The 72,089-nt window shown below is 37.9% G+C and overlaps 1 protein-coding gene across 1 annotated transcript; it reads left to right on the top strand.

The window, feature by feature from the left end:
- The first annotated feature begins 29,870 nt into the window (after positions 1–29,870).
- On the top strand, positions 29,871–65,191 carry DNAAF6 (dynein axonemal assembly factor 6). The gene is made up of 7 exons (XM_081042886.1): positions 29,871–29,943; positions 36,044–36,214; positions 39,891–39,963; positions 41,650–41,758; positions 44,231–44,327; positions 59,473–59,558; positions 65,020–65,191. Exons 2-7 carry the CDS (start codon positions 36,047–36,049, stop codon positions 65,147–65,149), a joined length of 663 nt encoding a protein of 220 aa, XP_080899012.1. The 5' UTR covers positions 29,871–29,943; positions 36,044–36,046; the 3' UTR covers positions 65,150–65,191.
- Positions 65,192–72,089: the final 6,898 nt, after the last annotated feature.

Genomic DNA, 72,089 nt, shown 5'->3' with positions numbered 1-72,089 from the left:
AATCAAGTGCAAATTTAATTAGCACTAGCGAAGAGGTTTCAGTAATATGGCCAGTTACAAAATAAATAATACAAAAATCAATAGCTTGCCCATGTTTAAGCAGTAGTAATTGGGAAATGTAATGGGAAAAGGTCCCATTAACAATTTCAGCTGAAAGTATGAAATACCTAGGAATGAACTTTAAAAATGTGCATAACCTATACAAAACCCACGAAATTTTAAAGAGGAATAAAGAAGACATGAATAAATGAAGAGACCCACTGAATGCACAGACTCAGTAGTATATGAATTTCATTTATCTCCAAATTAGTCTACACATTTAATGTAATTCTTATGAAACTGCATCGGTAATCTTTGGGGGAAGGAAAAGAAGGAAGGACTTGACAAGATTCTGAAGTTTAAATGGGGGAATAAATGCATAAGACTAGTCATTTCTTATTTTTTAAGAAAAGTAATGATGGCATGCCTGTAGGAAAATATATGAAAATATATTATAAGTTTATTTTTTTCCTGTAAGCTTAAAATATTATGTAATATAAAAATAAATGAATGCTAGTGATACAGTAATTGAAACTCTCTTATGGAACAGGGATAGAAATAAAAATCAGTTAAAAAACTTGAAGTACAGAAACAAACCTGGGTTTATGAAGATGACATTTCACATCTGTTTGTAGAGAGCATGGAGTAATGAATAACTGCATTGCAACAGCTGGCCATCCAGGTGATTTGGGGGGGAAGGGGATAAATTTTTGCCTAAAAAGATTAACCAAAAGAAATACTAGGTGAATTAAAGGTAGAAAATGAAACCATAAACATTTAAAAAGTATAGGTGAATATGAAAATATATAAATAATATTTCTTGGGTTGGAGAGAGGACCATTTTAATGCATAATTTAAAAATATATAATATAGTCAGTCAAATGGCTCAAAAATAATACTATAAATAGTATAAATAGGCATACTGTCCCCCATGTACCCTGTATTATTCCCACCCCCTCCATTCAGCTAATCACTATAATTTTATATATATTTCCAGAGTTTCTTCATGGATTTTCTAGCAAATGAAAATATATATTCTCAGCCCTCTACCTTTATTATTTTTACATAAATGATGGTATACTCTACCCACTATTGTATAACTTGCTTTTTAAACGTATATACTTTATACACTTATTTTTAACATTTTAGAGATCTGTTCACATCAATCAGTATATACAAAGCTTCTTTAGCATTTTTTATTGCATCATAGAATTCCATGGTCTGGATATGCTATATTTATTTATACATCTAGTCCCTTGCTGATGGGCGTTTGGTGATTTCCTCTTTTGCTAATATAAATAGTGATGCAGTGGATATCATTTTACATGTCATTTTACAGGTGTACAAGTACCTCTTTGTGGATAAATTTCCAGAAGTATTGCTGGTTCAAAAGATGGATGCATTTGTTATTTTGAAAACATTTACAACTTGTTTTCCATGGCGGTTACACCAGTTTGCACTCCTATTAGGAACCTTGGAAGGTGCATGTTTCTTCAGAGTGTCCTTATCAGAGTGTTACCAGATTTTTTTTTGTCTGCTTTTTCCCCCCGGCTATTACGTGAAATTGTTCTCAATGTAGTTATAATTTGCTATTTTCTGCTCATAATGAGGTTGAACACCTTTTATATGTTTAAGAGGGAAAGCCTTTTGAAACATGACATGGAATCATAAACCATAAATGGAAAAAAAAAACATAAGAGGGGGATCCACTTCCAAAATTTCAATATAAGAAGTCCTGGAGACCCATTCCTCAGTCAAACAAAACTTGTAAAAAAGTACATTAAAAAAATTTAAATCTCTGGAAATTGTCCTAAAGGTGTATATAGGAAATGAAGAAACATTCATTTAAGAAAATCTGCTAAAACTCAGTAATACGGGCCGGCCCGGTGGCGCAGGCGGTTAGAGCTTCATGCTCCTAACTCCGAAGGCTGCCGGTTCGATTCCCACATGGGCCAGTGGGCTCTCAACAACCTAAAAAAAAAAAAAAAGTATAAAACTCAGTAATATCAGTAAGAGTCTATGGCATATGAACCACAACCCACTCTCTTCTTCACTCCATCTCCCTGTTTACCTTGATGAGTTACACTTGATCACCTGCTTACCTAAAGCTACACTGCAGGCAGGAGTGGCCAAGAAGACAGAACCCCCTCTTTCCCCAACTCCCAAGGAATCCAGCACTCCATTGGGAGGGACAAGCAGCCAGCATTCTTTTTATCACCTCCCACACAGAGTTACAGGGCTGAAATTCCTTATGAGTACAGCTAAGAGTTGAGGGGCTCCCTTTCTCTAGTCAGCCCCCACTCAAAGGGAAGAGGCTCTGCACCAGGCACAGCAGATTGAGAACCCTGGGGCACCATTATCCTTACCCTGATTGCCTTGCCCAAGCTCACTTGTAGGGCTGAGATTCCATGCCTGAAGGGTTAAGTAAGAAGACCAGAAGCAACTGTCACTGCCCAGCATCCACAGCACTGGTTCAAAGATTTGGGCCAGGGATAAAGGCAGCCGGTAAGAACATAGCTCTCCTCAAAAGAATTGACTTTGTTTGAAACAGAGTGTGAGGAAGTTCAAGCCAAAGGACTCTCTCTCAAAAAAAAAGATAAATGGAGATTTTGGTGGTAAGCAATTAAGAGGAGGCAAGTAGCTTCATGAGAGCCCCAATTTAGGCCATAAGCCAGCTACTTTACCAGAGATAAGGAGGGAAAGAGAACGTTGGAAAGAGCATTCTCCTGAGAATAGAATTAAACACTCATACATACATGAATGAATCTTGAAAGTGCTATGATAAATGAAAGAAGCCAGACACAAAACGTCACATGGAAAGATTTGACTACATAAACAATAAAAAGAAAATAAAAGATGACAAACAGCTTGGGAAATTTTTGCAACATTTCACTAAATAGCCTTGATATAAATTATTATTAAAAATCAGTAGTAAGAAGACAGTACTCCAATTAGAAAATGGGCAGTTGACATGAATAGACAGTTTTGAATAAAGAAATTAAAGTAATCATTAAACCCATAATAAAAATGTAGCTTCAGCCATTTTTAGGTAATGAATGATAAATATTAAAATGCCTTTGCTGTAAAATTAGTGTGTTCTTTAAAAGTATACATGTGGTGCTTTTTTTTAGTAAAGTACAATTTCTTTGTTACAGTGGTTGGAAAGCTGGCTGTACTAAGCAGTACTGAGGATTTTTTATTTAATCAGGCTTTTACTATGTCATATTTATTAGATTTCAGGGTACCTGATTTTCCTTGTTTTGTTTCTATTTCCGCATATAAATGAACCTTGTTATAATGGTGTTTTAAAAATTATTTTTTTATGTATGGTGTAAGATAGTGGTCTAGTCTGGTGCAGCTGCTATGGAAGGCAGTGTGGAGGTTCCTCAAAAAATTACGAATAGAATTACCATATGACCCACCAATCCCTCTCCTGGGTATCTACCCAAAAAATCTGAAAACATTTATCCATAAAGACACGTGGGCTCCAATGTTCATTGCAGCTTTGTTTACGGTGGCCAAGACATGGAAACAACCAAAATGTCCTTCGATAGATGAATGGATAAAGAAGTTGTGGTATATATACACAATGGAATACTATTCGGCGTTAAGGAAAGATGATATAGGAACATTTGTGACAACATGGATGGATCTTGAGAGTATAATGCTAAGCGAAATAAGTCAGACAGAAAAAGCAGAGAACCCTATGATTTCACTGATATGTGGTATATAAACTAAAAACAACAAAAGAACAAGACAAACAAATGAGAAACAAAAACTCATAGACACAGACAATAGTTTAGTGGTTACCAGAGGGCAAGGGGGGTGGGGGGAGGGAGATGAGGGTAAGGGGGATCAAATATATGGTGATGGAAGGAGAACTGACTCTGGGTGGTGAACACACAATGGAATTTACAGCTTTGAGCTGTAAAGTGGGACATTAATTATCTCATAACCCCAACTTCTTTGCTAAACATCTTCCATTAGTAGAGCAATAGTAAATGTTGAGAATATTGTATTCTGTATATGTGTTAGGCAAGTCTTTTTTTACAGGTCTATCTAAGTGGACTGTGTTTCTGAGGCATCTTCCCAGGGCCATGGTGTTCATCATGAGATTTTGTTATTGTAGTCCTAGCTGTAGTATGGTCCCCCCATAGACCTGTTATAGCAAGATTGTCACCATTCCTGGAAATAAAACTTGTCAGGAATTGGTGATGCCTAGTCGAGAGTGAAAAATAGTGGCCTACCATCCCCATCCTCTTGTGCAGTTGGCATAGGTAAACATTAGTTAAAATTGCTGGTTACCACCAGAATTGTATTTTCTACCAAGTAGACTTCCAATTTTAAGATATGACTGAGATTCTGGAAACATTTTCATATATGTAAGAAATATCCTTCTCAACTAGAATAGATTTCGTGAATGACCATGTCTAAGGTTGGGAGTCAAAATTATTGAATGAATTCCATTTTCAATCAAAGATTGGCTCTCAGACTTTTGACAGACTTTTTTCCCTTCTTGTCTAAAAAATGTCCTTGCCTAAAAAATGAAAAGAAATCTGGACCACAGTTTTTTTCATCTTCAATGAACTTTAATGAAGTATAACTACACACCATAAAGTTAACTTATTTTAAGTGTACAAGTCAGTGTTTTTAATGTTTACTGAATTGTGTAACTATCACTGTAATCCAGTTTTAGAACATTTTTATCACCCCAATAACATCTCTCAGCCTCAGACAACTACTAATCTATTTTCTGTCTCCATATATTTGCCTTTTCTGGATATTTCATATAAATGGATTGACCATAGTTTTTTGAAGTTTACCCAAAGGTTTCAAAGGACTCTTCAGATGAAAAAGACTATATAAATTCCTCACCGTTTTTGATTAAAAGTGTAATATATAATATTATGTTCTTCTCTGCAGTTGGTGCTGCAACAACTTCCACTAGAATGCTTGGTGATACAACTTCGGGATTTGTATTTGTATTCTCTGGAGTAGATGGAGCAGCACCTACTACATCTAGTAAGATTTTAGAATTATTGGGATGTGTTTCAGTGCTCATTGGTTATGTATTGCATAGCAAGCAGTAAGTTGGTTGTATTCTATGGCTTCTAGAACTGTCTAAGCAGGTTTTAATCATCTCATCAGTATTCAAAATGTGCCGCAATATTGATGATTACCAGAGCGTAGAATGAGACAGTTGATATCAATGATATTACTTCTTTGAGATGACTACAATCAAAGCTGCTATCAAATTCTTGTCAACATTTAAACTTAAGAATTTTTATTATTGACCATAGGGTTTAAAGTGACCCAATATATTGGGATTAATACAGTTTTTCTTTCTAAAAGTTTATTTTTCTTCTGCATTAAAGTTGACCCTCTCCTCAAGCTGATTGTAAGAGTTTCTGTATACCTATCCTAAATTTGTTTCTGCCGTTTAGGAGCTAATTAGGTTGTAGGTGGAAGAAAACTTGATTACCTGTTGCCTTATAGCTATGGTGAGCTGGGTGGTTAGGGGATAGTTGCTCCTTAAACCTACCATTTAAATCAGATTCCATTTTAGGGAAGTCTTGTTAGTTTTTACTTTAAAAAATTTACTCAGGTCTGAAACGAATCTTTCTTCAAACCTGGCATAACCTAAAAGTCAATTCCTTTTAAGCTTAAATAAATTATTCCAAAACGAAGATGTACACCATCTATTTATATATTCTTTTGCACACTCAACACTTAACTGAGTTTGCACTGTGTACTAGACTGACTGGCCAACCCATGAGGATTGTGAAGGGTGTATCCTGAGAACTTCACAAGTTACCATATTTGCAGAAAAATATAACACATAATTTCCCCCATAAAATGCTGAACAAAGAACTAATTATTTCAGTCCTGGGTTGAATTAAATTATTAATTGGCAGGCTTTTTGGTGACTCTGCCATTACCCACCTCCTACCTATCTAAATTTCAAATTCCTAACTTCTACAAATTGCCATTTCATTCACCACTAACTTATGTACTTACCCACCTCCCCATCAGATGTACTTACCCACCTCCCCATCAGAGATGTGTCAACTCCACACGCCCAACCTAGAGCGTGAAACATTTACCTTTCATGGTCATTTTGACTTTGGGGAAGTCTTTGGGGAAGAACACACACACACTTTGTGGCACTCGGCAGCAGCACTCACCATATTTTGTGATCACAATGGAAAGGCTCCGTGTCACACATGGCTTCTGGTACGGCAATTTCTGTCAAACAAAAACATTGCGATGTGTACTCATCCACCTTATGCACCGGATCTGGCTCTGTGTGATTTCTGGTTCTTCCCCAACACACACACTTAATCAAGATAATTTGAAAAGTCGGCCTTACTAGTAATTAAGGAAATGTAAATGAAGATGATGCTGACAGTATTTTCACTGTTAAACGACCAAAGGTTAATTAAACAACACACAAAAAGGATAATATTCAACGCTGCTTAACACTGCAAAGAAATGACCACCTTTGTAAAAACAACACAACAGCTAACATTTACTGAGTGCCTATCACATGTCAGGCAAGGTTATAAGCATTTTACGTATATTAACTTATCTAATCCTCACAACCCCTTAAAATGCCCCCCCTCACTTTATTATTACACTGTAATAGGTTGGGCGTAAATGTTTTGAATTGATTCAGGACATCAAGGCAGCTATGACGGTACAACTAAAGACTCTCATGAAAAAGGACTTCCAGAACTGCTTCAGAAAGTGGCAAGAATGATGGGATAACTGTGTTCGAAGTGAGGGGGGGCATTTTAAGGGGTTAATGGCAATGTATCTTTTACTGTAATAATTTTTTAAAAAATTTAAACATCCACCATATTTTATGATCACACCTCATAAATCTGCAGAAACAGACACTTGAAAGCTGCTCTATAAGGTTGATTAGTGAGGTGAAGAATCTGAGCAAGTGAATACACTTGGGGATAAGCAAAGATGAGTAGGGGGACAAAACAACTCTAGGTTGTAATGTGCTGAGCACTTACAGATGAGCAAACCAAGCACTGAAAGGTTAAAGCAACTTGTCCTAGTAAACAGCAGAGCCAAGACTCAAACATTTATTTCCCAGTTGTTGTTTTTTGAATCACAGATATGTATTATTTGTAACATCAAAAATTCATTTGTACACTATCCCTCTGACATCGCCATTACATTTCCATGGGGGGTTGTCACTGTGTGAGGGATATAAATGATAAACGTCTAACTATTACTTTGTTTTGTGCATCTGAAACTAATAAAACACACAAAACCCCCATATGTTATTCTAACTGCATTGTGAAGGATTCACATATTTTCAATAACCATTTGATCTTTATTTCATATAGAGCATAATGCATATACTGTACCATGAAAAGGGGAGAGGCCATTTATACCGCCCCAAATAATTATTTTAAAATAAATGTATTGGGTTTGAAAAAAAATTCATTTGTACACAAGTAAAATGATGCACCCGTAACGTGATGACCAGATATTCTACCATCATAATTACTTCACTGCTCCACCTAATCTCTTTGCAACCTACAATGCCATACCAACCAATCAAAATTGGTATTATTGTCACTACTACAAATTATAAGTTATTTCTATATTGCCCATATTTTCTCCTTTTTGGTTGTTTTCGAAAACTCTGAAATCATTACTATGAATATTTAATTTAATAAAATATATTATAAAGTAAAATGCATTAATATCTCACTCAGTGTTATTTCCCAAATTCTAAAATATCTGAGGCATTTACAATAAAACCAAGTTTATACATCTTATAAACCACAACAGAACTCTTTATTCACTGCATTTTGTTTTAGCAAGATCCTAAATATCTTCTGATTAATGTTCAATATAGGTTAAATGTATTTTACCGAATGCTAATTTTTTGGAAACGGATAACCCACGTATGTAAGATGTCTCTACTAGCCAAACTATTTTACCATTCCCAACCATGTCACATAACTGACTTATTCCATTATTATTCTAATATTCTCTAAAATGTTATATTACCCCAAATATATTCTTTCCTATTTTATTGTACCTTCTGACAAATTTCATTTCAGAAGTTTTACTTTAAAACAGGAAAATAGAACATAGACTGTGAACAAGAATATACTTACTAAACACAGCATTAAACAATTGAATAAAACATTTCAATATAACTTTATTATTACTAAATGCCAATCTGTCTAACTACTGGTCCTCAGAAGATTGTAACTTTTTCCAAAACAAACATTCCTTGGTTCTTAACCTAAAACTGCAAAACCAGAAGCAGCGCTTTGGACTTAATTTCTATCTCATTCATCAATCACACTAACCTCCAACAAGGAGAAGTGAGTCATATTTGTTCAATTTGAACCAATCGAACAAAAATCTCAAAATCAATCTCGAATGCTTTACTTCTCTATTAGAGAGCAAAGTCTGAACCTTACTCCTGGACTGTCTGCCAAAGTTGAAAGGAGCAATTGGTTGTGTAGCAATTGTTCCACTAGATGCCTCAGTAGCAGGAATGAGGGGGTAATCCTGCAAATGCTGTTGTTGCCTGAGCTTCCTTCCCCATCAAGACACTTACTGAAACTGGTGTTCCCAGGCTGAGGTTCACGTCCATTGATAAATAAGAGACCTGTGGCAGTTGCAGACTGAGTAGCAGAGGTCGTAACAGGGCCAAAAGCAAAAGAAGTGGATGCTGTGGCCTGATATGATGGGGTACTGCTTGTTACAATAAAAGTAAGGGTGCTGGTACCCAGCCCAGAAGTCCCTATAATCACTTTAGGTTGTGTAAAAACAGTGTTGCCAAAGTTTAATTATGGTGTATTTATTCTAAGAAGGAAAAGGAAAAAAATCAATATAATAGTTCTCTGACACATTAAATAGTAGCTAGAAAATAGCTTCTATCAAATTACGTTTTAAATATGAACAGTTTACAAAATTTTGTTCTATAGCTTATTTCATCTCAATAGAAAACAAAAGATAACCAGATATTACAATTACAAGCTATAACTAACAGAATGGGGCAGAATTCCAGAAAGAATACTCCAGCTTTACTCAGGCTATCAGTTGCTACTGAAAGAAATGGCTGGGTCCAACTGATTTGCATAGAAAAGCATTAAAAGAGTGCTCCCTTTAAAATTCTGAGATGCAGGAGGGAAGAATGTTTATTCAAGATCACTATAATGATCAATAGACAAAGATCTTTTTATAGTGAGACACTTAAACAAGCAGCCTAATTTCAAGATGATATGTATATCCAAAACTCAGTCAGTACTCCTAGGGCTCACAAAAAAATGGATCTGAATTCAATGTGCTTTGTGCTCCAAATCTGAGATGGCTTCAATTTATAAGACTATCTTGGGAATGAGTGGCATAATTCCAAACAGTTGACAGAAATGCCATACCACCGCTTTACCCTTTCCATACTCTAAACTGAAAGTTTGTCTTTGAGAGACAGTTAGCTCTGTAGCCACCTGTGGGGACAGAGCCTCACAGCGCAGTTTCCCGGCTCTCGGCCTCATGTGGAGAGGTGCTGGCTCGGGTAGTAGATAGCCGTCAGCTGTGGCTGGTTGGCCGTCAGCTGTAACCATTGAGCCACTGGCCACTGATATAACTGCCGCGGCTACGGAGGGGAGCCGAGGAGAGTAGAGGAGAGTGGAGGAGAGTGAAGGAGAGTGAAGGAGAGTCGAGAAGAGTTGGTCGGTTGGCAGCAAAGCAGACAGCAGGTCGCACATCGTGTTAACCCAGCCTCCAGTGAGACCATAGTGGTATGACTCCCCTACCTATGGCTCCGTGGGTGTTCCTTTTTGGCCTCACCACGTCCTGCGTTCTTATGTGATGAGCGGGAGCAGAGACCCTGCACGACAAATGGCGCAGCGGAATGTACTGGAGCAGTTTATACTTATAAAAGCTGTTTCGTAAGCAGGGTACGGTGATGGCCAAAACCTATGGAAGCATGGTGGAGTGGTTTATGCGTGTGAGAGCCCAGCTTCGGGAGGCCCATGAGGAGTGACACCGGGAGGCGCGGTCTGCCTGGGAGACTCAAGCCTCCAGCTGGCACACCACCTTCTTGGCCATGGACGGCGTTGCCTTCATTTTGGTAAGCGGCTGCGGCCTTAGGTTCCGAGGGTTGTGGACATCTTACACGGAGGCCTCCACCCACTCAGACACCTGGCATGGCGAGCAAGATTCCAACCAGATAGGAATGGAGTCTGACTCTGGGCAGGAGGACGTGTGGCCCCCACAGTGTGTAGTGTCCGGTGGCCACTGTTCTCAGGAGTTGGACCCTCAAGTTGGGGTGGGAGGACATGGACGGCTCTCCAGCCAGTGTGGAGAGGGCCCTGCAGGCTCTGGCTGAGCGGTTGCCGGAGGAGAAGAAGGCTACAGCTGGCCGCGAGGGCTGGATGTTCCTCACGGCCTTAAGTCTCAACACAGAAAATGCGATTAATGAAATGGCCCAGGTGCCCGACCAGGTGTCCCGGTTAGAGGCGCTGGAAGTTCGGGTCCACGTGTTAGAAGAGGGGCCCCACAGTGGAGACTCTGAGGCAGAGGCAGACGAAGCGAGTGGAGACAATGTAGCTCCCAACCCCCAAGCCCAGCCAATCTTGAAGCAAACAGTAAAAAGTGAGCAACATTTGGGCCCTGGCGTGGGCGTTGCTGCAGGCAACCCAGCTGTGACTGAGTTCACAACCTACAACCCTTACACTCCCACTGAGTTGCAGGAGCTGGGGAGGCGGTACAGACAGCGCCCTGGAGATCCAGTCTCGGCTTGGCTATTACATTTATGGGATGATGGGGCGGACAACATTCTCTGCTCCCCAGGCGAGATGGAAAAGCTAGCCTCTGTGACAGTGCATCCGTCCCTGCGACAAAGGTTACAGAAATGCCATAGGTTGGCCCACAACCAGGGCAACCACTCTCTAATGGAGTGGCTCACTGCTGTGGTACGCACAGTATGGGGACAGGCTGGCGAGCTGCCAGACACTGTAAGTCAATGGTAGTCATATACGGAACTTACGCAAATCATCCATGAAATGAGTATGAGACATGCTATTTTTACCTTAACATGCAGGGGCCGAATGACGAGCTTTTTACAGCCAGCATGAGAGATCTGGTTTTGGATACTGCACCTGATAGTGCTTTTGGATCCTTGGTTGCTATTCTTACACCTTATGTAGGGCGACGGATCCATGAAGTTACAACTGCCATGGCCACCTTAGGAGATGTTGAAAGCCAGAGGCGAAGGAAGTTAAGACAAGAGGTCCGCACAGTTGAGACCTGGAAGCCCAAACCAAAGGTAAAGGGGCAAGGTTGCGGGCCTCAGAGAGTAACACGTGCACAGATATGGCATGATCTCATGGCAACAGGGGTCAATTGGGACAAAATAGACCGAAAACCCAATGCATTCTTGCTGGAACTTTGGAAACAGTTGCGTCTGGAACAACAATTCTGGAGAAGCATAAAGGAGAAGTCTGGGAAAGTGCGACCTGTGTCCTTCCAGGACGTCATGCAGCCACTTGAGGCCGACCCCCTTCAGCTTGTTTAGGGGTGAGGCCAAGGTACCCAGTCAGAAGGGACAAGCAGGGACCGGAGGCCCCACGTGGAACTGTCCATACATTGGTCCCCTTCCAATGTGCAGAGGGTTTGGGCCCTAGTTGACACTGGCGCAGACTGCAGTCTCATTTATGGGAACCCAGAACTGTTCCCCGGACCAGCAATCTGCATTGATGGCTAGCGGGAAAGACTGTGACTGTGAAAGCCGTTTCCTTACCACTGGGTATAGGAAGGCTGCCCCCTCGTACCTTACAAGGTTTATGTCTCCCCTGTTCCAGAGTATATTCTAGAGGTGGACGTGCTACATGGCCTCAGCTTACAGACTTATGTAGGAGAGTTCCGTCTCCATCAGGGTGGTGAAAGCAGTGATACGCGGGCATGCTCACCACCCTCCTCAGGTGTTGCCACAGCCCTGGCGCGTGGTTACAGTGAGACAGTACCACCTGCCAGGAGGGCAGGAGGAGATTGGTCGCACAATATTGGAATTGGAGAAGGCACATATTGTGAGGCCATCGCACAGTCCCTTTAACTCCCCAGTATGGCCTGTCAAGAAGCCAGATGGGACCTGGCGAATGACTGTGGACTATAGGGAGCTAAATAAGGTGATACCACCTTTGCACCTTACAGTGCCTTCAATACATGATTTAATGTATCATCTGACTGTCCGCCTGGGGACATATCACTATGTAGTGGACTTGGCCAATGCTTTTTTCTCCATTGACATTGTACCCGAGTGTCAAGAGCAGTTTGCTTTCACTTGGGACGGGCGGCAGTGGACTTTTCAAGTCCTTCCGCAAGGATACTTGCACAGCCCCACTATCTGCCACGGGCTCGTGACCCAGGATTTGGCACAGTGGGATCACCCGTCCTCTGTGGCCTTGTTTCATTATGTCGATGATATTATATTAACATCAGATTCTCTTTCTGATTTAGAGCAAGCAGCTCCCTCTCTTCTCCGCCACCTGAAGTCACGTGGCTGGGTGGTGAATGAGGAAAACGTCCAAGGCCCTGGCTTATCCGTCAAGTTTTTGGGTGTTGTGTGGTCGGGTAAGACAAAGGTTATACCTGAGGCAATTATTGATAAGATACAAGCCTTTCTCCAGCTGACCAAGGTCTCCCAACTACAAATGTATTTGGGTCTCCTAGGATATTGGCGGGCGTTTCTACCCCAGTTAGCACAAATGGCAAGGCCCTTGTACAATATGATAAAAAAGGGGGCCTCATGGAATTGGACAGAGGCTATAGAGCAAGGCTTCGTTGCCACGAAACGGGCAATGCAGCAGGCACAGGCTCTGCAAGTAGTGGACCCCGGCCGCCCATTTGAACTTGATGTTCACGTAACCCAAGAGGGGTACAAATGGGGCCTCTGGCAATGGCAGGAGCATCTCCGGTTGCCAGTGGGATTTTGGTCCCAATTATGGAAAGGAGCGGAGGTCCGCTACTCTCCAATAGAGAAACAGCTGGCCGCTGTGTATGCAGCCCTAGTGGCCACAGAAGCCGTCACAGGAACGGCACAGGTGTTGGTTCGAACAACCTACCCTGTCCAGGGGTGGGTCCGTACGTGGACCCAGGGACCCAAAACGGGGGTGGCACAGACCACCACCGTCGCCAAGTGGGGTGCCTACTTGGAGCAACGTAGCACCCTTAGCTCAAGCCCTTTGACCACAGAGCTACAACAGGTCTTGGGGCCTGTGGAGCTTGTAGCCCAGGCTGAGCCAAGCGTTCTGCCTAGAGGGGAGGACTTGGAGCCTTCATCCTACAGAGAAGGACAGTCCCCAGTACCTGAGGATGCCTGGTTTACCGATGGTTCTAGCCGAGGAGCTGCAGCTGTTTGGACGGCTATTGGTGTGCAGCCCAAAACAGACACCATTGTGTGATACTGGGATGGGCCAGAGTAGCCAGTGGGCTGAATTATGGGCTGTGTGGATGGTAATCAGCCACGAGCCCGGGCCCCTAGTTATTTGTACTGACAGCTGGGTGGTGTTCCGGGGCCTAACGTTGTGGATCCCTACATGGAAACACCAAAACTGGTTGGTAGGATACCGTCCACTGTGGGGTCAAACCATGTGGCAGGACCTCTGGGACCTACTAGGGCAGAGAAAGGAGGTGACCCTAATGCATGTCACAGGTCACTCCCCCTTAGTTTCCCCAGGTAATGATGAAGCAGATGCCCTAGCACAGGTCCGATGGTAAGAACGGGCCCCTGCCACTGATGTGGCCCATTGGTTGCATAGGAAATTGCAGCATGCTGGAAGCCGAACCATGTGGCAGGTGAGCAGACGCTGGGGTCTGCCTTTGAAATGGCAGGAGATAGCAGATGCCTGCTATAACTGTGCCGTCTGCGCCCAGGACAGTCCCAAAAGGTGGAGGCTCCCCTGGGAGACACAGCAGATTGCGTGAGGGAGGGTGCCCCTCACTCGCTGGCAAGTGGCTTACATTGCATCCCTGCTTAAGGCCCGCAATGCGATATACGCATTTACAGCAGCTGACACTGCTACGGGGTTGATGTTTGCTTGGCCGTGTCCGGCTGGGGATCAGCGGCATACAGTGGTCGCTCTTACACAGCTGTGTGCCCTCTATGGGTGCCCCCAAGTCGTTGAAAGTGACAGGGGTACCCATTTTACAGGGCAAGAAGTGCAGCGCTGGGCTGCCAGGATGGTCGTGCAATGGTTGTTTCATGTTCCGTATAACCCACAAGCAGCTGGCATGATCGAATGCTATAATGGCCTTTTGAAGCAAGGTCTCCAGGTGTCAAAGCACCCTCCGACGATGCGTGACTGGGCCTCGCATCTATGGGAAGTCCTGAGAGTCCTGAATGAGAGACCACGGAAGGGAGGGCCCGCACCAGTAGAAGCTCTGCTACATCGAACGGCTGCTCCCATTCAATTACAAGTTAACACCAGTGAGACTCTGTTAAAGCCAGGCTACAGCAGAAATGGAAACATTTTGCTGCCAGCACCCACATGCTTGAAAGCAGGGGAACGACAGCAATGGACTTGGCCCCGGCAGGTCAAAAGCCCCCACTGTGATGGTTGGGCCTGACAGCCCCTTGGGGGGGGGGGCGGTTTGACTCATGATTTGCAAGTGACGCCAGGGGTGGTGGCTGAGTGGCCACCACAAGTGACTGTAGTATACGGAGGTCCCGATACCCGGATGATTTTGTGGGGAAACTATGTGCTCTCACTATGGCCTATTATGGGGTCCCCTGTACTGTTACATGTTGAAACTATGCAAGGAACCCCAAGCACTGCCATAAAGGTCTGGTACCACAAACTGGGAAAGGTGCCAGTGGCAGCGACCATTCTTTCCCAGGACAAAAAGCTAGTGTGTATCCTCCCAGATGGAAGGGATTTGCCATTGTTAGTTCCAAAGACTATTGTTTCTTTCCGTCCGTAGGTGTCAATAGTCTAATATGGCACAGGGACCTTTGCGGAAGACACTTTCCGTGTAGATTATAAGGCGAGAACCTGTAGGCGTGGAGTGTGGGGATAGAGCCCCAGAGAGCACTTTCCCGGCTCTCGGCCTCATGTGGAGAGGTGCTGGCTGGGATAGTAGATGGCCGTCAGCTGTGGCTGGTTGGCCGTCAGCTGTAACCATTGAGCCATTGGCCACTGATGTAACTGCCGTGGCTACGGAGGGAAGCCGAGGAGAGTAGAGGAGAGTAGAGGAGAGTGGAGGAGAGTGAAGGAGAGTCAAGGAGAGTTGTTCAGTTGGCAGCAAAGCAGACAGCAGGTCGCATGTCGTGTAAACCCAGCCTCCAGTGAGACCATAGTGGTATGACTTTTCTACCTATGGTTCTGTGGGTGTTCCTTTTGGCCTAGCCATATCCTGTGTTCTTATGTGGGGAGCGGGAGCAGAGACCCCGCACAACACCACCAAAATAATCAAACAATATAGCTCTTACCCTAAGGGAAAAAAATCCAGTTCCTACTGTGATAGGTGTTGATGCAACAGTGTTCCAAAGCTGAATCCTATAGTTCTGTGCAGCTGGAACTGGATCAGTAAATGATAACAGGCCAGTAGAAGATGTACTTGTAACTACTTGGGATGGAATCCCAAAATAAAACCCTTCTGTACCAGGTGTACAGAAAGCAAATCTGTAGCTGAAGAGGTAGTTGTTGCCTTTGCAGAGCCAAAGTGAACACACCTGTAGGGATACCAGTTCCTCCAAAATTAAACCCGCTCATGACTCCAAACCCTAAATAGGGGTAAGAAAAATGGAAGAAAAAAAATGTAGAGATCTCAACAAGACCTCCAAGTCAAGATGGTGGATCAAGCCATAGTGGAATCACTCTCTCGTACTCCACAAACTCCTAGAAATATCAGTTAAAAAGCACTTAATAAAAACATTTTTTTCAAAATTACAAAGCAGAGTTTTTGAAAAAAGAAGACAATTTTTCAGGTTCCAGACAGACAGGGTGTGGGGACAGAGTCCCAGAGAGCAGTTTCCAGGCTGTCGGCCTCATGTGGAGAGGTGCTGGCTTGGGTAGTAGGTGGCCGTCAGCTGTGGCTAGTTGGCCGTCAGCTGTAACCAGTGAGCCAATTAGCCACTGATATAATTGTTGCAGCCGCGTTGGTTGGTGAGTCGGTTGGGTGGCAGGCAGAGAAGCAGACAGCAGGTTGCAGGTCGTGTGGATCCTGCCTCCAGTGAGACTACAGTGGTATGAACCCCTATCTATGGCTCTGTGTGTGTTCCTTTTGGGCCTCACCATGTCCTACGTTCTTATATGGGGAGCGGGACCAGAGACCCCGCAGGCCACCTCACATGACACATGGCACAGCGAGGAGGATCTCCTGCATGACACAGGGAATTTATAATGAGCAGAAGCTAAGGAATTTATATCAATTTAGCCCAAGGGGGTGACTTGAATGAGATATGTGCCTTAACAAATGGAAATATGGGTACAGTTTGAGGCCACAGGGTAAGGCCACATGTTCCTCAATCAGCACAGGCCTAGTGAAGCTTAAATCTGGGAAACATCTACAGGAGAATATAAAAAGCAATGGAGACATACAGGAAACTCATGCTGGTACAGAAGATACGCATAGACAGCTCAAATTTAATTTACCTTCGTGGAGTAGATACTTCAATCTAAGATGCTAATGTAAAAACTGGTTAGGAGCTGATGAAACCTTCAGGGAGGTTGCCCATGACACCTCTCAAGGGAGGTGCCTCTACTTCCTAGGTCAAATATGGTCAAAAAAAGCCCCCAGAAGATGAATTCACAGACAAGAATTATAAAACCCCTAAGGAAGTAGTCTGTAACCCCACAACCACCACCACCACCACCACCACCACCACACACACACACACACACACACACACACGCACACACTGAGACACACGAGAATTCTCATCTATGGAGTTAGAGATAATAGAGCAATATGAATGGCATATGAAACTGTATGTTTAATGTATTCAAAGAGCTCAAGAAAGAAATAACATCGATGAAACACACAAGTGAGGGTGAAAAAGAACCAAGGAAAAAATCCAAGAAATGGCTATCAGTATTAGAAATAAAAAGGCTCAAGTTTAAACAGTAGATTGTGCACAAATGAAGACAAAAAAATCTGTAAATTGGAAGAAAGAACAGAAGAAATCTATCAAAACAGAGGGCAGATAAAGTTGATAGCATAGAAGAGGGAAAGTAAGAGATAAGGAGAAAACAAAAGAGAAGCTTCACTGTATTGGGGTTGCCAAAAAATGTATACAAGTGGACACTTTGGTCAATGTTGCTCAAGCAGTAGTTGGCCGTAATCAGAAGTATCTGGATGCTGATGGTAACCACTTTGAGCACCTTTTGTAATTGCAGAAGTCAAACATGACTTGTATTCATCTTTTGTTATCAGTACATATTGAGTAATACAATTTTAATACAGTTTTCCTATCTTAAAATGTGTATACATTTTTGACACCCTCTGTATTATCAGAATGAATGTCAGAAGCAAAAAATAGAGTGGCAGAGACAACATTCGATGAGTTAAAAAAAGAGTTTGCTAGAACTGAAGAAAAATTATTTCTCAGATTTAAAAAAGCCACCAAGTACAAGCAACCCCTCCTCACCACCATACACACACATCCGCTTTACATACAACATATTGAAACCCTAGACTATTAAATACAGAGGAAGAAATCTGAATATTACCAGAGAGAAAAAACAAATTTACCTAATAAGGAGTAACAACCAGGATGACAGCAGGTTCTTCTTAGCAACAATAAATGTTAAGAGAGAATGGAATAATGTCTTTAAAATGTTAAGGGAAAATCATTGTGTATATATAATTCTATCCCAATCAAGATTTATACAATGGGATATGACTAACGACCAGTTTTTACACAATAGCTCTGAAAGGCAATTCTACAAAATCAGTTTCAAAAAATATTTCATCAATTTAAGAGCCCCATTACTTTAATGCATCAGTAGGAAACAACTTTAAAAAACACCAGTCTGTCACAATTCCTTCTTATCATTTAATCTTTTAATACTTTTTGAAGGAGCTCTTTTCAATGTACACATAAATTTTAATCAAACATGCATAAATCAAAAAAAATTTCTAAATCTAATTTTCTTTTTTTTTCTTTTTTTTAAATTTATTGGGGTGACAATTGTTAGTGAAATTACATAGATTTCAGGTGTACAATTCTGTATTACATCATCTATAAATCCCACTGTGTGTTCACCACTCAGAGTCAGTTCTCCTTCCATCACCATATATTTGATCCCCCTTACCGTTATCTCCCTCCCCCCACCCCTCTTACCCTCTGGTAACCACTAAACTACTGTCTGTGTCTATGAGTTTTTGTTTCTCATCTAAATCCAATTTTCAACTCAAATATCTTGACATCTTCTGTGCCACCAGGAGCACTGTTGACACAGTATTTCTTAAAAGACCTCATAAGAGAACTAACAGCCATTTTTGCTATGCTTTCAAGGCAGCTTTGCAAACGTGTAGACTAGCCTCCTTTTGTCTCCCACTTCAGCACAGTCAATGACTAAATCTGGTTAACCATTTCTTCCATTCTCTCCCCACAATCACTGGTTTTTAGGAGTTAAAGGTCTCAGGGATTTTCACCCAAGCCATCCAGTATACAAGTTTTGATTCCAAACACTGTGATATAACATGCGCAGGAACAGCTATGATGTCACAACTCTCACCTGGCCAAAATGGATTGTAAGACACCATCAACTGTTAAGACTCATTTCAACTTCAGAGATGTTAAAATATGAAAAACTGTACCTCTTAAAATTAACGAAGTACAGTTTCTTGAGTAGTGTTAGTATCATGGGTATAAGTGAACATCTTCCCAAAGGTCACTCTGAAGGACAATATTTATCTAAATGTGTTAGCTACAACATTCGTGTTTTTAAGTCATATACACATCCTAAAACTTTTAAAATGTAAACTCCAAATGATGAGTTCAAGTGTAATAACTCAGTCCTGGAAAGCACAGAAAGGGAGGCATTCTGAGCAGAAGAGTACTTGCTGTGTATTTAGTCTTATATTCCCAAGGGTACCACTCTCCTGAGGTTATGGTACTATAAATTATATTATAATAACAGTGTATTATTATATATGTTATATAATATATACTTATATATAATATATTTATAATATATATGTATATGGTAATATTATAAATGTTGACATAAAAACTCATTGTTGTCAAACCATGGATTGATGCTGTAATAGAAACTGACACTTTCAGATTTAGGTATTGTCATCAATGTCATATGGCAGGCCAAAGGAAAGCCTTCTGGTAGCCATCAAAAGGTGGAATTATTGTCCTTTGCCTTTGCATTTGTGGACTTTCTATTCTTTTGGAAGTTAACTTAAGAATCGCCCTGCTAAACGTGGCATGAACCTTTTCAATTTTTCTACCTTAGAAATCTGAGGGGAAAAAAACACTCAGCATTTTTATCACTAAGAATTTGAAATTAAAGATGCTCTCCTGGAGGTGGCCGGTTAGTTCAGTTGGTTAGAGTGTGATGCTAATAACACCACGGTAGCTGGTTTGATCCCTGCATGGGCCACTGTGAGCTGCGCCCTCCACCCTTAAAAAAAGAAAAAGAAGATGCTCTCCCTTTCATCTCATTTAGATCTTAAATATTTCATATCCTTATACTTTTTAAATTTTTAAATCTATTTTGCTTAACCATTTCTGACAAAGGTGTTTAAAAAGTCTCCAATTACTACCAGGATTGTCGATTTCTCCTTATAATCCCATTGTTTTTGGCTTTATGTATTTCAGGACTATGTTGTTAGGGGCATAAATTCATGGTTGATAGTCTCTTGGTAGATTTCGTTCCTTTCATCAATGTGAAATGTCTGTTTATTACTCAAGTGCCTTAACTCTTATTTTGTCTGACATTAATTTTGCTTCACTATTTTTCTTTTGGTTGCTTTTGCCTAGTGTATTGTTTTCCATCCCTTTGTTTTCAACCTTTCTGAGTCGTTTTAAGTATGTTTTTTGTAAATGGCAAAGCTGAAAATTTTTAAATCCAATCTGAGACTCTCTTAATGAGTTTAATTTATTTACATTTATAGTGATTACTGATACCATAGGACTTATTTGTTCCCTTTTATTGTGTTTTTCATTTGCCATGTTGTATGCATCTTTTATCTTTTTCTGCATATTTGGATTGATGGAATTTACTTTACTCCCTTTAGTTTTCCCATGCTTGAATGTTACATACTCTAATTATATTAATTTGTATGTGTTTCTCTTGAATTTTTTCTTTTCACATATAAATTCATGTTTGTCTAATAAAGCCTGAAATTATTAGTATTCCCTGTCCTTTCTAACAGTCTTAGCACACTTTAACATGTGCATACATGTCATTACTTTATTAAAAAAATGAAAAACAAGTCTGTACTCCCTATACATGTCTGTGAGTAAGAATATCTGTTTCTGTCATGGATGAGTTCCTCCAGCCAACCTGTATTTCTCTTCAAAGTGATCTCTCCTTATCCATACTGCCTGACTATAGGGAGCTTAAATTTGACAAAACTACCACTTTTTATGTTGGCCCAGCTTTCGGTTCTATCTTGGATGCCTTAATGCAAGCACACATATTCAAAGAAAGAACTACTAGATGGTAAAGGACTTCTGCAGAAAACCCACTAGGTCCAAAGTAATCATCTGAGCTCACCGAAAAGGCTCCTGGAAACGGACAGACAGATGTCCCGAGCCTGCCAGTCTGACCTAATTACTGAATTAACTAAACACCGGATAGGAAGAAAACAACTTTTTAAAAAAAAATTTATTGGGGTGACAATTGTTAGTAAAATTACATAGATTTCAGGTGTACAATTCTGTATTTCATCATCTATAAATCCCATTGTGTGTTCACCAAAAACAACAAAAGAACAAGACAAACAAGTGAGAAACAAAAACTCAAACACAGACAATAGTTGAGTGGTTACCAGTGAGTGGAAGACAACTTAATTAAGTTGAGTGGAAGACAACTTAACGAGCTCTGCCACCTATCAGACTCTGCTGGTCACTTACTTAAATGCACTGTAGCCTCAGTTTCCTCACCTCTAAAATGCTGGCACTTCCATTAAGTGAGTAACTAAAATATTTTTTAAATAAGTTCACAAAGGGCCTTTCATATATATTACCTTGTCTAATTTAATTTAATGTAAAGCGCTATATGAAAGCTTTCGAAAATACAATGCCAGGGTTCTCCTTGCAGGGATATTTATGGAGCACTCTCTCAGCTGACTCAGAGAACGAACATAAATTGGATTTCAAATTACAATTCAAATTAATTACTACATATCTATTTCATTCATCAGAATGCAAATTATCTGTATTAATCCTAGGAGTGTTCTGGAATCAAAAATGATAGTAGTTCACTTCAGGACACATCAGTTTACCACTTAAGTTCTTGAATCCCTTGCATAATATAAAGGTAGAAAGATAAAAAGATAGCACTTACTGAATCCGAAACCCCTTATTTACTTTCAACAAATCAAAAAGGTATTTTTTGATAGCCATTCTATAGTTAAGGAAACTGAGGCTCTGACATGCTAAATAATTCTCTCAAGGTCAAGCAACTAGTAAGTGAAGGAACTAGACACAATACCTCTGTTTTAATACTTGCTTAAGCAACCTATTATTAGGAAGATGAATGTGCATCTCAAAAGGCAGAAACAAGGTAAGTTTAAGCCTGGGTACCTATTATAAACCATTTCAGCATAAATGTTTAGGGGCTTCTGCCTCAAAAAGTATACATGATTTGGGGGGGGGGATCACTCATGCTAATATTCCCCTACATCACTATGATAAAAGACTGTCAAGCAGTGACTAGAGTAGAAGCTCAGCCATATAATTGATTCATTTTTCTTCATACCTTTTTGGAAGCAAATAGACTATTCTTCCTTAGAGACAACATTCCCCCTAGACTGCCTAGTTACTCGACAACCATCAAGTTCTATGAATTCACTTCATCTCCACAAGAACATCATAACGATCTGGCCTGAAAATTCACACAATGTGATTAGTCATGTTATAAAACCATTCTAATAAATAGCAACTTCTGATAACACATATGGTTCTTTCACATGTCATTAATTATCCAACTCTGAGAAGCAGAGAAGCAAAGAAAAGTATAAATTCACTGAAAAATCCCTTGTTCCACCAAGAAAGACTTCCAGAAATGGTACTAAAAAAGAAGGTAAAAAATATTAGCCTCAAAGCACAATAGGGTCCTCATTTGCACTGATAGCTACGGATGACAGCTCTGAAAATTGAAACTGAATTACTAATGTTTTATTCTAAATGTTTGAATCCCAAACATTCAAACAGGGAGAGGTGAAATTATCACAGCCATTTTTAAGGAAATAAGAAGGAATCAAAACTCTAATGATCATTTTAATTCAAAATAAAATATAGAGCTACTGAAAATGGTGCATTAGAGTTCATATTAAACATCTTAAGCGCTGTAACTTACTGATTACCTTTCACATAAAGTGCTTTTCTTCCCCTCCCGACTTTAACATGTCAAAGCCGTAAAGTCAGAACCTTATTGTAGGGGCTACAAAATTTCTTTAAATCCCCAAAGTAAGACCAACTTTCCAAGTATTAGAAGTGTGACATTGCAGAAGACTGTCAATTGGCCTGAAACTAGTTTCATTTTCAGTGAACGTCTTTAGCAGCTACAAAATTGGAATAGGAAAGACCACGGGTGGGACCCAAGGGGAAGGTGGGTAGAAGGATACAAGAGAGGGAGAATCTCATAGATACAGAGAACTAACTGATGGTTGCCAGAAGGGAGGGAGGCTTGGGAGCTGAGTGAAAAAGGCAAAAGGATTAAGAAGTACACATTGGCAATTACAAAATAGTCATGGGGATATACAGTACAGCATAGGGAATATAGTCAATAATGTTGTAACAACTACGTATGGTGCAGGTGGGTACTAACCTTATCAGGGGATCACTTCATACGTTACGTAATATCTAACCACTATTCTATACACCTGAATCTAATATAATATTGAATGTCAACTGTAATTGAAAAATTAAAAAAATAAAAAGTATTAGAAAAGCATAAAATAACAAGTGTTGGAAAGGATAGGAATCCTCAAACATTGCTGGTGGAAATACAAAATGCGGGGCGGGGGGGAAGAAGGAAAATCTTGGAGGAGTTGAGAAGGACCCAAGAGAGAGCAGGGTGTGTGTGAGAGAGAGGGGGACTCGAGAGAGAGTGGATGTGGAGGGCAGAGAGACCCAAAAGAGAAGGCGTGGCTATGTGGAAAGGAAGCAGAGGGACCCAAGAGGGCAGGGAGTTGGAGAACAGGGTTATGGGAAAAGGAGAGAAGAAAGAAGAGAGGAAAACACTGGAGAGAACTAGTCAAGGAAACAAAGGAAGAAAAGTCTTCAAATGCAAAAGACAGCCTCAAAGGCAAATCCACCTTTAGAAGACTCCTCCCTGAATTTTAGAGCAGTAGAGCAAACAAACAAACAAACGCATTGAATTCTGAAGCACAGTGTTCATATGCTTATACAAGCATATATTGCTTGCAAAACATTGCAAGACATTGGTCTGGGCAACAATTTTTTTGGCTGTGATACCAAAAACAAAAGCAATAGAATAAAAAAATAAACACCTGGGACTACCTGAAACTGAAAAGTTTCTGCATAGCGAAATAAACTATTAACAAAATGAAAAGGCAGCCTACAAAATGGGAGACAATATTTGCAAGCCATGTATCTGATAAAGGGTTAATATCCAAAAATACATAAGGAACTCATAAAATTCATTAGCAAAAAAATAAATAATCCAATTAAAAAGTGGACAGAGAACCTAAATAGACATTTCTCTAAAGAAGATATACAAAAGGCCAAGAGGTACATGAAAAGATGCTCAATATCACTAATCATCAGCGAAATGCAAATCAGAACCGCAATGTGATATCACCTCAGGCCTGTTAGAATGGCTATTATCCAAAAGACAAGAAATCAACTGTTGGAGAGGATGTGGAGAAAAGGGAACCCTTGTGCACTGTAGGTAATAATACAAGTTGGTACAGCCACTGTGGAAAACACTATGGAGGTTCCTAAAAAAGTTAAAAATATAACTACCATATGATCTAGCAATCCCATTTATGGGTATTTATCTGGAAGAAATAAAGTCACTATCCCAAAGAAATTCTGTGCCCCATATTCACTGCAGCATTATTCACAATTCCCAAGACATGGAAACAACCTAAGTGTCCATCAACAGAGGAAAAGATAAAGAAAATGTGATATAGTTACACACATACAATGAAATATTATTCAGGCATGAAAATGAAGGAAATCCTGTCATTTTCAACAACATGGATGGACCTTTGAGGGCATTATGCTAAGTGAAATAAGTCAGAGAAATACAAATAACTGTATGTTCTCTCTTATACGTGGAATCTAAAAAAGCCTATTTCACAGAAACAAAGAGTAGAATGGTGGCTTCCAGAGTCTGAGTGAATGGGGAGATGTTGGTCCAAGAGTACATACATCTCTTTGAGGTGAGAATCAAATGAGATAAATTTAGAAAACTTTTAAAAGTCCCCAAATTAAAACCAATTTCCAAATATTAGAAGTGTGACATTGCAGAAGACTGTCAATTGGCCTCAAACTAGTCTCATTCTGGCACATAATAAACCATTATTAAACAATAAGTATTATTTATCAATAATAGCTTATTTTATAATATACTTATATAATATTAAAATAATATAGCTAAATAAGGTAAATTCTGGGGGTCTAATGCACAGCAGATTAACTAGAGTTAAAACAATACTGTATTATATACTTGAAAGTTGCTAAGTGAGTAGGCCTTAAATGTTCAAACCCCATACACACACACACAAAAATGTGATGGATGTGTTAACTAACCTTACTGTGATAATCATTTCACAACATGTATGTGTATTAAATCATCTTAATACACATCTTAAACTTACACAATGTTACATGTCAATTATATCTCAATAAAACTGGAAAAAATCAAGTGGCATAGTTATAGAATGGAACACTACACAACAAAAATATAACTAACTTTATACACATTTGTCAATATGTGTAAATCTCAAAAACAATATTGACCACAAAAAGTTGCAGAAGAGTATACCATTTCTGCAAATATTAAAGAACATACAAAATAATATATTACAAACAATGTATGGCCATCTACATTTCAGTGCACTTAAAAACATGGATAGGAAAAATATATAACAGCTTCAAAAGAACAGTTATCTCTGGGATGGGAAGGAAATAAGATTGGAAAGGGGTACAAAGAGGTGGCTATCAAGTTTTAGTTCTTTAAAAAACAATATCTAAAGAAAATATGGCAAAATGTCAACAACTGTTAAGTCTTTGGTAGTACATGAATGATGGTGCATAACAGTCTCTGTTTGAAATGTTCTATAATATTAAAAGAGGGACTAGTTATTCGCATGACAACATGTGTGCTTTGAAAAGGGAGATATGCTAATATAGGCCAATTATAGCTTTTATTCTCTCAGTCAAGTTAATCGGCTCCTTTTGAAAAAAAATTAAATTACAAATGTGTCGGTGCCTGCCGACGAGAGGAACAGTCCCTGAAGTGGGGAGTGAGGATTGAGAAAAAAGAAGAGAGACAAAGATGGGATCGGGAGGGCAGGCAATTCTAAGTAGACTGATGCAGTTCTAAGTAGAATGCCTCAGTTCTAAGTGGAATGCCTCAGCCCAAGTTTATTTTTGCAGCTTATATACTCTGGGCAAAAAAGTAACAGAACTGTATGCAATCTAATAGTTACAATGAAGGTAATACACAAGGGCTTGTTTCCTGGCCAGCTCCGCACTTCCTGACCTTGTCATTTTCTGTGTTCTCAAAGTAGCAAGTTTTGCCTTGCTGGGAGCACAAACCACTCAAGGAAGTCAAAGGTTCAACATTACACAAAACAACACCTGCTAGCACTTCAGCATGGTTTCCCACACAAATGAATACATTCTTATAATCTCTGGAAAAGGTATCCATAAAGAAAGCTAGTCATAGCATGAGTGTTATTATGGCACTTGAATCTCCTATGATTCATACATGTTTAAAATGAAATCACTTTGGAAATGTTTATACTTATTAGTTTCAAAACTACATTCAACCTATCTCTAATTCTCATGTATAAAGAATATCATGGTTAATCACTGCTGCTCTAGCACATAGAAACCTAAATGGGCATATCTATACATCCAAGGGGGGCAAAATCTCATAGCTCAAGTCCACATTCCTGACCTGTTAGGATTCCTCTTGAGTGCCATGGAAGGCAAAAGTTACACAAGTGATTTTAAATAGTCAAGGTTTTGCAGTGTTGTGATATCATGGAATAACTGGAAAAAATCTGCTGTTGGTGTAATTAGGCTGAGTAAATTATGGCTATCTCACTCTATGAAATATTAGGCTGCTATTAATGAGAAATATGAAGAACTATCAACAACATAGAAAAAATCCCAAAACAGTATTAAATAAAAGGAACATAAATTGTATAAACAAAAATTAAGATTATATGAAACTATGGGAACATACAATCAGAGGGGAATAGAAATATCAGTTATATTTTGATAGCAGAATTAAAGAACATTTTTCATCATTCTGGTTTAATAAATTAACTAGCGCTTTAAAACAATTTATATATTATAAAGTAATTAGCCAAACTATATCCCTTTTTCATAGCTATAACCCATAGAAACTTTTAGGTATAGTTTTTCTTTTAGATCTCTCAAGTTTCATTACTGTAAAGCCTAGCTAGCAATCAAAAGCCACAAAAATCTCTTGCCTCCGCTTCTGGGATAGGCAAGGCTCTTTCTGCTTCAACTTCTGCCCTAGACCTGACCTGCTATTAATGCAGAATGGACAAGAATGTTAGACTTAATCAAGTGAGTTCTATCTCTGACATCCCACTCACTGACAACATGACCTTGGGCAAGTCACTGAACCTCTCTAATCTTTGTGATCCTCAAGCCCTAAGCTTCTGCACTTATGAAATTCTCCAGGGAAGTTAAGCTGTTGAAGATTTACCTCAGATCCAGAACCCATTCCCTATTTCCTACCTCCTCAACCCTAGGGAATAGAGTGTTTAGCATTGGATTCCACCTTGCCAGGGGCAGGCCAAAACTTGAGGAGGCAATTATATGTGTAAAGATGAAAAACGTTTGTTTCCCAAGAAGAAAACTATTATTTATTGAATACTTGTGCATTGGCACTGTACCAAGCGCTTTATATATGCTATGTGAACCACCTTCAGGGTCCCACCACAGACCCACAGGACCAGTTCCTGGAGAGAGCCAAGGAAATGTGCATTTGTAACAAATGTCCTAAGTAATTCCTAAACACACACAAGTTTGAAAACCAAAGGTCTAAGGCCAGTGTTTTTCAAACTGTGAATGACAATTGATAAGTGGGCCAAGATATATATATATATACACACACTTATGGGCCTACTCTGATACTTTCATAAATATATATATAAAAGTATCAGAGTACATTGCATGTAGTAAGTACTCATTCTGCAAAACAGTTATCAGTTATATACCTGTATGTATGTACTGGGTCACAACATAAAATTTATTTCTTGCGGTGAATCACAGCTGAAAGGTCTGACAAGCACAAGCTAGGAATTATGAACTGAGAATAATGCAAAATGAGGCAGAATAGAAACCAAAAAAAAAAAAGGCAAGCAAGAAGGAGACAGCATAACATATGTTATTTAAGCTCCACAAGTGCCTAGAAAACAACATTTAAAAAAACTTAAACCCCATGATCTAGCTCTTTCCAGTTGGCGCTGAGCCATGGGCACCCCTCCAAACCGCTGGCACAGGCGCCACAGTACAGGGGGCGAGAGGAAGCCTTAACCACAAGAAGCGAAAACATGAGCTGGACGCCTTGCTGCCAATGCTAAGATTGGCCCCCACCACACACACCCAGTCTGTGTGGGCAGAGGCAACAAAAGTACCTGTGCCTCCAGGCTGGGGAACTTCTCCCAGGGCTCCGAGTGCTGTACCCGCAAACCAAGGGCTACTGATGTTGTCTAAATGCGTCCAACAACGAACTGGTCAGCACCAAGACCCTAGTAAAGAACTGCACTGTGTTCACCGACAGCACACCATTGGACAGTCGTACAAGTCCTACTGTGCACTGCCCCTGGGCAGCAAGAAGGATGACTCCTAAGGAGGAAGAGATTTTAAACAAAAAAGCATCAACTAAAATTGAGAAGAAATATGATGGAAGGAAATAGAACACCAAAATCAGCAGTCTTCTGGAGGAGCGGTTCCAGCAGGGCAAGCTTCTTACATGGATCACTTCAAGACCAGTGTGTCGGAGCAGATGGCGACGTGCTAGAGGATGAGCTGGAGTTCTATCTGAGGAAAATCAAGATCCAGAAAGGCAAATAAATCCTCCTCCCTCATATCTTCTTAGCCCTTGTGATAAAAGGTCTTTAATGTTGTTTGGATGGGGCACGGGGGGGGGGGGGGTGCGGGGAGGACTTCTGATGATTTAATGTAACGAAGGGGTATAGGTAATTTGGCCAAAAAGCCAATTAACTTAAGTTTAGCCAATAACTTAAATATTCTACCTTCATTTTTTGTTTACCATAGTAATATCAAGTAGAATAGACAAATTACTCACGCTTCACTATCCTCTTCGCCAGGTGGGATGAAAGTTACAAAAACATGATAGCAGAAAGAAGGAAAGCAGTTTAGTTAATTCATAATCGAATTCCACACCCTGGACAACCAAAAGTAACCATCCGTTATACGGTAACTATCCTATCTCTCCTTGCTTATAACACTCAAATAATAAATAAGGGTTCCGCTATCAAACACAGTTAATCAGTTCCAAATACTCCAAATATTTTTGAGCCATCTCTTTTTTCCCCCTTTGTTTAAAACCAAACCACGGAATCCATGGGAAAGCAGGGTCACAACTGTACCTCTAACTGAAGATAGATTGCCAAGCAGTGGCAAGCCAGCGGCGCAGCGGCGTTTCTCCACTCTAAGACGGGAAAAGCGGAGTACGAGTTCCACGGTGTCACCGGGAGTGAGAGCGACGCATAGCTGCAGCCTGTGGCTAACAGGACCCGCGTAGTGGACTAAGGGGTGCTCCCCCTGAGGCTCGGGATCCAGATAACTTGCACGCAGCAGCTGGGGAGAGGGGGAAGCGCGATCGCACCCTACACACACAAACGCTGAAGCCAGACAGCACAGCACGTGTTTCTGTCACAGAGGGCGGGGAGGGGGTGTGAGCGGCGCGTGTAGAGCGGCAGCAAAACCTCTCAAACCCGGGGCCACCGAGCCTACCCATCGGTCCCTGCCGCTCCGGAGTCATCCGACCGGGAATTCACGTGTGGCAAAAGCGTAATGAAGAGCGAGCCTTCTGAAGACCTGGACAAACGAAAACCCCGCAAACTTACTTTGGTGGCTGCCGCCGTTGCCAATCGCTACCGGGGCCCCCCAAGTAAATGGGTAGCGGCCAGAGAGGCAGGCCGGGACCGACTGGGGCCGGAAAGAAGCTGCCTCCACAGTGGACATATTCCCGCTGGAGGGTCGCTAACCGAGACCGAGGCTTAATTGGGTTCGGCTAGCAAACTGGAAAGGGCAGCCATTGACCCCGACTGGCAAGCGCTCGGATTGGTTGATTCTGGCGTTGTTTCAAAAGAGACTCTTCCATGATTGGCCAGGAAAGTCAAGCGGGAACCCGGAGGTCGTGGGTGGGGGTGGGGGGAAATCAACGCGGTTACCCAGGCAACAGAGAGACGCAGAGCTCCCGGCGGTGTGTTTTCTGAGCCTAGCCAGCGACCCGAAAACTGACCCAGGTGAGGAACTCAAACATTAGGAGTGGGAAAGAAGGGGTCCTCAGATTCCGTAGCTTTCAGAGAAAGTAGGGAGAACTCTAGATACTTACAACTCTGATAAATACCAAAAAAAGCCACAACTTGCGGGTAGAACGGACCCTAAATTCCCCTGTCCTAGCCACTTTAACAAAACTCAGTCTATCAGGATGTGAATGAGCGATGCGGCAGTTTTACCATATAGGGGATGGATGCTGATCGAATGGCAGAAGGCGAAAATGAACAAGTTAAGGCTTTCCAATACCTTTCACTCCACTCGCACACGCACGTATTCTTTAATACTAAGTTGAGAGTGAAAACATTTCCTTATAGGTAGATTTGGGTGCTCAATGTCAGAGCACCTTCTCTTTTACATGTGTAGGCATGATTTATTCTGGACCAGCATGCCTCGGATGGGACCTATTTTTTAGGGTTATAACGCTATTCAGAGTGAAAAAATTGGCCTGCGTCACTCGCTACGGAGACAATGTTATTTATATGTGCGTGCGAGAATGTGAAGGCTGTTGCCGGAGGGTTACAACGGACATTGATCAGATCCCTTGACAAGTGAGAAGCAGTCAGGCCACACTTAGTGGACTGGAGTGTGCAGTACAAAGACTACTTGTACCTACCAAACCTGCTACTCGCCAAGGGCTGATTGAGAGAGTAAGGATTACAAGTCGTTGGACTGTACCCGTTAGCAGGTGAGAAACTGGCAATGTGAAATCTGAGTGACGGGAGAAAACCGAGTTTGACCAGAGAGATAGGGGTCATTTCTCCTAATAATTTCTCCTGTTGTGGCAAGGATTCAGAACAGAGACCATTACCAAAAGAAATGAAGAAGACAGGCTTGTTGAGTTGGGGAAAAATTTTTCAAGGTAGTGAAGGAAAATTTGCTGTCTCAACTCCTTAATAGATAGAAGTGGAATGTGAGAATGAGACAGAGAAACAAGAAAGAGTTATTTTCAAGTATGTTAAGTTTGGCTAAAATAAAGAATAATAGAGGAAATATTAAATTAAAAGAGGCTTATTTCTTGACCTTTAAGTTTATGCAAAATGCCAGGTACTTTCAAAAATCATCTTCCATTAAACATATTTTAAATCAGTAACAAAAAGTCTGTTAAGTCCCCATAATTCTTTATGACTTGATACCTTTGATGGGAGTGAAAATTAGAGACCTACAAAAGGAAAGCATTCTTGGTATTGTAAAAACAATGTGAAAATGAATTATTTTTAATAGGAAGGGAATCATTGATGTGTATAGCTGTCAAAGAAATGTAAAAAGCAAAAACAATTAGCCAGTACATTATAATTTAATTCAGACATAGGCAGAGATGATGTTTTTGTGTGTGTGTTTTCAGAAGAACTTCAATACAGGTATTCCTAAGTAAGACATTGTGTAAATAAAGTTACAGAAGAAATGCCAAATTTATTTAAGAGAGTAAATGGATTTTGAATACTTTGAAATCATTTGGCTATAAGCAGTCTGTACTTTACAAAGGGACATGGATTTACCTATTAAATTAACATTCCCAAAGGATACTATTTGGTGATTCTCTATTATTCTGATTATATTTTCTATATACACTTAAATTAATAAAATATCATTACTTTTTTAATAGTCTAAAATTCACAGTTTTCACTAATTTAACCTAGACTTCTCTCCAATTAGTTCAAGTCAAAGAGCCATCCCCAGTGAAACTGTGAATGGAGATAAATACAATAGAAAGCATGATCCTAGCCCTCACAAACAGGTTCAGTACCTTGGGTCTAGAACTATCCAGGTTGAGCTTGTTTAGTCCCTAACTGGCTCCATTGTTATGGCAATGAGCCGGTTCTGCAGGGTCAGTTTCTTTAGCTCATTGTATCTAGTACCAAGAGAGGTCCCCCAGTCACACGTCTATTTATGAAGGCTGTAAGGCTCAGGTTGGTCTGGGAAAATCAAAGGCTATGTCTAGAATATGCTGCCATTGGAATTGGCATAACAAAGGAGAGTGAGTGAAATGTTTTTACAAAGGGCCTAGAAGATTTATTTTCTGAATAACCAAGTCTCAAACAAAAGACTTAGCAATATATATTGTTTTTAATGAAATTCCTACTTAAATTTTCCTTAGTTTAAATTTATTCTTGGCCTATTTAAGTGGCAAAGCCAGATTCAAACATAAGCAGTGTGGCTCTAGAATCTTTTATTTATTTATTTATTTATTTATTTATTTATTTATTTATTTATTTATTTATTTATTATCACTACACTATGCTACCTGAGTAGTCTAGGAAAAAGGAAGAATATATTCCAAGGTACAAAGGCAGAATATTATTGAGTATGTTTAATAAGCAGTTCAGTTTTTAACAGAATGAGGATTACATGCAGGAAAATAATAGGGAGGGACAGAAAATTAGGTTGGGGTTATATCCTGAAGGACCTTGATTACCAGGCTCAAGCTGAACTTAATGTATATCAAATTTACAAATATTAGATAGCCCTACAAAGAAATAACACTGCAGGGTTCATAAAAAGGCATCTTGCTTTAGTTTTTCCAATGTTATCTGTTTGTGTCAAATGAACTTTAATATATTTTAGTATAGTTTGTAAATTAGTCTTAATTTGTTAAACTTCTAAAAAACCTAGTAGACTCTTCATTTCCATTGAATTTAAAATATTTTCCCAAAAATTCACATTACTTTTCTCTTTTGATACTTCGAACTATTTACTTAGTTATTCACAAAGTATTGGTGATTGTTTTGTTTCTCAAAATACAATATCGACAAACTTGTCATGGTTTATTATTTTGTGTTTACAGATTATTATAACAGTTGCCTTGTTAAAATTATTTTTGCTAAAGTGCCAATTTTACTATGATATTTCTACTCTAATTTAGCTAAGTATGAATCTATGCCAGCATAACCTGGAATTTAAGAAGTCCAAATTGTAGTATGCTTCAGATACATAGAGTGTTACTACAAATTATTGTGAATGGTTTGTTTAACAAATACACACAAACATATACATCCCAACGGGTGGTACCCCTTCAAAGCTGTCACCTTGGGAGGCTATCCACTTACTCTAATGCTGTTGTTAGTGCACAAATTACCTTTGAAACTATTCTTTTAGAACTGCCTTCAGGCCTATAGCATATTCTTTTGAATATCCTAAAAGTAGCAAACCTCCATATTTTGAAAATAGATGTGCTATCTAGATATACCTAGAAATCACTTGGAGACAAACCTAATGTGTAATCAAACTGAGTGATGCCATAATGATACCTATTTTTGGGGTGATACTTATGAAGGCAATTCCAAAATATTTTGAGCATTGATAGCATCATTTACATTAGTGTGTAACCTTCCAAGGTGACTACTTTGAAATATAGCATTCGTATGAATTTCATCGTGCTTCATTCAGTATTCATTGACTGCTGACTATATGCCAGCTGCAGTTATTGAAGCTGTTTAGCCTATAGGTGTAGCTTCCTACTGCCCATGATGCCCTGCCTCTCACTAAATGAGAACCAGGCCAGAGCTCCTTCCCAGCGGGTGGGGGTTTAGAATTAACCTGTTTTCCCTGAATCCAGTATCCAGTGTACCATTTAATCACAGACTTCCTTTATAACCTGTGCTGTGGCTGCCCATGTAACATGACAAAGCCTTTGATGCAGGGCCTGGTTCATTTTCTCTTCTCCAGCTGTGACGTTGAGCCCTGCCCTATTCTGCACCTTCATCTAGCTACCAACTCCCTCACAATCCTGAAGAAATGGACCCTGCCTCATATACCCCACCTATGGACCAGGGTCCTACTTCACACTAGTCTTCCCTGTAACCACAACTATTCAAACTTTCTGCTCATGCCCCAAAACTCCCACTGCCATGTCCCTGCCAAGCAGATGAGAATGCATAAACAGCAGTTCTGATTGCTATCTCAAACACTACATTTGGGCCTTCTGTATACCCTGCTTCTGAGTTAGCTTTACTGCTTCCAGTTTATTCCCCTCTCACCAGCCCACCACTGAGCTCTCACACAAGCCTCATCATCAGGTATCTGTGAGTCTTGGCACTTTGTGCCAGACAATAATGATATTTTTACATGGCTTTTCAAATTTAGCGAACTCTTTCACCTACGTTGCATAATATGGCCATCACAACAATTTTATAAGGTACTTAATGCTGAAATAATAAAACAATTCTGTGATATTTGTTTTTTTAAAGTCTCACTGTTTGTACAGTCTCAACTCAAAATATTAATTATATCATTGCATCTGATATTTGGATCCATTTCCCCCTTTTGTTGTCAAAGGTAGAAAATGTTTCAAAATTTTGCTTTGAATGCTAAGTAAATATTTAATGAACACATAATCAACTGGGACTTTTAAAATATAAACAGAAACCTTTTAAAAAAAATTTAATATGTGTCAATTATTCATTTCCATAGCAGACTACCAGACCATACTATGAGAGAAGATTGTTTTATCATCTCTTTTTTCACCTTTTCCAATTTAATGAGTTTCCAATGTAATGAGTTTTATTATTAACTCATTCAATATCATTAGAAGTAATATTCATGCCCAACAAAATTAAATTTTTAAAGGACCGATAATAGCTAATAAATGCTGAGTGCTTAATATGTGCCAGGCACTGTTCCAAGATCTTTTACGTGTATTAAGCTACGTAATCCTTGTAACAACCCTATGAGGTTGCAACATTATTATTCCCATTTTATAGATAAGGAAAATTAGTTATAGAAAGTTTAAATGATGTGCCAAAAGTCACAGAGCTAGGAAGTAAACGACAGATGCAAATCTAGGCAGCGTGATTCCAAAGCCCTCACTCTTAACCACTACGATGCACTGCCTTCATGCTAGATGTACAGGGCAACCTAACATTTGTTTCATACCCTTGACATCTCCTATTAAGCATTAAAATCAGTTTTCCATTTAAAAAAGAAAGTCAAAAATAATGTTAAAACATAATAGTAAAACAGATTGATTTTAATAGGTGATTGTACCCGTACACATTTGAGAATCCCTTTGTATTCCTGTTCCAGGTGCAATGCAAAATTTTTAGTGGGTCATTTAATAAAAGCAGTAATGTTTCCTGTGAAATGATATTATAAAATAATGTTTAAAAATATCAGCAGAAGTGTAGAAAATATTCGTATTATATTTATGCCTGAGTCACTAACAATAGGCCTAATTCTGCAGTATTTATTCAAGTTATTCATTCAACTCTGACACTTCCAAGATTTTTAAACATCCTGATTTCCTACTCCAAATATAACTGTAGAGATTATTTAAAAGACTGATGTCTGGTTGATAGGGTTATAGGTAGTTGTGATTTTCTTATTTACACTGCTAATGTATTATTTCCTAAAATTTCCACAATTGATTTATATAGTATCATTATTACAATCAGAAAAAACAATTTGCTTTGCGTGAACTTCCACTAAAGTCAATGAATCAATGCATTAGGGTTCTCAAATGGCAATATAAAGCTAGGTATCATCGACAGTTAATTAAAATTTTAAATAAAGCAGAAGGTACAGGTCTGCAAAACTGTGAAGTGAGTAAGTTTCTTGAGTCACACCCCCCCTCAACAAACATTCTTTTCAGTTCACTAAATGGAATATATAGCCTAGATAGCATAAATGAGACAGATAAAAAGGTAGTCTATACAGGTATGTTTCCAAATAATGATGTACATTCTATATGACACTGACATCCACTTTCTCAGGAGGTAGGGCTGAGAATCTGCATTTTTAACACCCTAAGTGATTCTTAAGCACACTGAAACCTGAGAACCACTATAGTAGGTGCTCAATAAATGCTTGTTAGCTTGAATGTGAAGTTTCAGTAAAGTAAGCTGAATATTTGAGTTTACTTGCAGCTCCAGGTCTGTGAGTCAGCGAAATATATACCATATCTGAAGGAGTTTGCAAGGATTTTCAAGGAAGGATAGAGATAATGGAGCAACCAAGGGAAAGAAGGGAAATACAACCAAAAACTAAAAATTAAAAAAAAAACCCACTTCCTGTCTTAAATAAAATAGAAAACTAAAAACTAAAATACCTCTTTCTAATTTTCTTCTTCCTCAGAATATGGAATCGGATAATATGGAATCTGAAAATACAGAAATTGAAAAAATGGAGACTGAAAGTACAGAATATGAAAATATGGACACTGAAACTGTTTCTTCAGTTTCAGCACTGCAAGCTCTGTCTAAGCTACTTTATCCTGAAGAAGAGGATGAGTTTGCATCCGGACAGGTGGGTGTATACTCACAAATAAATTAGTTCTTTTCATAATACACTGTGAAACTATATTTGAACAACTTGTTCCAACCTTGCTGTGGGAGTGGGGCTGTGTCATCCAATACATTCACAGGACGTTGCAGGCCTGATTATGCAGGACAGTGTAATCTCTAGTACATTTCTAGCGAACGTAATTACATTTTTTCTAAACTACCTGAACGCTAAATAGGAAAATCGTTCTGTAACTATGGTAGCAATAACCACATTTCAAAATGTTTGTCATTTATATTTTTGGCCAAAGAATGCTTGACAACCATTGCAAAGAGTGATAGCTAGGATTTTTAAGCCTAGACAATATTTACATAAAACAAACAATTTTAATAGAGCATTAATTTTGCCACCCAAATCCAATCCCCTTAATTTTTTTATTTGTCTGCACATGAAAGCAGAACAGAAAATACTTTGAGCCAAATAAGAGGACAAACTAGCGGCAGCCTACTAAAATTGGCATCCGGGTCCACCTCACATAGAGCTGTGCAATGTAATTACGTAGTTGAATAGCATTTGGGGCAGGACATGTAACCCCAGGGAGGCTTGCAGCAAAAAGATAGGTTTCATTTTGTTTAGGAGAATTCCATGAGTTGACCTTTGGCCACTCCACAGTCACTGCTAGTATTCCCAGTATAATCAAAATACTTTTATGTAACCCTCTCTCCTCCATTCTCCTACTCCTTAAATATCAGTGAACCTTGGCTATTAGACTGCCTGTGTGAAGGCAAATGAAATTTGAGGCAGAAATCTCACACTATAGCAGAACATATCGATTTGCTTTAACTTATTTTAATGCAGTTTTTCTCTATTATGACCAGTTTACCATGAGCAAACCATCTCCCATGAAAATACATATCAATTTGCTCCTCCCAAAATTCTTTTCTTTTCTGCCATTGTGTGGAAAAACAAGTATAATCTGAACAGGCAACAAATTTAGTGGCTCGGATTGAAACTAGATTTAGCTTCCGTCCTCCAGGAAGAGCTTAGGTGGAAGAGGGCCAAATCAAATAAGACATGCACTGGAAATAAAATTTGTAGAAGGGGGAACTGAATCAGCTTGGAGCCAAGATCAGGAACCAAGAAGTTTGAGTCAGGGAAAAGTCTTAGTAGAGGCCAAAAAACAGGATGTTAATAACAGCATAGAATACACACACACACACACACACACACACACACACACACAAGAAAGACGCAGGAGAAAAAGGAGCAATGGATCAATGCAGTTGGGAAGGCAAGCTCATTTTCTGTACCTTAGCTGAAGTAGAATGATACGTCCTCCAAAAGGTGGGGTTATGTCAAACAGAAAAAGTATATTAAGTATTTGAGAAACACTGATCTTGAACAAAGGGAAGTGGAAGTGGAACTTTTAATTGGAACAGATTCAGAAATAAGGATTTATTCTGGTTACAAAGCAGCTTCCCTTTGGTGTTTAAGTATGAAGATGTTTATTTGCATCTAGAGGTGTTTCTAGGGTAAAGATGAGTGCTTACGAGAATAGAGAGACTAGGATTGTTTTACCAAATTGTACAATTTATAGAGGAAAACTACTATGGTAGTATTGGATTCTGTATATCTGGGTTATAAGCAATTTTGAAATAATTGGTCATTCAGACACCACAGTGGAGATATCATTAGAGGGTATAGAATTGGATTATCAGAACAGTGGGAGAATAATTAATGTTTCTAATGAACTATTAAATTGTCCAGGAGAGAAACATTTATTAGCATGTGTTAATCTTGGGAGCATGTATGAATCTTAGGAGCTGTAAAATGATTGCAAGAGTGATGTGTTTTTGAAAATACACTCCTGAAAACAGCATAACTGTTGCATACACATTGGTTCATTTATACTATGGCCATTATTAATTGTGATCAATCTGGGAGATTCGAAAGACAGTTATGTCTGTTGTTGTTGTTTTTTTTTAACTCATAAGGGGATCTTAAACCCTGTGGGAAATACGGTTCACCACTCTTCACAGACGTCCTAACAAGGATGTTCTAACTCTCTTACATATTGCAAAATGGCATGACTTGCAATGATAAATTGCTCAGATAATAGGAGGTGGATTCATGGTAAAGGCTGAAATGATATTCTTATAGAAAACAGTTGCCAGATGGTTTTTAATGTTTTTATTATCCTGATCTATCTTTTCACTTGAAAATTTTATTTTTAATCGTTTACTTTCATTAAGTTAATAAACTGAAACTCCCCCTGTGTTCTGATATACTGATCCAATCATCACTGTCCATACCATTTTTTGGTCAGGAATGTTCAAGTTTTATTTCTACAGATGTTAATTTTTTGTAGAAGGAGGCACTCAACAAGAGGCCCTCATGTTCCAAGAAATGCTTTACCCTGATTGACTATTAGTATTCTGGTGATTAATAATTTAAGAAAAGCACTACAAGTTTATATGATCTTAATGCTTAAAAAGAAAAAAAAATGTACAGAATACCATCTTGGGATTTTTCCGTAAAAATGCCTGTAACAACTTAACCACATACAGCGCCCATTTGAAGCACCTTTCGGAAAGGAATAGTGACTGTCTCAGAAACTGTTGAAATGTTATAAATTAATTTCTCATTTATAGCTGTTGGAATAATTTAGCATAAAAAGACCCAGGTGAGCTTTTCCACCATCTTTCAAGGGTAGACACTATTCCTTCTGTCCAAACAGGACATTATAACTTTCATACATGTTTTAAGTCACAAGATTAGTGCAGGGACCTGAGAAAGAAGAGTTTTCCAAGATCCAAGGGGATAAGAAATTTTTGACTGCCAGCAATGGAGTGCATTGCAGCGCAGTGTGACATTAGCAAGAACAATTAGTAAAATATCGGGATTTTCTTGAAATATCAAAGAACCCTTAAGAGGGACCAATGAAGTGGTTGCCACTATACTGATGCTGTAATATGTGTTATTCTTAGTTGAAAAAGGAAAGCTGTTCTTCTCAGGGACAGTCCTGTGGGGTACATATGCTTGTGCAGAATACAGCAAAATAAACTTGAACATGTATGAAGACAGTAGTGGCTCAGCGTGTATTTGACACTATTAATTTGGGGTTGCTGTTTAAATCTAGTAATTCAGTGTCATGAAGTGGGGGGACTAGGCAGTGTTTCATACTCACAGTGGAAAGAAGTAAAAGCTGTAAATCAGGACTGCTGAATGAGTCATTTGATGTCTAAATACTTAGACTCTATTTAGAGGTTTGTTTTTATTGCTGTAAAACTTTCCAATACTTCCATCCCCCATCTAACTGTGACCAGACACTGCCAAAACCCAAAGGTGTCGATGCTCTTATACTAACACTTGGTTCTAATCTTCAAAGAAATAAATATGGCTCATTCCCCTATCCCCAGGGATCCATAATTCACTGCGATGGAACTGGGGATTTAGTCTGAAGTAAGATCAAGTCTGCCATAGGGTCTATTAAACCAAATACTTTTTGAAAAGACAAGGAAAACACATTCAACATAATACAGCACATCTGTCTCTCTGTTGTATAACAGTGATGGGTAATTAAACTGGAAAGTAATATGAAATTTTAGATGAAAAGCTTATCGAATTTAAAGTATTACTGGTCATATAAGTTAGACAAGTATTACTTGCAGAATGTGGAACTGTTTTTCTTTTCTCCCAGTCAACTTATTCATCTGCAATTGGAGCCATGGATCCTGGGAATATTGGACCACCAAAAACAGAAGAGCTCAAAGGTAAGTTATGTACTAAAGTATACAGGTCAAAATAACCAATATAATCTTTTCTTTGACAGTATAATTATAGGGAAAGTAATACTGACACTATCACTTATTAAAGATGAACTCAGATAATTGTGGAAATGTTGAACAGCCATTTACATATAAAGATGCTGTTTTTACTCGACTGTTGCAGTTAAGTCAGTTTTCTAGTAATGAAAATTAATTTGCCTTGAATTATTCACATGTTTTGCCATATTTCCTGAGATGGAAAACCACAAAGTCATGTGTGGTCAAATAACTTATTATTTAGGGTCTAGTTACCAACATGTTTAGCTTCACCTTCCACCCTGTTATATCCTGGCAATTTCACAGAATTCATCCATTAATTCATTCAATAAAGATTTATTGAGCCATTTGGTAACAGACAGCATGATAATCTCTGAGATTACAAGGGAGATCAAAGTAGAAGAGGTCTCTGCCCCCATTGAGCTAATAGTCTTTTGGAAAACAAAATAAAATAAAACAAAACAAAACAAAAACTACACAATTTTGTCTTATATTAAAACACAAATTAAAGCCCATGGGGTGACTTATATAGTCACAGTTCCAATAAACTAGAATAAATATTTTGGGTGTTTTCCCAGCATTTTGGCCTATACATTTTCACAGAGCTGAACATTTCACACATCTTTAAAAATATAAAAGGCTTTAATTCTGTTGGTCATGATCACAGTTACCAGAAGGTAGGCAAGGAAAGGAAGTGAAGCCCTCCCTTCAATTTAACTAATTGTAAAAGAGTTTATCTAGAAAAATATTTAAAATAGTGGATAAAAATGAGGCCTGAGTAGATTATTTTAAAATTTCAGTTATTATCGCTCTACATACTCAAGAGTCTATTTGCCTCATTCAAGAGATATTCAATTCATGGAAGACTGGTCAAATTTGGATGTATTTCTGTGCTGCCTGAATTTCTGATAACGTGGGTCTAATTAATCTCAATTCTGAGAACAAAGAGTCATATGTAAGCATTATATATAAATCTGTAATTAGGCTTTACAAAGCCCATGCTAGACAGAAGCAGATGATTTCAAAAGAATTAGCAGAACTGAAAATCTGAAAATCAGTTGCATTTTGGGAGATGCTTAGACGAACTCAAAATAATATCCTGCACCTAATGTGGATTTCCATTTGCTGCCCCAATAGTTAGAACAAGTATAAGCTGGGTTTTGCATGCCTATTTACTTTTAAACATTTATAGGTGACATATAGAAACCCAGGCACTTGCTCAGTTCTACATAAAGGACAAGTGATAGAGATTTTCTTTAAAGCTCATGTCTACATGTGGAAAATACTAGATTAAAATATGATCAGAGAGAGAGAGAAAGAGAGAGAGACCCAAATGCTATCATTGATTATCTCCGGGCAGTTGGATTGTGATTATTTTCTTCTTCTATTTGTTTAAATGTCTTTTCAAAATTTTCAACAATTATTATTACAATTCTACGATATATGGGTTGTATATTTTATTTAAAAATTTAATCAGTTGTGACTAATTTAGCTTATTTTGACCAAAACAAGCTAGTGATTACAAATAAAAAATGTTTTACTTCAGTGATCCCAAACTGATTATAGAGAAGAACAGGAGCAATTTCAAGGCGGGAAATGGGCAACAGTTTCAGCTTTATCTTCCTTTCTTCATAGACATGCCTCCTCAAACCAGTGGTGAAACTAATGAGGACATCTGGAATCCAAATAAAGTTCCAGAAAGAGCAGAGCATGATGACATGTGGGATGTTAGAGAACTACCAGAGTAAGTCAAATGAAGCCAGCAGTGTGTTTAGGGGGTTAAACTAGATTTGTCATCTGATACCATTATATTTTTGACAAGATTCATAAAGTAACTTATACCACATAAAAGATAAAACTATAGTGACACACTATAGGCATGTATAATTGATGTTTTTTTCCTTCTCAAACAGAAATAAATAATAAAACCTAAGATCTTCCTTTCAGTTGTTATCTAAAAAAAAATGAAAAATAGTCATTTCCATTATAAATTTATATTTAATGTCAGTTAGTTGTATAATATGAAAGTCACAGTGGGAAAACAGCCTATTAAATTACAAGTATTCATACAATCTAAATTATTATACTATGTTTATACGTCAAATACTTGCATTTAATTACTCAACGTTCCACATTGACTATGACTGTAAAGCTGTGTTCAATGCTTCAAAAAACATCCCTATGCTTCTATCTTCTAAGTCAGTTCTGGAAGTAGAAGAAGTAGGAGACTGCAGATAATTAACTGGAAAAAAAGTATTCAGCTTTCAAATAAACAATGTTAAAAAAACCATAAACCTCATTAAAAAAATCAAAGGGGATTTTAAAACATTATTGTCTACATGTTAAGAATGAAGAGAATACATCTTAGGTTATGTTTATACAGTACACACACATTCATATGAAAGGTAAGAATTAAGTCACTCATTTTTCATATTGTCTAATAAATGTCAAACATCCATATGTGGCAAGCTCCAAATTTGAGTAAATTTTCACTCTTCTTGATGTTTGATGTTCTGTAGAAAGAACAAACATGAAAGCTTTACATGAATAAGTAATCCAGTCAGGATATGAAGAAAATTGCTTTTTTAGTTTTTTAAATCTTCATTTTCTATCTCATGCAAATATATTTCAAAATGTCCTGATGGGTAAGAAGGAAATGGGTGAAGAATGTGGGCAGGCAGTTCCCAAAAGAAGAATCATTAGTGGCCAAATGAAAACTAATAAGGGCCTAATCTAAGTTACTGGCCTCAGGGAGAAGCATGAGGATCTTTATTTGAGAGTTGGTTTGTTTTTTGTTTTTTTTATGGGTTTTTTTTTTGGCAGATTTGGTATTTGATTAAATATAATGAATGCAAGGAAAGTGTCAAAAATGATGCTGAGGTTACTAGCTTGGGTGACGGGGTGAATAGTAGGGTCATTAACTGTCATTGGGAATGTAGGTGAAGAGGAAGCAATAAGTTTGACTTTAGATGTGTGGCCTGTGAGGTGCCTTTGGGACATCCAGGCAGATCTATATGGTAGGCAGTTGGAAACTTGTGTCTGGAGATGAGGAGAAGAACAGCAGCTAGAGAGAATCTATTTGTGAATCATGGGCATGTGGATCTATACCTTTCTGTGTTGTTTTAACCTGGCTTCACCTTCGTAAATACCTGATAGATGTTATAGTCTATTAAGAAAAACATACTCCACATCAAATAGATACTTGATGTTAGTTTTGTTCCAAGTCAGAGAAATCCCTTTTTCATTCTTGGGCATTCCTATTTGCTAGTGGTCAGAAGTTCAAAGTAGTCCATTAGTCTTCCTGTCCAGAGAGTTACCATTTCTTCATAAGGTAGAATTAAACAGAAAAGATCATTTGTAAATAAATGTTTGCTTACTTCATTCCATTTAAAATGATAGGGTATGTTATGGCTGGCTGCTTCTATAAACCATCCCATCTCTAAGGGCCCAGGTTTGGGGCAAAGGAAAGATTTGTGAATCGTCATGTGTGAGGTGAAATACCAGGAAAATCTTTCATTGAACTAAGAATTTTGTCAGACTAGATTCTAAACACTATACTGTAGCTGGGCTGACTACATTACCAGTGTTTCCATTGTAGAATTTTCGAGGTGGAAATGGCCATAAAAATCATGTAATTCACACCCACCCCCATCCATAAATTGTACAATTGTAGAAGCCAAGATTCCACGAGTTTGTAACTTGATCAAAGCCACACAGTTAATGACAGAAAGGGTACTATACCCGGATTTTTCTAACTCTGTGGTTTAAATTTCGCAGAGGAGAGTTGCTATCTATCCAGCAAACCCTTGGTTATGGGTCCACTATCCTTCCGAGCCATTTTTTTTTCTTTTTTCTTTTATCTTTTTTTTTTTTTTTTTTTTTTTTTGCTGGAAATGACCTTCCCTTTTTCTTATACTTGGAAACTTATTAGAAGTCCCTCAATCCATTTTATTTGTATAACTCTAAAACAGTTAAGCTTCATTTTAGAAAAGAGGTATATATGATATAAATCCTGCTTTACAATATTGGATATTTTTGACTGAATTTCTAGACTTCTATTCCTTTATGTTCTGCTATATGCCTGAAAACTGCAAGTACTTTATTTATTTAGGCCTTTTATTTCTGTAATGGCATGTTCTCATAAGTTTCTAGTTCTCTGCTCTCTGATAGGAAATTGCTTTCATTTGAGTCTCTATATCAATGACTTTTTTTTCAGCTATGAGATTACATACAAACAGCAGGTGGGAACCGAGGATGTATTCCTAGCATTGACGAGAAAGGACTCTTCAACAGCATGTTGTGAGGATCTAGTGGTAAGCTTCTCCCCCATTTTTCTTATGACTATTTCAGCTAAGTTGACTGCCTGTTATAGACATAACACTGTAGGCAACGCTGCAAAAAAATAGTGGTTGCTATGCTGTGTTTCAGGTACTAAGGGAATAATGGGATAGACAGTTTAAAATTGATAAACATACACAAAATAAATTACCTTTACACACATGGATAAGATTTACAAATAAACATAATAAAATCATATGACATAATACACTGTTTCTAGTCCTATCAAAAATTCTCAATCCGATTGGAATGAATTTCTAGTTCTGTCCCATGCATGCCATCTGATTGGTTATTAACTTCTGATGAGTTAACAGGCAATCAGAATGAAGTATTTCCTTCCCTGAATCTGTCTTCTCTCTTATGTCTGTATTTCTTTAATGAGTCAGCTTACATTGGGAAATTTAAAAAAGGATTTTTTCTTGATGTTTGTATCTGAACTTCTGATTTAAGACTCCAAAAAGACATCTCAAGTGTTACTTGGCTTCCTAATTTGAATGACTCTACAGCATGTTGGAGGGCATTCTTTGTGAAGCCACTGTTTCTATAGAATGATAGTAATGCCAACAGTATCAATGAAACCACCTTATTTTTGCTTATTTATTTTTTGAGATCCAGGGCTGTACATCTGTCTTTTCCCCTCCCTCTCTCACAATACTCTACATTATAGAGTACCGAAATGCCCATAAGAGATGCTTAATATTTTTTTTTCCTTACCCGAATGATAAATTGAGTCTCTCTTTTTTGTGAACTTCAGGTTTTTTCTTATTAGCAAAATAAGACATTCATATTGAATCAAGTAACATAATGGGAATAGTGACTTTAAGTACCTCAGGAAATGTTTCAAACTGGAATGAGTTAAAGTTTCAAGTGATCTTGAAGTAATTAGCTCCCAGGGTTTTACCAGTGATATTCAAAGTCCTTTCTTTTAAATTACTGTAAAATTATGTTTTTAATGTCTAGTATTGAGGATTACTCTAAACTCTAGGGAAATTTTAGGCCTTAAATACATAAAAGTGTTGTGGGCCTTTTCATTTCTCTCATGCAAATAGCAATTAGTATTAATGATAAAGGTATACTGAATGAAAAATAGAAACTAAATCACACCTTGGAATAGGAATATTCAATTTATCTAAAACTCAACAAGTATATACCAAAAAATATTTGATCCCTCCCTCTAATGAATTTATAATCAACTGGGGAGACCAAACTAACATAAATGAACTCATTTTATTATTAACAGTTAGACTTAGTGTTGACAATTATAAGTCTAGCAGGAGTTCAGAGGGTCTGGATAAGGAATGAACACCACTGAATGGCAGCAGCAAATGAAACATTTGTTGATGGTATGAGACTTTATCACATTATACTGTTCTTTTTCTCCTTTCTTTTTATTCATATATTCAATCTTTAAAGACTTAGTGAATACTACTACATACCAGACACTGTCCTAAGTACTAGGGATACAGAGATAAATAAGAAATAGTGGATTACCCTTAAAGAATTTCCAGTAAAGGAGGACACTAACAAACCACTGTAGTTCAGTATGGTAAGTACATATTTAAAGGCATATACCACCAGGTACATGGTAACATAAAGCAGAAACACATCAGCTATCTTTGGGTAGAGAGGATTTCTAGTGTCCAACATTCCAAGAAGGACATTCCAAGCAGAGGTAAGAACACATGGAAAGGTATCCTGGCATGAAATAGCATGGCCTCTTTGAGTAAGTAGTGAGTATAACAAGAATAAAGAATAATTATGGACCGGTACACACTGTGGTATACTGGTAAGCCGACTCTCAAAAAAACCAAAAACCAAAACAAACAAACAAACAAAAAAACAGCCCTCATGTGAAGCTTGAATTTTATCCCGTAGGCATATGAATGACATCCACCATCATTGCTTCACCCCACTGGTAAGACCCAGACTAAAGAGGTTGTTGACCCCACCTCAAATATTCCTTGCTCAAATTTATAAACTTATTATTCGTGTTGACAATATGGCATCTTCTCAAACCTAAGACATCATCAAATCGTAAATGTGCCATTCATTTCATAACAAATGAAAATAGGTATGCTATCATATTAAATGTATGTATTGGTTGTGCAGTGCATCCCAATATCAGAAACATTAAAATGGAGGGAAAATTGTGTCTTAGAGCTGACTAAATATGTTATTTGGGTCCTGGACCTGGTCTACATGTAACAATCCGCCCCAGAGCCTTTAAGAAGACCTCTGCTTAAGCTAAGGAAGGTTTTAATAAGATCACAAACAATCTGTTTAAGTACAGGGACTGGTATGGGGTTGGAAAATTTACAAGGCCCACTATTTCCTTTACTCTTCCCAGACTCCAAACAAGAAAGCAAGATTTATGAGTCCTAAATCAAAGCAATTGTCCTAACAAAATTTTGTGTTAAGAATATGTATATCTACAGCAAATCTTCTATTCTTTCCTTTAAACCCCAGCCTAGAGCACCGTTATCCAAATTCTGCCTGCTGCTCTGCTCCTGAGTTTGTAGCTACCAAACTTCCCTTGCCTTATTTAGACATATTATATTTTAAATAAAAATTATATATATTTAACGTGTACCACATGATGATTTGATATACATATACATAGTGAAATGATGACTACATATTATCTCACATAGTTACCATTTTTGTGTGTGTGTGTGGTGACAGGACCTGAAATCTATTTTCTAAGCAAATTCCCAGTATTCAATACAATATTATTAACTACAGTCATTATACTCTGCATTAATTTTAGAGCTAGAGTTAGACTAGTGGCTTGCAGGTTTGTTTTGTTTTGTTTTGACTTGTTTTTAGCTGCCAACCCTTTTCTTCAAATAAAATTCTGTAAGAAAGCCCAGCATATAAAACATAAAAGTACCTCCGCCTTGGTTAAAAGGGTACTATCACCCATGAGACAACTCCTAGGAACAAAACTGAGGCTCCTTGGAACACATTTTGAAAGAAGCAAAGCTGGCTTTTTCTCCTTGTATTACAATTCATTTGAAAAAATAAGGTCAAGTTTACAAGATATCAAATACTCATATAAATTAATGGAAAAATAATAAGTGGGCTAGAGGGTTTTTTTTCTCCTAGGTGACATGTCTATATTTTTCTTCAAACCTCATGAGTAGAATGCCCCTACCTTGCTTTATTTTATTTTATATTTTATTTTCTCTTTCTTCCTCTATAAGCTCCATCCCTCCCCACAACACTCTCACTATACTGGGTTTGATATTTATCCTTGACTATATATCCTTGAATACATATTTATCATATTTTGCTATATATTTTTCTAATTTAACAAATACTGAGCACTTGCTGTAGGCCAGATACTTGATACGTGTAGTGTTGAACAAAATAGATGTTTCTCCTTCTCTCAAGGAGCTTATTGTCAAAAGATCAAGCAGTCCATAAGCAGCAGCACAGACTTTCATAGATCTATCCAATAAGGAAGCAATGAGATCAAATGGATATAGTTCATTACACACAGACAATGTACGTAAGATCAGCATGGTGTCAGCTCCCCATGTCCGTTTGCCCCACACAACAACGACATCGAACTGAAGGGGCCAGATGACAGATGACATGAGCAGTGGAGCACTCTGTTAATGAAGAGTCCACTCTAGACTGTAGCTAATCTGGTTTATAGCCTGCATCTATACCCAAGGGGAGGGAGATAGAAAGTCCTATGCCTTTCTGGAACCAAGTAATAGGAGGGGAAACTGGTTCTTGGCAGCCTTCTGCAAGACAGGGTGCCTCCAACAAGGTAGAAAGACTGATAAGAAACAGTCTCACAAGACTGCCCATTTTCTCATTCCAAGAGAATCACAGGATGTTCTGCCAAGACCTGGGGCAGATCACCGTTGAGCCTTGCCAAAGTGGCCTACGTGGATAGTGCAAGGTTGCCAGAATGTCGTAGTGGAGCCATTTTCCTACATTTACAGTCTATGAATAAAAGTTTTTATCCTGATTGTTTTCACTTAATATAATAATAATAGCAAACAATTTATGTAATGCTTACTAGGTGCCAAGCATTTCATTAAGAACTTTGCACATAGCTCATTAATCCCCACACCAGAACTCGATGAAATCAGTGCCATTATCCCCATTTTACATATGAGGTTACTGAAGCACAAAGAAGTTAAGTAACTTGCTTAAGGTCACACGTTTAGAATCTGACAGAACTACAGTTTGAACCCAGGCAATTTGAATTTGATAGAAGTATATGCAAAGTGATATGGGTGCAGAGAAGAGGAAGCCCAAGCAGACTTCCTAATATGGGTAGCATTTGACCTGGACATTCAAAGAACATAATAGTTTGTTAGGGTGGAAAAGCTGTCTAAGCAGAGTGAACAGCATGAGCAAAAGGCATAGTGCTATGAAAGTATATGCTATGTTTTGAGAACAATTCCTGATGTTTTTGGAGCCCCAGAATGCACTGGCATGGAGTAATAAAATATAAATAGAATAGGCAGCTTTGAGATAGTTGTAAAAACCTTTGAATATTGTACCATGTGCCATGACTTAATTGTGTTCCCCCCAAATCCATATGTTGAAGCCCTAACCCGCAGTGTGATAGTATTTGGAAATGGAGTGTTTGGAAGATAATCAGGTTTCGATGAGGTCACAAGGGTGTGGCCCTTACGATGATATTAGTGCCTTTATCTGAGGAGACATAAGAGATCTTACTCTCCTTGCTTCTCTCCCTTCCATGTGAGCACAGAGTGAGAAGGCATCCATCTCAAGCCATGGAGAGAGCTCTCACCAGAACCTGACCATGCGGGTATTTCTGGCACTCCTAGTCTGTAGTATTTTGTTATGGCAGCCTAAGCAGAGTAAGACATCATGAAATTTGGACTTTATTTTGTGGGCATTAGACTTACTAAATGTTTTAAAGCAAGTGAGTTAAACAATTAGATTCATATTTTGGAACAACTCTAGTGGCAGATTATGGTGAAGGATTTGGTGGAGATTATAGTAGGAGATGAGTGTGACTTTGGAAGACTGGTGATAGGAAAACCAATTGATATACAATTGCAGTAGTTCAGGTGAGAGACGTGAGAGCCTGGGCTATGACAATGGGGATCGAAAAGAATGACTTCAGTAGACATACTGGAGGTAGTATTGTTATGATTTAGAAAGTGTTGAATATGACTTGTAAAGGAGAAAGAAGAGTCAGATTTCTAGTTTGGGTGGCTAGGTGGGTAGTGATGACATTAATCAAGATATGGGAATATAAAGTGGTATATTTCTGGATAGTAGTCTTAGAGATGGTTTTTGTTTCATTTTGCTCATCTGAATTTTCTACATTTTTTTACAATTAATGTCTACTACTTTTGGATTAAGAGTAAACAAAGGATGGATTTGTTTAGGTTGTAGAGATCAGGTATGGAATGCAAAAGAAAGAAGACAAAGTTCTAGGAGAAAAATATTAAGTTTGGGCTATATTGAATTTGGACTGCCTGTAAGAAATTTTGTTGGAAGTGTCCAGCAGGCTGTTAGAAATACAAATCTGTGTGGAATTCAAAAACAGGGACTACAGATGGTGATTTTCAAAGTTTGTGTTTGCCCTTTGAGGGGGTCAGAATATATTACCAGATAGTGCTGGCTTTGAATTGGGCTTGAAATGAAGTAGAACTGATTTCAGTCAGCAGGTGTATGCTTGGAGAAGGGAGGTATTGAGAGGGATACTAGGAAACTTGCAGAAATGGGACTAATTTGGGATAGAGTAAGTAGCTCTTGAGAGGGCGTCAGAGACATTATTGGAAACTAAGAGGAATTGGATCAATGAAGTGAGGTTAGGATTGTAGCATGGCTTTAGAGATATAAATAACAATGATGGGGTAGCCAAAACCTGTCATCAAAACAAAATAGTAAAGAATGGGAACCTCCTCACCCCTGAGAAACAGGGCTGACTGAGGTACCTGACCTCTTGGGTGCCAGTCGGGGAGTGTGGGAAAAGGAACTTTAGGTATCAAAAATATGTAGGGAGATAGCCTGGCTTCCCCATAGGACTATGTTTGGCAGGAAGTGGGATGGGTGCAGTGGGGAAGAATGTCAGGGGATTCCTATTTTCACCCATGGTTGCTGAATAGCGTACTATCTCTAAAATCCAAAACTGAATAGGGCTAGGGTTATTGATATTCTGCCAAATGACCCATCCTTTGTTCTAGGAGAGGGGAAAGGCAGCCTGCAGATAGCTTGATACTCTTTTTGAGCTACAATGGATACATAATATTTTGGTGGTCCTACTTTAATGGATCTATATTGATAAGGGGACTTTCTGATGTAGCCTTAAAAACAAGCCGAAAGTTTCTTTTTTTGTTCATTGTCACCTCCTCACTGGGATATGAGCCTTACTTCATCTCTAAATCTGACTGAGAATGAGCTGACAGTCAGAGATGGGATAGGAGTCAGTCACCATCTGGCAGACACAACCAGGAGTCACGTATTTATCACAAGTATTTATCTCAGAAAGGGCTACCAATCATTCTGAGCCAAGTGTCTGCCCATCCTCTGAGAATTCACTTGCTTCTTGCATGGTCTGCTTCTCAAATCCTGATTTTTCTCTTAAGGTTAAAGCAGTCATATTCATTTACTTTTAGTGAATATATAGATTTGGTTGCTTGATAATGAAATGGATTCTTTTCTCCATTTAAAATTCTAGAGGATGAACCCCTTTTTTTGTCGGCATTCTGATTATAATAACCTTATTTGATTGGTTATATATCAGACTGTGTCGCAGAAAGAAGGATAGTTCAGCTGTAATAAAATTCCTTATTATCAGCTCCAGGCAGCACAGTAAACCTTCAATTAAATTTCTAGTAGTTATCTCAGTAATATACATACATTTATAGTTAATATCATGACTATATTCTTTCATAATGATGGTAGAGGGATGAATACCCCTTTAAAAGCTAACCTACTTGTATAGATGTAATATATTTATGATTATGAAAGATATATTTAAATTTTCAAATAATACTAAAATTAGAGTTGAAGATGAAAGTTCCCTATAGTAGAGAGAAAATGAGAGCTAGAGCGAGAGCAAGAGAGAGAGAGAGATTGGGGAAGAGAGAGAGATTGAGAATGGGCTTAAGGTCAGGAATTAAATAAGGGTGTAAGATTTCTTATACATATTACTTGGTAATAAAAATCAGTAATTTTATATTTTGGTACTGTCATTTTGAGGAAGTATGGTCAAAATTTCTGAATCACATGGTCTGGCATCCTTGAACCTGAACTGGTAGAAACTTCTGAATCTATGCAAGCAGACACATATATTGACCCTAGAAAATACCAATATTTGAGGGATAGATAAAATAAAAGAAACTAAAATAAGCATATACAGAGATGGGGGAAACCATAATAGTATGTGCTGCCTTAGAGAAGTAAAGCAGGATTGGGGTGCAGAAAGAACTTTTAGATTCGTCAATTTAGAAGTATTTGGTAACCTTTGGAAGAAAGTAGCTTGAGGAAGCAACACCAGATCGAAGAAAACTGAATTGTGAATAGGAAGCAAGAAGTGAATAGGAAGTGAGGAAGAGAAGGCAACAAATACAGATTGTTCTTTGAGGTAGTTTAGCAGTGATGAGGAAGAAAAAGAGGAGACGGTGTTGAGGAGAGAGGATTTAGAAAAAAATTTTAGGATAGGAGACACAAGAATGCTTTTCACTTGATGACAAAGATCCATTCATTTACTTGGGCAATATTTATGGAGTACTTATTGTGTGTCACTAGAACTAATGAACAAACAGTAAAAAAAGTAATCATGGTATGGGCCCCCACGACTGTTAGATGTATCACTGACAAATATCTTCTCCCATTCAGTAGGACGTCTTTTTGTTTTATTGATGGTTTCCTTTGCTGTGAAAAAACTTTTTAGTTTGATATAATCCACTATGTTTATTTTTCTCTTTCTTCCCTTGCCTGAGGGGATATATGTGCAATCTAAAGAATAGAATAAATGGGTAAACTAGTCAGAAACCTTCTCAGAGATATAGAGAAAAAAACCTGAAGGTTGCTAGATGGGAGAGGAGTGGGGATGAGGGGGAAGGTGAGGGAATTAGAAAGCACAATCGGTGACCACAAGATTGCCACGGGGATATGAAAGTCAATTTGGGGAATATAATCAATAATGTTGTAAAGATTTTGTAGAGTGTCAGATGGGCACTTGTCTTATTAGGGAGACCACTTCAGGGACAGTGTAAATGCCTGACCACTGCACTGTATCCCTGAGGCTGAAGCTGAATAACAATGAATGTCAACTATAATTTAATATATATATGGTCACAGGATGTGGAGTACAGCACAGGGAACAGAGTCAATGGTATTGTAACAGCAATGTCAGAGGGGTAGTATACTTTTATTACTTTGAGGGGGTTATTACTTTGTTAGGGGTGTAAATGTCTAACTATTACATTGTTTTCTACACCTGAAACTAATAAAAAAAAGACTGTTAGAAATGGATGAAGGTATTTTTGGTTAAGGAAGTGATAGGGAGTACTAGGGTTAGTGGTAGCTACAGTTTTAAATAGTGTGGTCAGGGAGGGTCTCACTGAGAAGGCAATAACAGGATGTTATTGGCATTTAGTACTCAGGAGCCAGGGAAGCTCTAAGTCCTGCAATAAGAGGGACACTTCAGAAAAATGAAGAGTTGCCCTGCACAAAATTAGAAAAAGAGAGACTTAAGGTACGAGGGTAACCACTCAGCAGTATTAAACCCTGTTGATTACTCCCTCCTTACGGAAACACCTTTTTCTCTTCAATGACCCCACTCTCTCCTGGTTTCCCTTCAAAAATCACTGGGCATTCCTCACCTCCTTTGGTCCCAAGTCACTGGCTCTTCCTCTCCTGCCTGAAGTTCTCTAGGTCTCTGAAAATTATTTGTCTTTTTTCTCTGTTCTCTTCCCATCTAGCCCTCTGGCTTTAAATACTATTTATCTCTTTAGTCTTGACCTCTGCCGTGAGATTCAGACTCATATAACTAACTGCGTACTTGACATCTTCCACTTGTTTAATAGGCAACTCCAACCTAATGTCCAAAACACAACTCTTAATTGTCTTCCCCATACCTCTTTCTCATACGCGTACATCTTCCTCATTTCAGGAAATACAACAACAAATTGCACAAGCTAACAACCTAAATTATCCCTCATTCCTCTTTCCTTTATACCTTATATGCAATCCATCAGCAAGTCTTATTGTCTCTACTTTCAAAATATATTCTAAAGCCATCTCATTTTCATTACCATCACAACTACCCTCATGTTCCAAACCACCTTAATCCATCACCGGACCATTATGATTCCCTCCTGACTCATCTCCATCCTTCTACTCTTGTTTCCTTGCAACCTTTCCACAATGTTTAGAGCAATTCTTTCAAAAAGTAAATCAGATCAGGTCACTTCTTTGCTCAGAGCCCACAACGGCTTCCTATTGCACGTAAAACAAAATCCAAACTCCTTATCTTGACCTATGAAGCCTTATATGATGTGACCCCTACCTACTTATTCAGTTTCATCTGATGCCACATTTTCTTCCTTGTTCATTATGTTCTAGCTACCCTGGCTTTCTTTCTGATCCTTCAATATGTAAAGTTATTTCCTGATTCCTTGCTGTTCATTCTACTTGGAATGCTCCTTCCTCCCTCAGATAATGATAATTCTGCCTCCTTTTTCTTTCCTGTTTAATTGCATCAGTACCTCCAGAATTACATTACATAATAGTGGCAAATGTTGGTCATTATTTTGTACTTCTCACTTTTTAAAAATTTCTATTGGGGAAGGGGAACAGGACTTTATTGGGGAACAGTGTGTACTTCCAGGACTTTTTTCCAAGTCAAGTTGTTGTCCTTTCAATCTTAGTTGTGGAGGCTGCAGCTCAGCTCCAGGTCCAGTTGCCAGTTGCTATTTGCAGGGGGCGCAGCCCACCATCCCTTGCGGAACTCAAGCAGTTGAACCGGCAACCTTGTGGTTGAGAGCCCACTGGCCCACTGGCCCATGTGGGAATCGAACCGGCAGCCTTCGGAGTTAGGAGCATGGAGCTCCAACTGCCTGAGCCACCGGGCCGGCCCCTGTACTTCTCACTTTAATTAGAATGTTTCTAGTGTTTCCTCATTCAATCTGGTACTGAATTTTGGGCTATGTGTTAAGAAACTATTTATTCTGATTTTATTAAGAGTTATAAGCAAGAATGATGATGAATTTGAACAAATGCCCTCTTAATATTTGTGGAGATCAATATGATTTTTTAGTTTTGATTATTGGTAAATTATATTAAATTTCTTAATATTGAACCACCCTTACATTCATTCATGTATTCATTTATTCCACAAATATTTATAGAATGTCTATGATGTGCCAAGTACTGTTCTAAGCACTGAAGATACTGCAGTAAGCAAAAAACAACTATTACTACCCTCACTGGGGCATACCTTCTAGTGTGAGAGAGAAATGAACAAAATAAATGTGTAAACTTTGTTGTACATTGGAAGTTGGTAAATGCTATGAAGAGGAAAAGAGCAAAGGGAAGTGATAGGGAGTACTAGGGTTGTTAGTGGCTGTAATTTTAAATAGTGTGGTCAGGGAAGGTCTCACTGAGAAGGCAATATTTGTGCAAATACTTGAAGGAGATGAGGAAGTAAGGCTAGGACGTTGGAAAAGTCGTCTAAGTGGATATTTAAATCACCAAGATTTAAGACAGAAGAAGTTAATGTTAGAAATATCAATGGAGAACAAAGAACTATTAGAGAAATTAGGGTGGGGGTAAGACCCAGGAATTGGTAGATAAGTGCAGCGAGGAGGTTAATTGGTGGTATAGTGTGAAGGCATGAGATTTATTTTTAAAAGCTGGAGGGAAGAGGCAGGCCCTGTGATATAAGGGGGATGGGAGAAAAAAAAACAGGCACCAACTGAGAAGACTATAAGGGAAGCAGTGTCACTAAGGGAGATCTAGATTTCAGTTAGATTAAGAGGGTAAGGGGGATCAAATATACGGTGATGGAAGGAGAACTGACTCTGGGTGGTGCACACACAATGGGATTTATGGATGATGTAATACAGAATTGTACACCTAAAATCTATGTAATTTCACTAACAATTGTCACCCCAATAAATTTGGGGAAAGAAAAGAAGTTGAAGAGAATATTCAAGGGATGTACTATCTGTTCCAGACGACCTAGTGGAAGGGGTAGGAAATGTAAACAAAATAGGAGATAAGATCCAGATGATTAGGTGATAGGGACGGACATGAGAATCTGCGGTTTCTTGTTTTTATTGACAAGTAAAGATAAAAACATAATGAATTAAATTCTGGTGGTCTCAAGACAGTGGTGGTGAGGCTGTGAGTGTTTGGGGGTGAGCTATCTAGAATCCATAAATTAAATAAGAACAACTTCCAAGTGTCAGGCCAAACACTTCTGTACATCTTAAGTTTCACTGGAATTTCAATTAGTAGAGATCGGTCAAGTTTCATATAAGATAGTTTCAGTTATTCTTCTGTCCTGGTACTCAGGAATGACAGTTCATGAGGAAACCTAGAATGTATGACCTCTTTGGAATACTTGCTATTTGGCCTTCACATTTCAATTTTCAAACACCTTATAATATGATCATAGACATTTATCTGAGGAACTAGGGAGCCTTTGTTAATAACTTAGAGATTATAGGAATATGATCTCTTCAAGAACCATCTTGTCATATAATTCTATCATAAGAACAAGGTAAGAAAGAGGAAATTTAAAACTCAAAATGATAATTCCACACCAATGACCCTCCCCCCAAAGGCTTAGTGTATTAAGCCAGCTCTGTTACAACACACGGAGAATAAATGAAGGACGATGAAAATAACTTGTAAGCAATTTGACCTACCTTTTTACCTATCTTCAGGAAAGTCCCAAAGTTAATTCCTAGAGAGTGACTGAGTAGTTTTGACTACTTACCTGAAGACAAGCTGAAATTGGGAAGAAAGGATCTCACAAACCTTAAATTAGTGAACTTTTTTCTGTTACTTTTTATTCACCAGGCAAGAAGGCAGAGGTTTGAACTAAAGTTGGTGGTGGATAGTGTGGTAACCAGCCTACAAGATATCTCCCAAAGGTTCTCACCTCCTGATATTCTTCCCTTTTGTGCAGTCCCCTCTCACGTTGGATAGGGCTGACCTGTATAACCAGTGAGATATTACAGAAATAAAATAATATAATTTCTGAGGCTACGTTAAAAAATGGCATCGCTTCTGCCTTGCTCTTTTGGATCATTTACTCTGGGGAGAAGACAGTTGTTGTGTCACAAGGATACTCAAGCAGCCCTTAAGACCTATGGAGAAGTCCATGTTGTGAAGAACTGAGGACTCCTGCAAACATCCATGTGAGCAAGCCATCTTGGATGCAGAACATCTAACCCCAATAAAGCCTTCAAATGTCTGTGGCCCCAGCCAATATCTTGACTACAATCTCATGATAGACCCTAAGTCAGAACTACCTAGCAAAGCCATTCCCAAATTCCTAACTCATGGAAAATGTGTGAGACAATAAATGTTTATTGTTATTTTGAGTCATAAATTGGAGGGTGTGATTAGTTTTGGTTATGTAACAATAGATAACTAATAAACAGTAAATAACTTAAAGTGACAGAACCAGAATTCCATCCCAAGTTTGACTCCAAAGGTTGAGCTCCCAAAAGGTTGCAAGTTTTCCAATGAAATTTTTAGCAGTTTTTCTTTTTTGCCTATTAAAACAGTGTAGTCTTTTAAAGTAATTTCAATTTATTGCCTATCTAAAGAAAGGCATATCAATCCCTTTAACTGCTTGGTCAGTGACGTACTGTATTTATTAATATTGGACAAATTAAGTCTTGGGTACAATCAGTTAGAAGTCAATAAATAATCATGTCCATTCTCCAGGTGTTCATTAAAAGTATCTCTAAAGAAGTCTGATTCATGTTTCAGGAGGAGTTTTTCTTTTAAGATTCCTCAATGAATCTTCTATCTTGTAAGATATTAATGTGTATCATTTCACTTAATTTGTTCTTTCTCTTATCCCTCTTCTGAAATTGTGACATTTTAGTACACAATTTTAATTTCCTCAAGAGGAAAAATTGTTGTTTCTGAATTACCCTTCACTAGAGTTGCAAATGATTTCAAGAATCACTTTGAAGTTCTACCCAAAAGTTGTATCTAAATTTCACAGAACTCGTAATTTTTTTCCTCCCTCAAATGTCATCTCAAACCCTGGGGAAATAATATTTTCCCTTGAAAGATCTAAACATTTTACACTAAAGAAAGAAATATTTGTATCCTCTGGTCCAGGTGACATGAGTCATCCTGCAACTAAAGAACATCTCAACTCGACTGTCAGATTTCAATGTTATTACAGAAAAATTGGTCTTTCTTTGTCTAATAAAATGCTCATTTACTTTGAGCCAGAGCACCTATAACTACCTCTTTGAGAAATGTTCCATTTATCTCCTTTAAAGCATCTTTAATTATAAAGATTTGAATTTTCAAAATATGAATTAGGAGGTAATTCTTTGTTTAATGAAAATATTAACCATTTAATATATTTAGATAGCAGGACCTCTATAGCTCTATTTACAAATAGTTTTTATATACAGATATAATAAAATAAGCTATAATAAAATAAGCTATAAAGTATGTGGTGGTCCACATACTTTAAATTGCAAAAGTACTGTTGCCTACTTTAAGCTCTTTATAAGGAATTCCATTTTTCCCATTACTTATTTGATATGTATTTCACTCATAATCTACGGCTTTTATCCCTGTCAGTCCAGCTCTGAAATCACCAGATGTCCAATATTTCAAGTCTTTTAGCTTATTTTAGATAAAGCTTTATAATTTACAAACTTTGGTTGTTTTTTCTTTGTTTTTGGAAACGATGTGCCATATCATCTCAAATAGATAGATAGATAGATAGATAGATAGACTTCTGTCAGAAAGATAATTAAAATGGGAGATAAGTCTTTGTATTGTGATAAAATACACATAATATAAAAATCACCATTGGTGACATTTAGTATATTCACAATGTTGTGCAACCATCACCAATATATAATTCCAGAACATTTTCATCAACCCAAAAGGAAATTCATATCCATTAAATAGTCATTCATCTTTATTCCCTCCCCAGCCTCTGGCAACCACCAATCTGTTTTTAATCTCTATGTATTTGCCTATTCTGAATATTTCATATAAATAGAATCCTATAACATATAGCTTTTAGTGCCTGGCTACTTTCACTTAGCTTAATGTTTTCAAGGTCCATCCATGTAATAGCACTTCATTCTTTTTCATGGCTGAATAATATTCCATTGTATGGATATTTCACATTTGGGTTATCCATATTCATCAATTGATACACTTTAGGTTGTTCGTACCTTTGGGCTATTGTGAATACTGCTGCTGTGAACAAAAACATTATGTACATATTTTTGTTTGAATACCTGCTTTTAATGCTCTTGGGTATATACCCAGGAGTGGAATTACTGGGTCACATCGTAATTTAGATGAAACATTTTTAAGCGAAATCTTACCAAACCAATAAATAGTCCCATTTTATGTGTAGGGGTCATATTTTTATTTCTCTTTTGTTATGTTATAAACTTTTCTGGACTCCTACACTTCTCTAGGAAATGTGGTATGGGGGTTTATACCAGGAGTACAAGATGGCATCATCAACCCACACCCAACATGAGAACTAACTATTTTTTATACACAGGGGCCCACTGATATAAAGGCAGTTGAAGGTCCCCAACTCTAGCAGGTGTGCTGGTATGCACCTTCAGGCAATGAAGGTTACAAGCAAGTAAGCAAACTGTTTCTATATAGCTTTGGAATCAAATAGACCTAGTCAAATTACATATAGCTTACTCAGATAGACCTTGGGCCACTCACTAAACTTCACTGTATCTAAGTTTCTTCATCTGTAAAATGGGGATAATAATCCCTGCTTCTCAAGATTGTTATGAGGAAAGGGAATAGCTTGGCACATAGTTAGCACTTAATAAATATTAGTTCTCATTTCCCCATATTTACTCACGCTCTTCAAATTAACTGTTCTTCAAGACAACAGTATTTTCTCATTTTCTCTTTCAGGTTAAAATCAAACTGCCAAATACGAACCCTTCTGAAATTAAAGTTGATATCCAGGAAATGATCCTTGACCTTCGTACTCCTAATAAGTGAGTAAAACTTAGAACTAGAATAATGTGTTATAATATTAATGAATGTTTAGTCAATATTCTTTAAAAAAATGTACATAGTTATTTTGCATCACCCTTACAGTTTGAAGAAAAGTGAAAAAGTCAGTCATTCAGATCTTTGATCTACATGATATAAACATAAATATATTTGGGAATACCTAGATAGTTTTTCTACTGTGCATCAGTACATTTGGACTAGGTCGATACCACCAAAACACAGTCTTTGACATTCAGATGCAGTTGGCTTATCTGCCAGGAAAAATAGCTAGAAGTAAAAATCCCTTAAGTTGTGAATCTTGCATGTGTTTTTTTTGTTCTGTTTGTTTGTTTGTTTGTTTGTTTGTTTGTTTGTTTTGTACAGTGATGGCATAAGAGAAGCAATGTCTTTAAACTTTTTGGGTATGGTGGGAGGCTCCAAGGTTAAGTTTGATTATATTCATCTAAAAACCAACAAAAAGTCTTGTCATCAATTACTTAAAACAAAATTCTAGCAGCTAATTTATTACTAGATCCTCAAGTTGTGTGAATACATTTTAAAATAATATAGATGATAATGGAATGATTCAATTAAACATTTTGATATTCTGAAAATTATCTTGTTATTACACAGATTCAAATCATGTCCCCCAAACACAGTACATACAGTAAAATTGATATAAAATATTTGTCCTGAAACCTGGATAAATTAGTCCTCTCTCTCAAAACTAATGCTGTAAAGCAGAAATCCATGGAACCCGGTGTGTACTAGATAAAATATCTAAATATCTCACTGCTTTGTTCACATTTCATCTGGATGTATAGCAGTGAACACACTTTGGATGATTGCAGTGGTTCTTTCTCTGTAACTCATCAACATTTCAAACTGGGTGTGGGGAGCAGTCAGCTGCTGGTACATTCTCTTCCTTCCATTATCAGTACCTACAATTCTACTTTGTTAATCTTAGGGCTTCAAAAAAATGTAGATCCCTCATGTGAAAGACTTCTCTGTGTAAACAACCCAATGTACATACATAGCTTAACCTTGATTTCTACAGCACATGCTTTTAACCAAAAATGATCTACAGATGAATATACATAAAATATTTCCTCATTACTTATATAGTAATTTTGAAGTGTATTCTCACAAAATAAAAGTCTCACGTTATAAAAATTGCATTCACTATTCCTACCATTCACTTCAAGGAGTATTGTAATTTTTTCATTGCATATTATGCACACATTTATTCTTCCATCCAAATTTTGCGTGGAAAGTTGGTTAAATGGACAATCAATATTCTGTGATATTTGTGCGCTTGCTAAAAGCACACACACAGCTACACACCATGGAGTTAATTTCCGTTCCCCTAGCAGTTCTCACTGTCTCCATCAATCTTTAGGCAGCTGCTCTGGCTATGCTGTCATTCCAGATATCTATCAGAGCCCACTAAATGAAAGACTCACACAGAGACACTTTTCCACACAGAATGTGGGCTGCACTAGGTCATTTGAATCATACTATACTTAATCGCTTAAGAAAAAAAATCATTAATTAAAATAGAAGACACAAGATAGAATTAAGATTTTTTGTTGTTTTTGTTTTTGTTCTTTTAAAATCTCTTTTCCTAAACACTGGAGCATTCTTTGGAGCTATGCTATTATCTGAAATTGTATTATTGGAAATGTGTCTTGTTTTTGAGTTTATTTATACTCATATCTACTTTATTTAGTTTCTAACTTTGACACCCTGTAAAACTGTGTTTACTTGCTTCAAGAAAGGTGAGAGAAGACATTCTATTCATGTATCTGTAAGGCAGACAGCAAGTGCATTCATTTTCACTGAATTGACTAGTACCATCAATCAAATAATAATCAATCGCATTGTAATTATTAGTAATACCCAGATATTTAGCATTGTACAATCAAAATAAACAAATCTCCTGACTTTTGTCTTCATATGGGCTTTCATTATTTTTCAAAGTGAATTCTAAGAATATCATAAATGAATTCCTTAAATGTGATAATAAAAACACATTCTAAAGACAAGTATGAATCAATTTTGATTTAGTACTACTTTAGATTATTCTCACCTTTGCTGTGCTCCTTTAACTTAGATTAATTTCAAATTGACTGATGTTCAATGACATTGATACCTAACATAAAGTTTTCTAAATGGAATAGTGAATTGCAGCTCAGTAGTTATTTCTGCACTTTCTTTGAAAATTATTATGTCTCCAATAGGAAACCTTAAACAGGCCATGTCTGTTTTTAACCAGGATATGTAAATCAAATCACTTATTAACTACACAAAATAAAAACTGCATTATTTGAATATGCACAGAATAAGGTTGTCCTTTATTTAATTTCTTGCAAGGGACATCAACTTGAATTCTCTAATATAACTGTAAACATGTAAGTCTCTACACTAGAATTCATTGTATAGATAATTTTTTTAATTAAATTTACTGGGGTGACAATTGTTAGTAAATTTACATAGATTTCAGGTGTACAATTCTGTATTACATCATCTATAAATCCCATTGTCTGTTCACCACCCAGAGTCAGTTCTCCTTCCATCACCATATATTTGACCCCCTTCCCCTCATCACCCACCTCCCACCCCCTTACCCTCTGGTAACCACTAAATTATTGTCTGTGTCTATGAGTTTTTGTTTCTCATTTCTAATGAAAGTTGGCACTGGATAAACATTTGATAATGCCTAAACTGTAGCTTCTTAAAAAGCAAATGTATTATCAATGTAAAGGAAGAGAAATGGGCAGAGGACCTGAATAGACATTTGTCCAAGGAAGACATACAAATGGCCAATATACATATGAATCATCAGAGAAATGCAAATAAAAAACACAATGAGATATCACCTCACCCCAGTCAGAATGGCTATCATCATCAAGGCAAATAGTAACAAGTGTTGGAGAGGCTGTGGAGAAAAAGAAACCCTCATACACTGTTGGAGGGAATGTAGATTGGTGCAGCCGCTATGGAAGGCAGTGTGGAGGTCCCTTAAAAAATTAAGAATAAAATTACCATATGACCTAGCAATACCTCTCCTGGGTATCTACACAAAAAATCTGAAAACATTTATCCGTAAAGACATGTGCTCCAATGTTCACTGCAGCTTTATTTACGGTGGCCAAGACATGGAAACAACTAAAGTATCCTTCGATAGATGAACGGATAAAGAAGTTGTGGTATATATACACAATGGAATACTGTTCTGCCATAAGAAAACATGAAATAGTATCATTTGCGACAATATGGATGGATCTCGAGATTATTATGCTGAGCAAAATAAGTCAGACAGAAAAAGTCGAGAACCATATGATTTCACTGATATGTGGTATATAAAACTGAAAACAACAAAAGAACAAGACAAACGAACAAACAAAAACTGATCGACAAAGACAATAGTTTAGTGGTTACCACAGGGTAAGGGGGCAGGGAGGTGGTAGATGAGGGTAAAGGGGATCCAATATATGGTGATGGAAAGAGAACTGACTCTGGGTGGTGAACGCACAATGTGAGATATAGATGATGTATTACATAATTGTACACCTGAAATCTATGTAACTTTACTAACAAGTGTCACCCCAATAAACTTTAATTAAAAAAGAAAGAAAGATGTAAATGAAAACCCACAAAAATGTAAAAGAAGAGGTATTTGGTTTTAAAAGTTTGTTCATATTTTATAGTATGAATCTATAGAAGTTGTTTCAATATCCTTTCGTGGTGTCTGATTTGCTTTCATACATCTACTTATTCACTCAGCAAACATTTATAAAGTCTTCTGCCAATACTTGGGGTGGTGGGGGCGTAACACCAAGGTAAGATACAGCCCTGTCCTTCAGTGAATTGTACACGGTTAAGCATTGTGGAATTTTTTTTGTTTAAATATAGATGTCACTTCAGATGTCAGACAGTAAAATGGATGAGACAAAAATACTTTCCTTCTCCTAAGAGCCTAAATAAGTTGCAGTTTGTTTTGATCAAAATTTTAGCATGTGAAGCCTTACTACTAAAGACTAGACAGAAATGCAGGGACAGATGGATCATCCCAATGACCACTAACTGTCTCCTTTGAATTTATTTCTCTCTGGGCAGAGAAGTGCACATTATCATTGGAACTCCTTCTTCAGCTGATTTATAGCTGTCTTGCAGTGCAGTGAAGCTACCACCACAGAGCTTTGCTTTCTTTTTAAAATGAATATGTCACCATTTGTAGAATAAGGGATAAAGCAAATCTAACTGTAGCACGACCTATATTGTTAACAACTTTAAAACGATGCACTCTAAACATTTCTGCACCAACTCTTTTTTTGAGATGTCAGATATTACAGGCAACATTAAAATACTTCATAATTTCATTACTTAAGGTGGAGGGAGCTCTTTATCCTACCCCAAATATCTAGAATGGAAGAAGAATCACAGAAAATTTCTTCTTCGGGTTCCATAGATGTGTGACCAATACTTTTATTGAGTCCAGTGTCCTGAACTTAGGTCTTTGCAAATGAGTAAAGAGGCAATTGATTTTCAAGGGTTTTGTTTTCAAATACTAGTTCTTTATACAAGTATTCAATAAGTACCCCTCAAAATTACCAGATTCTTTTACTGATTTGGATCTTACACCTTCTAAAAGATCTTTTCTGTCCACTTTTTATAGAGATACTCAAGCCCTGTATTTAGAATGTGAGGTAACAAGTGTTTCACGAATTTAATTTTCTTCAGATACCAGCATGTGCCAACACCATGCATAATTCAGATTCATAATACTATGACAGAATTATGGATGTCACATTCCAGCCATGTATATAAAGCATGCAGCTCTCCAGCAACTGGGCCATCAACTGCAAAATAAACCCAGCAATCTCTCACCGGGAATTTATCTCAATGTATAGTAGAAAGAACCCGAAGCCAAGCACAGAGAAGCATTCTCATTGATCTGATATTGAAATCATTCCAGGCCTGAGTTTCAGTAACTACATGTGCAGTAGAGACTCAGCCGAAAGTTGTGTTAGTGGAATTCTTATAAAACCATTCCAATTTTCAGATATGTATCAGACAGTCACATTCCATCTACACATAAGTATGACTGGCAACAGATCTATGCAACCAACTTAAAGTTGCAATGGTTCTATGTCTATGCCGATAAACATAGCCTGAAGCTCTGTTGATATAATGCAAAATGAGGTCAATTTAGAAAAATGGGGGGGAGGGGTCAAAACCACTGCTTGGATTTTTAAGGCCAAACAACTGGTATACTATGTGCGTTATTTAGGCATACTTTTGATCCAGTAGTTATACTGTCTAAATACTGTTTTTTGGTTCCTAATATTCTGATGGTATATATTGCTTTCCATTACCTTATTAAAAGTGGTATCTTCTTGATATCACTTTAGGAAGCTGCTTCTATGTATTTATATCATTTTTGTTGTGTTTTGTTTTTAGGAAGCTATTGCTGAACTTCCCCCATCCTGTGGAATGTGACAGTGCCAAAGCTGTGTATATCTTGGAGACGGAGACTCTTGAAGTCACCGCAACTCTGAAAAGAGAGTTCGATTTTGTTAATTTCTTCTGAAACTGCATGAGTAAAGAGGAAAAGTGGCAAAACAGCCCTGACAAAAAATTAAAAAATTTGAACAAAAATGGTTAATGTTTTCTATCTTTTTTAATTATTCTGGCATACTTCAGAAAGGGCATAAATTCAATTCTACTGATATTCTGATCATTTACAGTCATTTCTGTTACTCTGAGAGGAAATATTGTTTTCTCATAATAATAAGCTATTCCATTTTTATAATGATAGTGGGATTGAATTTACAGGTTAACCCGTTAGATTACTACATGGTCATTTAAATAACTGAAATATGACCATAAAATGGTTGGTCCACTTATTTCAGTAGTCTTAAGAACTTAAGCCGATTAATTATACTATCATACAATCAGTTGCGTAGCAGCAATTGGTTGCTATTATCACCAGAAAATAGTATTTGATTGTCTTTGCATTGGTCTGATGAAATGATTTAGTGTTCTCTGTTTAGGCTCTCACTATTGTTGTGCAATATACAAATAACAAAGGATTCTAAATAGTTTGATGCTCCGTACTAACCACATGTTTTACTTGAATCAAAAAATACTCTTGCGCACACAGTATTATTTGGATTCATCATTCCTGCTCTCAATGTTTGGATCTAGTTAGGTTAAAAATATTTTTCCTTTTGTGCACTAATAATTATTAACAATGCCTTTCGGGGTACTGTGTTTATATTTAGTAATTTAAATCCTTGACATTTAAAAGGAATATAAAGAAAAGCGTGACACATTTACAAATCCTGTTCTTCCTCGTTTCCTATATTTATTCTTATTTGGACCTACCTATTTTTATGAATTATGCCAATTCCACCTACCTCTCTACACTGCATTGCATAAGTTTATTTCAGAATTATTTATGAACATATTATATTTTAAAGCTTATGTGACTTGGCCTCACATATCATTGTAGATCTGTGGAAGTACCTGGGAGCAAATTTTGAAGAGATGAATAACTGAAAAATATTTATTGCTTCTATGTGAACAATTAAGGGGCTAAATATTCAAGCAGGTATTTGCTAGATTTAATTATGTAGATAACTACCAAGCATCTAGATTGTGACTAGATCAAATCACAGGGAAAGACTGAGGTTTTGGAAAAAGAGGTTGTGTTAAAACTAAGCTTTTGTAGAGAATTTGACATTGAAATTACCACCACGACTTTCTTCTGTGGGGAGCAAGAGTTGAGGGTGGGATTAAGTGAAAGGAAGCTAGTATCTGTGAATTTAAGTCCATGATGTTGCAAGATTAAAAGAGTATCCTACTTTCCTTTCTTAGCATCTTTTTAAAAGGCTGTATGTTAAGAATTTAAGATTACACCTTAAGTGTAAACTCTGGAGTGTAAACTCTGGAGCAAGCCTAATCAATTGGTAACTAATATTTTAACAGTGAGTCAGTGGAAAAATGTATCTCTTTTTCCTATGTACTGGCCCTAATTACAGAGACAATTATTACTCAAGCTGACTAAAAGTGTACAAGTTGTCCCAGGAAGAGCAGAGCATATCCAGGCCAACCTGAATTGGGCTTTGGTTATGTGGTCCTGTATCAATTACATAATGAAACAGAGCTTCAAGACAATGAAATGTGATGCACTAATTTATACCCATCTGCAAATGATCCTACTTCGCTGTCCTTGGCATCAGAAGTAACAACTTTCTTGTTGTTGTTTTGCTTTTAAGCTAACTTACAGGACTTGCTTCCTTTAAGAAGCAATAGTCCACTAAAGCAAATATAGAAAAAGAGAATACAAAAGGAAATTTATCTTGTCAGCATTTTTTAATGAGTCTTAGCCATTACCAGGAGAACTGGAAGTTAAAACTATGATTGTGACATATCAGCCTTCTCCTTCAAGGACTTCTTTTCTTTCCCCCTCTTCTTCCCGCCCACCCCCCCACACGCTGATTCAAGCCATTGTTTCTCAGTCTACAGCTTCCTGGCACATGTTGGTATTATAAGCCTTGTGCTCACCCCGGCTGAGGCAGTTAGTCATAGGTCCTCAGTCAGCAGCTCACAGCAGGTCACGAACTTCTTTAGCAAACTTTTTGGTTACATAATTTCCAGTACAATTGTGAGGGTTCATTCACTCATTTTTGCATTCTTTCAACAAATATCCACTCAGCGCTATGTTAGGTGTTTGGGACATAGCAATTAGCAAGCCAGATGTCCTTACAGAGCAAACAGTTTAGCAAGGGAGACAAACAATAACCAAGTAAACACATAAACATGTATTTTCAAGTTTATTGTTACTGCTATGAAGGCAAAAATAAAACAACAAAACATGCTTTCAGAAGATCTATCAGAGAAACCAAACCTAGTCTGGAGAGGAAGAGGAGGAAAAGCTTCCCAAGGATTTAACACTTCAGCTAAAACATGAAGAATACACAGGACTTAGCGAGACAAAGAGAGTGTTGGTGGAAAGAGAACAGTAGGGCTTCCAATTACAAGGGGTAGCGAGTATGAAGACTCAGGCTAGAAAGAACTTGGAGAGTTCAAGGAAATGAAAGCCAGTGTTTGGAGTAGAGTGAACCTGGGGAGTGGGACTGCAGGTAAGTTTGCAAATGTAGCCTGGAGCAATGTCATGTAGAACTTTGCAGGCTAAGGTAAAGAACTTGGATTTTTGGTGCTGGGAGAATTGGACAGCCACGTGCAAAAGAATGAAACTGGACTGTTATCTGTCACCATGTACCAAAATTAATTCAAAATGGATCAAAGACTTAAGCATAAGACCTGACACAATAAACTGCACAGAAGAAAACATAGGTACTGAACTTGTGGACCTTGGGTTCAAAGAGCATTTTAAGAATTTGACTCCAAAGGCAAGGGAAGGAATGTCGTGTCTCGCAACAAGGGCAGTGAGGGTGTGAGAAGGGGCGGTTTGGGTTAAGTTTTTAAGCAAGAAACAAACAGAGACTTAATGCACTTAAATCTCTCCGAAGGCCAGGGGTCTCTGTCTCAGAGGACTGGAGCCCAGAATAAAGTTGGCTGGAGGTTTTTATTGATAGGTCAACAACTACAAGAAAAAACTGCAAGAAAGCAACATTGTTTCTTACACGGTCTGTGAGGCTCAGACTTCATAACAGAAAATGTTTATTTCAATCACACTTTGTCTGTAAACAGCTGAAGCACAAGGTCCCAGGATGTTTTGTACCTAAAGTATGTACCTTTTCAGATTAAGTCTTTCACATTGTAACAACTCTGTTGAGAGAAGTGGAAACAGGTGCAAGGAGAAAGCCAGAGCCGGAAATAGACTTTTCCAAACAGGGGGAAGGGGAGGCAAGGCCTCTTCCCATACCTGTCCAAGGCAGCTCATTTGAGGTCCCCACTCGGTTCCACCTGGCTTAGGCTGTATTTCCCATGAGATATCTTACCCGTCTTTGGCTGCAAACCATCTTTTGGGGACCAGACAGAGAGACATAAGGTGTCAACACAAAGATGGAACAGAGTCCCAGAAAGTCACAATCTCACAAACTCTTCTTTCCTTAAGGAAAGACATGAAGGGACATTTGGCTAGGCTGTTGTGCGATTACAAAGGAAAAGCAAAAATAAACGAGTGGGACTATATGAAACTTAAAAGCTTCTGCACACCAAAAGAAACCATCGACAAAATAAAGAGGCAACCAACTGAATGGGAGGAGATTTTTGTAAACTGTGCCTCCGATAAAGGGCTAATATCCAAAATATACAAGGAACTCATGCAACTCAACAACAAAAAAACAAACAACCCAATTTAAAAATGGGCAGAGGACCTGAAAAGACATTTCTCCTAAGAGGACATACAAATGGCAAATACACATACGAAAAAATGCTCAACATAACTAATCATCAGAGAAATGCAAATAAAAACCACAATGAGATATCACCTCACCCCAGTCAGCATGGCTACCATCAACAAGATAAATAGTAACAAGTGTTGGAGAGGCTGTGGAGAAAAAGGAACCCTCATTCATTGTTGGTGGGAATGCAGACTGGTGCAGCCATTATGGAAGGCAGTGTGGAGGTTCCTCAAAAAATTACGAATAGAATTACCATATGACCCAGCAATCCCTCTTTTGGGTAACTACCCAAAAAATCTGAAAACATTTATACATAAAGACACGTGTGCTCAAGTGTTCATTGCAGCTTTGTTTACGGTGGCCAAGACATGGAAACAACCAAAATGTCCTTCGATAGATGGATGGATAAAGAAGTTGTGGTATATATACACAATGGAATATTATTCGGTGGTAAGAAAAGATGATATAGGAACACTTGTAACAACATGGATGGATCTTGAGAGTATAACGCTAAGTGAAATAAGTCAGACAGAAAAAGCAGAGAACCCTATGATTTCACTGATATGTGGTATATAAACCAAAAACAACAAAAGAACAAGACAAACAAATGAGAAACAAAAACTCACAGACACAGACAATAGTTTAGTGGTTACCAGAGGATAAGTGGGAGGGGGGTATGAGATGACAGTAAGGGGGATCAAATATATGGTGATGGAAGGAGAACTGACTCTGGGTGGTGAACACACAATGGGATTTATAGATGACGTAATACAGAATTGTACATCTGAAATCTATGTAATTTTACTAACAATGGTCACCCCAAAAATTTTTTAAGAAATTCACAAAAAATAGTAATTTGGATTTATTCTAAGTGCTTTGGGGGAAAGAATGTATTAGGAGGCAAAAATGGAACTGGGGACACCAGTTAGGAGTCTACTGCAATAGCCCAGGCAAGGTATTAGTCCACATGTTACCCTAAGTAAAATTTATTTTTGATATTTTTTAATTTATTAGGGTGACAATTGTTAGTGAAATTAGATAGATTTCACATCTACAATTCTGTATTACATCATCTATAAATCCCATTGTGTGTTCACCACCCAGAATCAGTTCTCCTTCCATCACCATATATTTGATCCCCCTTACCCTCATCTCCTTCCCCCCACCCCCTTACCCTCTGGTAACCACTAAATTATTGTCTGTGTCTATGAGTTTTTCTTTCTCATTTGTTTGTCTTGTTCCTTTGTTGTTTTTGGTTTATGATTTCACTGATATGTGGTAATATGGCCATTTTAACTATGTTGATTCTTCCAATCCATAAGCATGGAATGTCTTTCCATTTCTTTGTGTCTTCTTCAATTTCCTTCTTAAATGTCTTATAGTGTTCAGCACATAGGTCCTTCACATCCTTGGTTAAGTTCATTCGTAGGAATTTTATTCTTTTTGCTGCAATTGCAAAAGGAATTGTTTTTTCTATTTCTTTTTCTGAGATTTCATTGTTAGTATATAGGAATGCAATGGACTTCTGTACGTTGATTTTGTAGCCAGCACCTTTACTGTATTCATTGATTGTTTCTAATAGCTTTTTGGTGGAGTCTTTAGGGTTTTCTATATATAGCATCATGTCATCTGCAAAGAGTGACAATTTAACTTCTTCATTCCCAATTTGGATGCCTTTTATTTCTTTCTCTTGCCTGATAGCTCTGGCAAGGACTTCCAACACTATGTTGAAAAGCAGAACTGATAGGGGACAGCCCTGTCGTGTTCCTGAACGTAGAGCAAAGGGCTTCAGTTTTTCACCATTAATTATGAGATTAGCTGAGGGCTTGTCATCCATGGCCTTTATTATGTTAAGGTATTTTCCTTCTACACCTATTTTATTAAGTGTTTTAATCATAAATGGATGTTGTATCTTGTCAAATGCTTTTTCTGCATCAATTGATAGAATCATATGATTTTTGTCCTTTATTTTGTTTATGTGATGTATCACATTGATGGATTTGCGGATGTTGAACCATCCTTGTGCCTGGGGATGAGCCCCACTTAGTCGTGATGAATAATCTTTTTAATGCATTGTTGTATTCCATTTGCCAGAATATTGTTTAGGATTTTTGCATCTGTATTCATCAGAGATATTGGTCTGTAGTGTTCTTTTTTTGTGTTGTCCTTACCTGGTTTTGGTATCAGGGTAATGCTAGCCTCATAAAATTAGTTAGGGAGTACTGGCTCTTCTTCAATTTTTTGGAAGAGTTTGAGCAGGATTGGTATTAGATCCTGTTTGACGGTTTGGTAGAATTCACTAGTGAAGCCACCTGATCCCGGAATTTTGCTTTTGTGAAGGTTTTGGATGACTGATTCAATTTTGTTACTGGTGAGTGGTCTGTTTAGATTTTCCAGTTCTTCATGGTTCAGCCTTGGAAGGCTATATGTTTCTAAGAATTTGTCCATTTCTTCTAGGTTATTGAATTTTGTGGCATATAGTCCTTTATAGTATTCTTGGATGATCCTTTGTATTTCTGTGGTGTCCATGATAACTTCCCCTTTTTCATTTCTGATTTTATTAATTAGTGTCTTCTCTCTTTTTATCTTAGTAAGTCTAGTGATTTTTTTTTCTAATTAGAAAGAAATACATGCTCTAAGCAGGAAACTTTAACAATACAGAAAAGCTCTTTAAAAATAAAGGAAAACTAAAATTCACCAATAAGCCAAGTAACCATAAATAACCACTCTTACCATTTTTAGTGCCTCATTCCAATCTTTATTTCCAATGCATAACACAGATATTATTTTTTTCCCCAAATGGGATGATATCGCACCTTCTGGTTTTATAACCTACTTTCTTTTAATTTCTACGTGTATTTTTTAATGATCTTTTTGGTTCTGGAAATTGTTATTGCGTTGTGAGAAAATAGTGTGATAAATGATCTATGTGTATATTTAAAGAATGAGTTTCTGTAATTATTGGGCACAGAATTCTATATCAATTCAGGTTTTTTTTAATTGTTGTCCAAATCTTCTACATCCTTGTTAATTTTTGATCTGCTTTCTCTATTAACATGCAGAGGTGTATTAAAATTTACCACTGATGATAGATTTATTGGTATCTCTTTATAATACTGTCAATATTTCCTTCATATAATTTGAGGTAATATATTT

The sequence above is a fragment of the Rhinolophus hipposideros genome (genome assembly GCF_964194185.1).
Source record: "Rhinolophus hipposideros genome assembly, chromosome: X".
In the NCBI taxonomy this organism is placed as follows: Eukaryota; Metazoa; Chordata; class Mammalia; order Chiroptera; family Rhinolophidae; genus Rhinolophus; species Rhinolophus hipposideros.
This window is presented reverse-complemented; position numbering and strand designations above follow the sequence as displayed.

Coding starts and splice junctions, on each gene's coding strand:
- DNAAF6 (XM_081042886.1), top strand. CDS start 36,047: ATGGAATCGGATAATATGGAATCTGAAAATACAGAAATTGAAAAAATG. Junction 44,328..59,472: donor CATGTTGTGAGGATCTAGTG/GTAAGCTTCTCC, acceptor TTTCTCTTTCAG/GTTAAAATCAAACTGCCAAA. Junction 59,559..65,019: donor GACCTTCGTACTCCTAATAA/GTGAGTAAAACT, acceptor TTTTGTTTTTAG/GAAGCTATTGCTGAACTTCC.